The 72,089-nt window shown below is 35.8% G+C and overlaps 2 pseudogenes; one reads left to right on the top strand and one right to left on the bottom strand.

Moving 5' to 3' along the window:
* The first annotated feature begins 1,477 nt into the window (after positions 1-1,477).
* LOC129079995 (glyceraldehyde-3-phosphate dehydrogenase-like) lies at positions 1,478-2,453 on the top strand (annotated as a pseudogene).
* A 26,693-nt stretch (positions 2,454-29,146) lies between these two features.
* LOC129079803 (RNA-binding protein MEX3A-like) lies at positions 29,147-33,711 on the bottom strand (annotated as a pseudogene).
* Between the last annotated feature and the right edge of the window lie 38,378 nt (positions 33,712-72,089).

A 72,089-nucleotide genomic window follows, 5' to 3' on the forward strand; every position in this document is an offset into this window, starting at 1 on the left:
TTTACAAATTGAAATTTCCCTTGAAAAGGGAAATCTTGTGTCTTGCATTTAGAGTTTTTCCTGCATCTTCTGTTTCTCAGTGGCCTTTAGCTCAAAATGAGCCACATGTCAATGAGGCATATTATGGAGAGGCATATTCTGATATATATACTTGTCCCCATAATGACCAGTCATGAAATAATAACCAAGTGATGATATTATAATACCAATTAAAGATATTATAATTGATGCCTCTTAGAATAGGAATAGGATCTTGTAAACTTATGTTTAATTCTATAATTTTGCACTGTTAGAATTTTACTGTTGGCATGTATTATTCTATTTGTTTTCCAATAAAATGCCAGCTGAAAAATGAAGGCACTGTAATAGAACAATTGTTAATATTAAAAATAATAGTACTGCTTGACTTCAAATCCCTCATTATTTCCGTGACTTCACAGTGTGAACCAAAATCTGCAGACCTTAATCTTTCTCCCTGACCCAACAGACCCTCCACTCTTAGGCTACACAGCTACAGGAATTGGGGAAAACTACAGGCCTAGTGAATGGATCAAATCCAAGACTCCTCTTTGGTCCACCTCAGAATGTTTTGTATAAGAATAATTTGATAATGTAATAAAATAATAATAGTAAGTAAAATATATACCAGATTATAGATAGAAGGTTACCCTTTGTATTGTTGAAATATTTTTAAAGAAATTATTTTTTGCCTCTAAAACAAAGCTTTCTTGAAAATCAGTTGCTTTGATGATTGAAATAATGTATTTTTTTCTAATAGCAGCAGTTGCCTTAGTTTTTACAGTTTTTTACTAAATATAGCTCTTATTTTTTTTTGAGGGTTTTCTTTTCTTTTTCTTTTTTTTCTTTTTTTACATTTTATGGGCAAGCTAACCTCCCTGAAGGGACATTGTCTCTTTCCAGAGATTTATGTGGTCTGAATGGCAGGGACGATAAGCACTTGCTGATCAGTAGTGTAGCTAATGCTCAGCCCCAGGATAAGAGAGCAGTGAGGCATTCCCCACTCTGGGGCACAGTGGTTCTGCAGCAATCAGCAGCACTGTGTCTTTCCTGTGGAAATTTGTATCAAATGCTTAGTCCACAGGGAGCCCGACATTCAGTCACTGCTCACTGCCCATGGAAAACAGCTATTATGGTCATTCTCTAGTCTTTCAAAGCAGAACAAAAAGAAAACCAAAGGGGAAAAAAAAAAGAAAAACACTATTGAAACAAGAATGGTAAGAGAAACATAACTCTTTAAAAATATAATTCAGCCTTAAGGTATACACTATTTGGGACATAACACCAATTATTACAAATTATTATTCTCATACCACATTTATGATAATGGTAAATTGGGTGGGAGAAACAAACCTATAGTTTTCATTTCTATTTAACAAAGTTTCTTAGCTCTCTGCTCCTCCTGTTTGACAGACAGCCATGTCTTCCTGCTCAGAGCCAACATCAGCCCTGAGACATGATGGTGAAGGTTGGAGTGAATGGATTTGGTCATTTTGTGTGCCTGGTCAACAAGGCGCCTTTTTACTCTGGCAAAGTGGATATTGTCACCATCAACAGCCCCCTCCATTGACCTCAACTATGTGGTCTACATATTCCAGTGTGATTCTACTCGTGGCAAGTTCAAAGGCACAGTGAAGGCTGAGAACAGGAAGCTTGTCATCAATGGAAAGTCCAGCTCTATCTTTCAGGAGCAAAATCCCACCAACATCAAAAGGGGTGATGCTGGTGCTGAATATGGTGTGGAGTCATTGGTGTCTTCACCACAATGGAGAAAGCTAAGGCTTACCTGGAGGCTGGAGCCAAGGTCATCATCTCTGCACTTTCTGCAGATACCCCTATATTTGTGATTGGTATGAACCGTGACAAGTATGACAACTCACTGAAGATTGTCAACAATGCTTCCTGTACCACCAAATACTTGGCCTCCCTGGCCAAAGTTATCTATTATAACTTTGGCATCATGGAGGGACTCATTACCACTGTCAATGCCATCACCCAGAAGATCGTGGATGGCCCCCTTGGGAAGCTGTAGCATAATGGCCAAAGGGCTGCCTGGAACATCATCCCTGCTTTTTCTGGTGTTGCCAAGGCTCTGCACAAGGTCATCCCTGAGCTGAATGGGAAGCTTACTAACATGGCCTTCTGTGTCTCCAGCCCCAATGTGTCAATTGTGGATCTGACCTGCCGCCTAGAGAAAGCTGCCAAATACAATGACATCAATAAAGCAGTGAAGCGGGCATCCGAGGTTCCACTCAAGGTCACCCTGGACTATAATGAGGACCAGGTTGTCTCCTTTGACTTTAACAGTGACACCTACTCTTCCACCTTCAATGCTGGAGCTGGCATTGCCCTCAATGACCACTTTGTCAAGCTCATTTTCTGGTTACTGCAACAGGGTGGGGAATCTTATGGTCCACTTGGCCTCCAGGGAGTAAAAGCCTTCTGCACCACAAGCCCCAGTGGCAGAAAGAGAAGCTCTCAGCTACTGAGAAGCCCTTGCCCCCAAATAGATCCCCTAACACACTGAGAATCTCCTGACCTCCACAGATTCCATCCCAGGCCCCCTGAATAAGGGGAGGGGCATAGGGAACGCTACCTTGTCATGCACCATCAATCAAGTTCACTATACCCAACCCCCCCCCCAAAATTAAGTATCTTATTTTCTTTGTCATATTTGTTTTCATTTAATAATGGGAACTTAAGGAGTTTCAAGATTTGTTAGAAAAAATTAATGAATTAATTAATAAAGGGAAAAGAATGAGGGATTAGTTAATGATGATTTGGACTTTGCTTGCAAACAGATATAAGTTAATGCTGAAAATTGTATTGTTCTATTTATATTTAAAAATCAAAGAGGTAATATTTTCTTGGCTGCAATGCAATTTCTACTTTCAAACAAACACATCAACAAGAATAAAAAAAATAAGACAGAACAACATCTTTGATTGGACTAAAAACAGTTCGAATATAATGCCATAACCCATGTAAAAGACTTACTAATAACAGTGAATATAGGATTGGGTGAAATAAGTTTGTTGGAAGGCATTCTGCAGATGTTAAGTAGCAGCCTTGTTCCCAGGTTGGTTGGTGTCCAAAAGATCCAGAGAAGCATGGTGTTTTACATTGCTGAGTGTAAGTAGATGGAGGTGAACAAAGGAACTTTCCTTAAGTGGTAAAATAATACTTTCTTTCTGAAGGATAGAAGAGAAAATATGGGAAGAAAGGAATGCTATGACTGATTTAGGACAGCTGAAGAGTCTCATTGGTTTGTAAATATGGAACTTTCTTGTTAGCTGGGCATCATTTCATATCTATCTGAAGGGGAGACATGAAAAAGCAGGGGATAGGTAAAAATGGTTTTGCTGAGACACCAGAAACCAAATTCCCTGGAACCATCATAAAGAGAGCTCAGTGTACAAGAACTTCAAAGTCAGAGACCCCGGCCAACACTCCATATTTGAGCCCGGTACTGCAAAGAGCTTGAAAAGCTATATTCCTCATCCCTGATCCAGTAAAAGGGGCTTGGCTTTCAAATCCCATTGTTCTCTTGTTGTCCAACCGCCATGGACACACTGAACAGCGCATACATGTGAAGAGATAGCCAAGGCTCTATCCTTCATTGACATTATACAACATAAAACTTCAACTGTACCCAGAAACTTTTTGTGAGGAAAGAATTGAAAGGCAACCCTGAAAACCAAAATAAGAAGAGTTTAATTTAAAAACACAGGTCAGCTGAAACTGAGCTACCTTTAAATTTAAGGGTGTTAAACTCTGAAATTCAGCAGGTTTGAAGAGTAAGATTATGGATAATTACACACCAGGTCTGTCCAGAAAAAGTTCAGCCATTGTTAATATAAGGTGAATGGTTTGCATGATATCAATGTAACCTGGCAGCCAAGGAGAGTAGACTAGAATGAATAAGCATGAATAATGACAACTTCACTGTACTAGTCATTGGGGGTGGTAGACACTGTTGACTGAGCATGTGTACAGAGTGGCTGTCACATTCAGAATGACTGAGTGAGTAGAACAATGAATCTGCATCAAATTTTTCATTAAGCTTAAACATTCCTCCATGGAAGCTATTCAGATGATTCAGAAGGTCACACTGGTGTATGGACAACTGGTGACTGGCAGCTTCATCACAATGCACTCACTCATGCATCATGTCTCATGCAGAATTTTTTGGTGAAACATCAGATCTCCTAGGTGATTCAGCCCCCTCTACATGCCATATTTGCTGGCCCTGTGACTTCTGTCTTTTCCCAAAACTAAAATCACCTTTGAAATAGAAGAGATTTCAGACTGTCAGTGAGATTCAGGAAACTATGATGGAGCAGCTGATGGTGACTGGGAGAACTGTGGGATGTCCCAAGGTAACTACTTTGAAGGGGACTGAGGTGCCATTGTCCTAGTACAATGTTTCTTGTATCTTGTATCTTTACAAGTTAGCAGCCTCTTAGCATGTTCCCCAATGACCCCTACCCTGTGTAATCCCTTTTCCTTGGGTGTGTGTTGGATGCAAAGAGAATATAGCAAAAATGATGGTATGTCATTTTCTAGATTAAGTTACAAAAGACTGTGACTTTTTCCTTGCTGGATCTCTCCCACTGTCTCTCTTGCTCACTTTGGTAAAGCCAGCGTCCATGCTGCTAACTGCATTACAGAGAGGTCTACATGGCAAGGAACTGAGAGTGGACTCTGTCCAACAGCCAGTGACATACAGAAGTTCTCAGCTCAACAGACTATAAGGAACTGGATTCTGCCAACACTCACTGAATGAGCTTGGAAGCAAATCCTCTCACAAATCTTGAGTGGACTGCAGCTAGAGCTGACACCTTAATAAAAAAATTATCAGAGAGTGTGAGCTAAGCAAAAATCAGATTCGTGATCTGCAGAAACCCTAGGATGATAAATGTATATTGTTTTAGGCTGTTAAATTTTGTATCAATTTATTATTGAGCAGTAACCGTTAATGCACAAGCCATCTCACAGAGGCAGGCCTTTCTGTTATTTAAAGTACAGAAGCCAGGAACGATGAAAGTTGGCATCACACGTGGTCACTGACTTTTAAGATACAGTACTCCAATCTCTTATATTCATCCCTCCTATATATTCACCTACTGGATACTCAGCTATAGTAAGTAACTTCCACATTATCCAACATAATTCACATTACTTTTACAACAGTTGCATCAATAAAAAGACAAATGCCTCAAAATTAATTTGAAACCTTCTCTAATAATCAAGTTCCCAGAGGCACATTAAACCTCTCAAATTAATTCACATCTCTCTATTGAATTCAATGAAAAAATAAATTAATACACAAAAATTTTCTCCTTCAAAATTTCACATTTGGTTGAGTTAAGCCAAAATGAACAATATTCTGATGATTGGATAGAAGTTTGTTTTTGTTTTTTTTTGTTTTTTTTTTTTATTCAGCGGTGAAACCCAAAATACACTTTACTGAATTACATATAGAATACCTTTAGCATTTTCAAAGTTAAATATATCTTGATCTGTCTCTGTGTACCTGTGTTAGTTTTCTGGGACTGACATAAAATAACACAGACTGGGTATCCTAAATAAGGCAATATTGTTTTCTGACAGTTCAAAGTCTAAGATCAAGGTGTGTGGAAAGTTTGTTTTCTTCATGGTTTCTCCCCTTGGTTTGTAGATGCTCATCTGAACCCTGTGCTTCACCTGGTCTCTTCCCTTTATAGGTATACATGTCCTAGTCTTGTTTTCATATTTGGACATCAGTCATATTAGATTACTGTTCACTCACATGGCCTCATTTTGTCTTAATTACTTTTTTAAAGGCCTTACCCCAAATACAGTCATATTCTGAGGTACTGAAGATTGGATATAAAACATATGAATTGAAGGTGGAGGGACAATTAATCTATAACAATAATCAACCCTTTTCACATTTCCAGCTAGACAACAGTACATAAGAGCATACCACAGCCACAACTCTAATATCTATAATGTCTAAAACAAAGCAATGCAGCAATAACATTTTCCAAAAAAAAAAAAGGATCTTTGTTATTTCCTCTCATGAACCATAAAAGAGATCTGAGAATACGTAGACTAAAAAGGATCTAAACTAGACAGAGGAAATAAAAATAAGACTATTATTTTTGTGATTTATTCATTGTTTTCTCTTTAAAATTTAAATTACTGAGGGTTGGTTTAATTTCACTAATCCACTAAAAATCCACATATTTCTTCCCGTAACCTATGTTTTGGAAACAGCAAGGACTGACTTGTGCTGAAGAAGCACAAGGGACCTCAACATTAAGTATGAAAACAGAATCTGAAGAGATTATTATTTATTTTACTTCCGAGAAAGCTTCTGTTCAAGTGACCTTTCACTGAAAGGTCTCCCTCTCCACAATTAAATGTGAATTTCTACAATCAAAGTTTTCTGAGGAAGGTCTCCTTTTACTAGAAATAAATCTTTAGTTTCAACTAATATCAGATGCTCACCGAGTACACTGTCTTGAACACAAAATATGCTTCCTTGATTGCAATAGTTGATCCCAACCATACCTGTTCACACCAAGGGACCAACTCAAGTGATTTAACAAATTTCCATGTGGAATTTGGCCCCACAACATAAGTTCCTACTCCTGCCCCATGAAGGAATCATGTCTGCTTCTGTAGATTTGGCTCCGAACTGAATTACTTGTACCACTGCAGTAAGAAGGCAGAAGAGATCAGAAAGAGAGAAGACAGGTGAGTTGCTCAGGCCTTCTAGTGCAGCAGGTGTGATAGTCAGAGTATTTAAACTTTAAAGATTCCCAACTCAACACAAAAGGAAAGTAGAAGCCAATGATTATGCTGGCTATGTCTCGATTATTCCTTCCCTTGAATCTAAGTAATAAAGTTTGGAGCAAGAGATAGAAATGCCTCTTCTGCCCCCTACTTGTGCAGAGGTAAAAGCACAAGGAAAGAGTAGAGTTCCCAATAAACCAGTGGTGTTCAAAGTACGGTCCATAGCCAGGGCTGTTCCCTGCAATGTTGTCAGTCAAGGGGCTAAATTTAGAAAGTGCGAGTAAGCAAGTAACATTTATAAGAACCTGAAAGGGTAGTGTTTTATCTGTGGAATCTGTTTTAAAATATGACTTGCACTTTGTTCATTTTCAATCTATTTTTTAAAGTATTTTAATTTCATTGTAATTCATTAAAGTATCAGCTTATGATATATTGGAAATACAAAGAAATGATCTTGTCCCACAGACAGCACTGCTCTACATTCTAACGCAGCCATGCTTCCAAGCACTGTGCATGATGTCCCTTCAGCTTACAAGGTTACTCCAGGGAATGTATTATCTTTAGCAAACCTCCGAAAGTTAGAAAATATTTATTCCCTCTAGTGATTTGCTGTTCTCTGATCTGTGAATCTACTTCTGTGTTTTCTGAGGCAATTAACCAAATCACTGTCTTCTCTGTTTAATCTTTTTCAGGTATTTAGCTTTGGCTCCCTCAGTTCATTTGTGGACCATTATATTTATGGTCCTGTTTCTCGAATTTTTTTTTTTACCATTCCTGACATTTTACTTGAATTCTATACCATTCCTGACAACTGAAAATTCCATATTGCCCAAGATAGAGTCTCTAATTAGCCTTGATAAAGCTCATGTGTCTCTGTTGTGGAGATTTTGCCCTGGCCACCTTATAATGGAAGAATGACTGATATGCTAGCTATTTTTGAGGTTAAAATTAGTAGCTATGGTAGAGAGGGGGCTGTGTTGTCACAAAATATAGACCAAGCCCACCACCACTCAAGGGATAATCAGGATGGGACAATGGTGGTGTTTTGACTGAGTTACTCAATAATAGTAACTAAGAGAAAACTATTTTGGATACAAAAGATATTGATTGCACTCTTCTCCTTCTATGAATACACTACCAAATGAATTATTTCTGAATTAAAAAAGAAAGACATATAGAAGAACTCTTTATTTCTAGAAATGTAGACCTGCAATAATTTCCAGGTTGAAATACCATTAAAAATCCTGAGTATGATTTTTCTTTCTTTTTTTTTTTTTTATCATTTAAAGCCAAGGAGAAAGTGTGACTTTGAAGAGGTAAGTGGGAACTGAAGTTGGTATCTGCACTAATTCCCTGTGGCCAAGGCTGTGACTTTAATCCACCACAAAAAGGGCAGGCAGCTGGCAAGGCTTAGGACCCCATGCAATGTGAACATTGGTAAGTGATTGGCTTGTAAAGTATTGTACTTCCCAAGATGACAGTTGCATTTGGGTGAACTAAAAGGTGAAATGCCTCCAAAACATGTGCACAAGAGAGACAGACAAAACAGAGACACAGAAAAATAAAATTTAGTATAACATCTTCTTAAATGAGTGGCAAATTTGCAAATCATAAAGAAATTTTACTACATTAAGAACTTTTATTGAACAAAAGAATATTATATATAAGTTAAAAAATAAGCCATAAGATGAAAGTGTTCACAACACATGCAATAGACAAAGAATGAACATCTAAAAATTCTTTAAATTTCTGCATTCCATAACAATAATAATTATAACCCAATAGTAATTTTTTTGAGCTGAGATATTTCACAGCATTAATAAGGAGGGGAGAAATTAAAACCATGAGATAAAAATTCTGTGCTTATTAGATACCAGGAATTAAAATGTTATGGAAAAGTTCTTGCTGAGAATGTGGAACAATTGACACACAAATGAACAGTGGATGGTTTTATTTATATCGCCATCATGGAAATCAATTTTGCATTATTTAGGAAATCTAAAGCTATAAATACCACATGGACCAAGGGTGTTCACAGCATTAACATTAAGAAAGACTTGAAATAACCCAATAGGCCATTGACAGAGAAATGAATGAATAAAATGTGGTAGAGTTCAAGATGGAATACTGTATAGCAATGCAGCTGAGATTAGCACCTCATTCATTAATAACAATAAAAAAATATTGAGTAATAATAACAATAAAAAAATATTGAGTAAAAACATATAGAGAAATATTGAGCAAAAAATACAGTATTAGAAATAAAATGATACATAATAAAATTACTTTTTTAAAAATAAGAAAACAATAAACATAAATTTCAAGAACTGCAGTAGGTAAAAATGCAGACAGAATTGAGACGGGCAAAGAGAAGCTTCAGAGATACACTATGTTCTATTTTTTTTTAAGATGGGTGATAAATATAAAAATATTTTATTATTATTTTTAAATCTTAAGTATATACTACATATATTTTTTGTATCTTTCATATATTCTATAACAACTTAAAATTATAAAAGATGTTTATGCATAATTTTAAGCACTATATATGACAATTTTTGTGTAATATAAACATTAACTAAAACTGAAACAAAGTTCTTGAAGAACTTGAAAAGAAGTTCTTGCCTTATATTTGCAAAACAGCATCAAGAAAATAACTACATTGTATAATTAGACAAAATCTCTGCATTGAACTTTAGAGAAAATGTTTGAAAAGTTTTAGAAATTAACAAACTCAAACATTCACCTTTGCATACAAATCTACAAAGCTGTTTTTTAGAATTTACTAATTTTCCATTTTGATAATATCTAAGTTTGTAATAGCGCCATACTTTGCCAACTTTCAGACTACTTTTGCTTATCATCTTTCCATGTATTTGAATACACTATTAAATGAGAAAAGAAAAAAGTAATAAATCAAGAGAATGAAAAGTAGATAAATGAATACAAGTTTAGTTTAATAAGAAAAATAATTTAAAACATTCTCGAAGATAAAATGTCAAACAATAACAATGGATGGTGTTTAGAAATAACTATAAAATAATAACTTCCTTAAATGTTTTCTAATAGGAATTTTGCTTTTGTATTTTTTTAATATTTGCTTTAATTTATGACATTCTGGAAAGGGAGATAATTTATTTAAATAGTTTTGTTTTTTATTATTTCATGAATAGACATATCACTATGAGATCCTTAGAAAGAATAGAATATCCATATAAGGAGTATAGGTACAAACTATTTTTCTTAAATTGTACTATCATAAATTATGAAGGGAAAAATTAAAATGAGATTATGATATTAAAGAATTGTAGGAATAAAAATATTGGAAATGATGAACTATTTTGAGTTGATTCTTTTTAAGATACAAACCACACTGTAGATCACTAATGTTAATGCAAGATTAACAAATTTTAACTTTCAAGGTTTAAAAATAATGCTCAAAATAAATTTTCTTGATCTCATGAGGTAAACCATGAATATTAAAAAAAAAATGCTATACTATTTTGAAAGATGTCACTGAAGTTAAATATTTCAATCTTTCCATTCTTAATCACAAAGTATATTTACCCATATTGTAAAGCCAAATACAGAACAAAAACTCCTTATAATTTAAGATAAAATGTTATTTAAATTTAAGATACAATTTAATTAAACTGAAGATAAATACATTGAGTTAGATTTAGCAAATGAAAAAAAAAAAAAGTGATATAAGATCCAAAATAGCAGCTGATTAGGTGGAAACTAGACTAACCTCCTCCCAAGACCAAACTGGAAATCCAACTAAACTATAGAAAAATCATCCAGAATAAACACCTGAAGACTAGGCTGTAAAGAAACATTATAACCAAGGACTTATAGAACAAGCCATATCAAGACTGGTAGGAACGATGGAGGCATGAGAGGGTTGGCTGGGCTCTTATGGGTGGCCACTGAAGTTCCGAAGGGATATCTCATCTACAAAGGGCCCCTTGAAAAGTGTGAGGTAACCCATGATCCAGGATCCCCAGTCTAGAGCACCAGAACTGGGAAAGGAGTCCAAATAACATCCAGCTGTGAAAAGAAGCATAGTTCTTTTCTACCAGAAAGAGATGGCTAGAAATGAAGACACCCCCTTAAAAGAGCCACACACAAAATTTTGTTTCTGGATTTGGTGGCTCTGGGGAAAGAGTTCAGTCAGTGCCCAATACTGCAGAATCTATATTTCTCAGACAAAGCACTCCCCTCATTGCCACATCAGCCATGGGGAAGCAATAGCTCCATCCATAGCAATCCCTTTCAACCCACCCTATGGGGCTTAATCCCTGTGAAAGAGTACAGCCACAGGCTCTTTCAGTGATTAAGTCTAACTGAAAGGCTGCAGATGGAGGCGGATCTCTGGGTATTTTGAAATTTTAGCTGACCCTCAGCTGGGCCAGCTGCTGGTAAAAGTCAGCCTTGGTGCACATTTTGCCCCTTTCCACATACACTGAGGCTAAACAGAGGAAGCCACAAGCAGTGGATTGATGATTACTCCAAAAATGTTGCTTAGGGTTGATCACAGGCAGCATCTGACATAGAGCTGCACCAGAGTCTTTGCAGATCTACCTAAAAAATTTAAAAAATAAAAAAAATAAAAAACAAACAAACAAACAAAAAACACATGGAGGCAGCCAAAATGCAGAGACAGAAAAACAGGGCCCAAATGAACGAACAAAAGAATTTTCCAAAAGCAGAGTAAATGAAATGGAGACAATCAATTTATCAGGTATAGTGTTCAAAGTAATGATTATAAGCATGCTCAACAGCATTAAAAGGACATGTAAACCATAAATAAGACCAGTAAAAGATGAAGAATGCAATATCTGAAATATATAATACAATAGAAAGAATAAGCAGTGGGTAAGATGAAGCATAAGATTGAATCAGCGATTTGGAAGACAAGATAGAAAAAACATCCAATCATAGCAGCAAACAGGAAAAAGAATTTTTAAAAATTATGATACCTTAAGGGACCTTTAGAACAACATGAAGCATAGCAACATCGACATTATTGGGGAACCAGAAGGAGAGGAGAACAAACAAGAGATCGAGAACTTATTTGAAGAAATAATAACTGAAAACTTCCCAAACCTGGTGAATAAAAAGACACAAAAGTGCAGGAAGAGCAGTGAGTCCCAAACAAGATGAACTCAAAGAAGTCCACACCAAGATACATCATAATTAAAATGGCAAAGCTAAAGACAAGGATAAAACTTAAATGCCACGGGAGAAAGGGAGTTAGCAACAAAGGAATACCCAAAAACTGTCAGCTGATCTCTCAAAGGAAACATTTTAGGCCAGAAGGAACTGGAATGCGATATTCAAAATGGTGAAAGCAAGGGCCTACAATGAAGGCTAATTAACCCTGCAGGGATATCATTTAAAATTGAAAAAAAATAATGATATTCCTGGACGAGAAAATGCTAAAGAAGTTTGTAACCACAAAACCAGTGTTACAACAAATATTAAATGGCTTGTTTCAAGAAGAAGGAGGAAGAGGAGAAGGGGAAGGGTAATAGGAAGAGAGAGAGGGAGAGGGAGGGAAAAGAGAAAAGGAAAAGGAGAGGGAGAATGAGAAAGAAAAGAAGAAGAAAAAGAAAGAAAATCAGAGGAACATAGTTAAAAAATAAAATGGCAACAAATACATATCTATCAATAATCACTTTAAACATAAATTACCTAAATACTTTAATCAAAAGACATGTTAGTTGAATGAAAAAGAAAACAAGATACATACAAGATCTGTTCAAAAAAAATCCAGCTGTTATTAATATAACAAGAATAGTTTTCATTACATCCATGCAACCTGGCAGCCAAGGAGAGTAGACTTGAATGCACATACATGAACAATGACAACTTCACTGTACTAGTCAGTGGGGACAGTAATGTGATTGAGTTAACATGTGTACTGTGTGGTCATCACATTCAAAGTGATTGAGTAAGTAGAGCAACAAATCTGCATCAAATTTTGCGCTAAGTTTAAACATTCCTCTGCTGGACTTTTTCCAGGAAGATTTCGTATAGCATGTTCATGGATAGGAAGAATTAACATCATTAAAATATCTGTACTACCCAAAATCTACAGATTCAATGTAATTTCTATCAAGACACCAATGGCTTATTTCATAGAACTAGCAAAAGTATTACAAAAATTTGTATGGATGCACAAAAGAAATAGCAAGAACAATCTTGAGAAAGAAGAACAAAATTGAAGGAGTCCCACTATCTAATATCAAACTATACTACACTACAAGTCCATAGTAAATCAAAACAGCATGGTACTGGCATAAAAACAGACATATACATCATTGGAACAGAATAGAAAGCCCAGAAATAACCCCATGTCTTTATAGTCAATTAATATTTAACAAAGGAAGCAAAAGCATATAATGGGCTAAAGATAATCTATTCAATAAATGGCATTGGGAAAATTGGACAGGTGAGCAAAAAAAAAAAATGAAACTAGACCATCTTCTTATGCCACACACAAGGATAAATTCAAAATGGTAAAGACTTAAATGTTAGACTCAAAACCACAAAAATAGTAGAATGAAACATAAGCAGTAAAATCTTGGACATTTCTCATAGCAATATTTTTTCTGGTATATCTCCTTGGGAAGGGAAAACAATATAAAAATAAATAAATGAGACTATATCAAACTAAAAAGTTTTTGCATTGCAAAGGAAAGCATCAACAAAATGAAAGGACAACCCACTGGAAAACATATTTGCCAATATATCTGATAAGGGGTTAATATCTAAAATTTATAAAGAATTTATACAATTTAACACCACAAAACCCCAACAATCCAATTTAAAAAATGACAAAGGACCTGAATAGACATTTTTAGAAAAAGGACATAGAGATGAACAATAGACAAATGAAAAGGTGCTCAACATCGCTGATTATCAGAAAAATGCAAATTAAAACCCCAATGAGATATCATCTCACATCTGTGGGAAGTCTATTATCAATAAATCAACAAACAATCATTGGCAACAATGTGAAGAAAGGACAACTCTTGTGCACTGTTGGTGGGCATGCAGACTGGTGCAGCCATTGTGGAAAGCAGTATGGAGTTACCTCAAAAAATTAAGAATGGAACTGCCTTATAACCTACTGATTCTACTTCTGGGAATTTATCTAAAGAAACCTGAAACACTAATTTGAAAGAATATATGCACCCCCATATTCAATGCATTGTTATTTACAATAGCCAAGATTTGGAATCAGCCCAACTGCTTATCAGTAGATGAATGGATGAAACAACTATAGTATATTTACACAGTGAAATACCATTCAGCTATAAAAAAAGAAGACAATTTTACCCTTGTGACAGTATGTATGGACCTGGAGAATATTATTCTAAGTGAAATAAGCGAGTCAGAGAAAGAAAAGAACCATATAATTTTACTCATATATGAAATTTATGAGCAAACTGAACTAAAAAACAAAATGGAGACAGACTCATATATAGAGAGGAGCCTGACAGCTCTTGGGGTTAGGGAACTTGAGGAGTGAAGGGGTCTAGCAAAAAATAAAGAACTCATGGGTACAGACAACAGTGTGGTGATTGTAGGGGGTGGAGGCGGAAGGGGTTATAAGGGAATAAATAGTAATGGAAAAAATAAAAATAATAATGTGTGATAAAAATATAAATAAAAATATAGCAAATAAGTATCACCATATAATTCAATTTTTACAACACCCTATTAGACAAACATAGAATTATTTTTGTGAGATTATATTAAAAAAATCAATGCTTATGAACATGTTTCTGTAGTCATCCAGTTACTATAAATCAAGACAATATTTGTGGAAAATTAACTATATAGTATCATCTATACATAGTAAATTCATTTTTATTTATTTATTTTTATTTATTTGTTCTGATCTAATACAGATTCAGTTCATTTAGTTAAATTTAAATAGCAAAATAATACTATAATAAAACATGTAAATGTCTTGTTTTTTTAGTTATTGACCATGAACCTTACACAGTTGTTCAGTATGGACTAAATAACAGGTAAGTTGTCATAAGTCATTACATACTTAAATGAGAACTTCTATAGATTTTTTAAGGCTGGAAGAAACATTAACATAGTTAAGTAGATTTAGCAGCATAGTGAACATGTTTGCTAAAGAAAACAAAAATCTCCCCCTAGTGTCTAATAATCATACGTCCTATCACTAGAGGATGGAGTAAAATCTGTTAGATCTCAAACAGGACATCATATACTATCACAATCAAAGAAGAAATATATCATCAGAAGAACAGTTCAGAAACTAAGGATATGGAAGAACATTTTTAAAAATCATTAATGACTGGACTCATCCAATCACTATTTGGGGAAAAGAAACAGTGGTCCCTTTTGCAGGAGACTATAGTCATGTTTTTGAGGATTCTGGTCCCTTTGGAAAAGGCATTCTCAAGAACATAGGGATATTGTCATACTGCCAAGCCTTGAAACCTGACCATTACCTACTGTGTGACTATGGACAATTTATTTTACTTTTTATACCTTAGTTTCCTGATGCTGCTAGTATCTACCACATATGGTGGCTATGACAAGTAAATGAAATAATAGAAAAAAAGCCGTTATGAAAAAATGACTGCCCCCATAGAAATTCAATGTTTTACTGTATCAATCTAATTCATTATGTATTCTTCATGAGATGGATATGTCTGCTTCTCAGAGAGGCAGCATAATGTGGATTTTACTGTGAGTCCAGAATGCCTGATTTGAAGTTTTTGTTCTATCCCTTATTGTGTGACTTTGGGCAAGTAACTATCTATGTCTTCCTTTTTTTAATCTCTAAAACAGAGATGGTAATAGTATTATTACCTTATACAATTATTATGAGGAATAAGTAAACTAATTAGTTGAAAAGCTAATTTCAACTAATACAAACTCTTTTACAATACAAATACAAATCCTGAATACAAATTCTGTTCTCAGAAGTACTAAATTATTTTAAAGTGAGTTCATTATATATCTTATTTATTAAAGTCTTAATTTTAATCCCATGATTGCAAAATGGCCTTCTGGCATGGTTTCAATGTTCATTTTTGTTTGCCAATAAAGAAAAAATATACTCTTCAAATGACAGTATTCTGTCATTATGACTTATTTCTCTTTTAAATAAATAGATTACTATAATGAATGAAGAATTCTGTAGCTGAAAGCTATGGGATTGACATTTCTCAACAAAAACTATGCCATAATAACAATGGCTGTATTTTGGTCACAGGTCAATGCAGAAAATATGACAACAAGTACTTTAGCTCTTCAGCCAAGAAAAGAGATCCTAGTCACAGTCTGAACAGCATCTTTGAGAATAAAAAACAATAATATTATATTTACCTGAAGGTTACACATAAAATGGTTAATTGCGTGCTAATCTCTGAGGTAAGAGCAGTCCACATGTACACAAATAGCTCTTAACCTTGATCAGAATATACTCATATTTCAGTAATTTTTCTGTGCTTGCTGGGGCTGCTCTATATCATTTAATATTGATAATAAGATTTATCCTACATGTCTATGGTTTTTCAGTTGTATTACTTTTATGAAAAAAATCAAATGATGTTGATATAAATTACCTAAAAACAATAGTCTCAGACTTTTCTATATTTTTGTACTCACTAAAAGATTATACATTATTTGGTTGTTAAATTGTAAAAAAAAAAAATATCATTTACAATGGGTCAATAATAAAGCAATACTTTTTTGTGAATTGCTTTTATTAATTGTCTTATTTAAGCAAGTATCATTGAAAGCTATATTAAGGTTTCTGTTACACAGTAATTTTGCAACTTGGGTGTTATATTTATAGAAGAATGGGATAAAAACCCAGAACATATGGTGGGACCCATGTGACGTGTTCTATCCTTTTTTATGCAACAGATGTGATTTGGAGGAAAATAACTATATTAAATCTCAAAAATTTCTGTCAATACCAAAACATCTACACATTCACATGCATGCACAAAAGCTATGTGTAATCTTGAATGTGTGCATCTCTAGAATCCAAAAGAACAATTTGGTTAATGGTTAATAAGAATGTGCAAAAATCTAGAAAAATCTGAGCTATATGTTCAAAGGAACTTTAATACCTTTAATACTTTATGATTGTTAAAATAATTACTATAATTACAAAATGGTAAAATTAATTTTGATATAGACATTATTTTTAAAAATATTTCAGATGGTGAAAATAAAATATGAACAGACTCAAAAGGAAATATTAGGAAAAGAAGAGTAACTAAAAGTGGGCTCCTCTATGGTCTCCAACAGGGCTTGGTGCACATGTCCCACCACCCAGTATTGGCTCAGAGATAAGAATAATTCGAGGCCGCTTGTGAGCCATCCTCCTATAGATATTTATAGTAGTAGCAATGCCAGCATGAGAAAGAAATAGCAAGCTGATCTGGCTTTAGGTTCCAACGCTCCTTTTGTAGAAGCTTCACTGGAAATCTAGAAGTCTTATGAGGATCTGGGGGCCCAGAAATTACAGAAAGAGGGTGCAGCCTCTCATGCTGGAAGAAGCGGCCATGGTTCCCACCTGGCACATTGTCCAGTCAGCTTATAATTAGATCCCAAGGTCACTGCAAGACAATTCTGCGCATTGCTCCAGAGGAGGTCAGAAAAATAAGTAGGGACAAATTTTTAAAAAAGTGATTCCAATTGGATCTTGAAAAACTTGAAGAATCAATGAAGGATTTTAAGCAGATAAGTAATACAATTTGATTTCTATTTTGGAAAGTTAACCTAGCAGGAAGGTAGAAGATGGTTTGGATCTGGAAGAAACTAGAAAGTATGGTTAAGTAGAAGGCCAAGTTCACAGCAAAGGCAAGATGTGGAATGCATGAAATATGAGAGTGATTTATTCAATGGCAACCACAAAATTGCAGTACATCTTAAATATACTTTCTTCTAAAGATTTCCCTGCTTAGAAGCAGTTTCAATCTCCTCTTAGTTCTTGTAACGCTATCTGCAATGCAAATTTCACATGCACTGTCTTAAGTTCTTGATCTTTGTTGTCAATTTGCTATCAAGAGAAATCTTTCCTCCAGAGCATCTGACCTAGCTCCTTTCACTTAGAAGATATTTCTTTTATCTTTATTGAGTAAAGGAATATGAAAAGTAAAAGGAAGGATTGATTCTGGGATCCCATCAAAGCTGTATGAAATTAGTATGTTGTATACATTTGAAAGTTGGAGAGAGGGCGAGAATGCAAGGTCTGAAATCCAGCCTGAACATCACACCAAGCAAAAGAGAGAGAGAGAAGGGGAGAGGAGAAGAATGGGGGGGGGGGGGCGGGGAGAGAGAGGCACATTTTTGTAAGTGATGGATGACTGAGGTTCTGAATTCTGGGGGGAAAAAAATCTCAAGATAAAAATAGACCCAACATAATTAATTTTTCCCAAAATAAGAGAGTATTTTTGAGAGAATGGTGGTTAGAAGAGTGTAGAGAAGTGGGAAATTTTCAGGATTTTGACCCTACACAGAGTCAAATTCTTTATGTATTAATCTTGATTGTACTATTCTTTTTATAATAATATTAAATACATTGAGGACTAACATTTATTGAGATTTTACTATTCTCTGTTAAGCATGTTGCTTAACATGGATTAGCTCATTTAATTATTACTAGATCATTCTAATGTAGGTATTATTAATATCCTTATATTATAGATGGGAAATTTGAACTTGAGAGAAATTAAATGAATTTCCCAAGCTCACATAGGTAGTTAATGGAATATCCATTAATCAAACACAGGTCAGTTAGAGTTTCAAAAATTAGGTGTAATTATTACTCTGTAAGGCCAATGTTTTTAGAATGAGTGGGACAAATATTTAGTATTATTACCGACTCACAAAATAGAATATATTGATATAGTTGTAAGAGAATATGAATATTAATTTAGTGATACATGATGGATTGTTAATGTAACAATTATAAACATTGATTTTGTTTCACTTATTCTAATTTCAGAAAGAATAAATTCCAACTTTCAAAAATAACAAATTATAATAAAATATATCAATGCTCTAGGTATTGAATTTATTTCATAAAACATTTTATGGCAATTTTAAGCTATTAATAGGTTTAGGGTGATCTGAAAGGAACTTTCAAAAAACACTAAGAATGAATTTGTACCACCAAGTTTATCTCAGGTGCTTAGAGAGAAAGACGATGATAAATGAAAAGAAGATGTAGGGCGGCACTTACCTCAAATCATTTTATAAATCTATTTTTTAAATCCATTTCTAGTATAGTGTGGTATTTACTTGATGCTCAAATTAGTTTCAAACTTTTCCCCGAAAAACATTTCCAAAAGTTTTCGGGAAAGATGATGTGTCTTTAGATTCAATATGTTGAATCTTTGTGAAGTGTGTAAACCAATACTTCATAAATGTACTTATTCTTGCCACCTACTTTGTATATATTGCAAAAATATATTGGGGTGAAAAATTGTTTATATTAGCCAGCTGACTGGAAACTTTGTTTTTTGTGGATGGGAAGAATGTCACTGATAATATTACCTTCGTGGATACCCACACATTAATTCACAATTATCAGAAAAGAATTAGGCATTGTGAATTGATTGGCCTTCAAAAAATTTTCTAAAGACATTCTTCTCTTCATTTGATCAGGGGAAATTGTGAAAAATCATGTGAGTGTTGTAATCAGACAAACCAGACGTGTTTATAAATTCAATTTTTACTTTCTGTGGGGCATTTTGTCAAGTGATGCCTCAAATTTCTTAGCCATCTGAATTTTTCTCCTTTTATGGTAAATGAGCATAATATTTCCTTCACAGTAATTATGAAGATTAGAGTGAGGTATTTAAAACACATTTCCTGGTGTACGGTGGACTCTCCAAAATTTGTACCTATCCTACATGATACATTGGAGAATGACAGGTGTTATTCTTTCATTTCTGTCCCTTTCATTTTTTTAATGTTGTTTTACCACACACACACACATGCACACACACACAAATGTATGTGTAGAATAAAAGTGCTCATAACAAATATAACAATATTCACCCTTAATGGAGTACTCACTTTGTGTTAAGGCACTGTGATAAGAATCTACATACATTACATTCTTAAGCTCTGTTGTGTTTTTTATACAAATATTTATATTTGTGAAGTGAAATATCCTTTCAAATTCTGAAATAAAACTAAAAATGATTACCACTAGAGCTGCAAAATCATAAAAATGTCAGGTGAAATTTTTTTAAATTTGTTTTAATATTTCTGATTTATGAATTCTGATTAAACCAACTGTAAATAATTGAGGTGATACAATAATATCTACAAAGTACTTTAGGCAAAGTCTTTGGAGCAATGTTCTTAGTAAGAGCCTTTATTTTTGCTCTGTAGTAATTTATTAGATTTGTTTCATTTAACATGCAGTGATACATCAATGGGGTAAATTTTCCTTAGAGTATGTCACCCTCAGGTGATTTTTCCCACCTCTTGTCACAAACAAAATGGATAACTGAACATAGAGGTCACAGGCTCAGGGGCCTATAAAAGCCTGATTCTGAGAAATCCACATATGTGGGCAGCAGTTGCTGTTTTAAGGAAGAAGAAATGGGGATAATCAAATCTTCATCACATCGTTCTTGTATAATGGATTTTAATTTATACCGGTCAGTATTTAAAATGTTAATGGATGGAAGCAGATCCACAGGATCCCATTTGGTGTGGTCAATAGTGATGGTGAGTTTAATTGAATTTCAACCTGTCATTCATTGGGTCAGAGCAGGGTATTTTAAGGCAATGGCTGCTTTGACACTGAGGAATTTGGGCAAGGCAGCATTCCTGTGATTACAGTGAGGCAAACTTATTTATCTTCTATTTTATGTTCGGTAACACCTTTTGTACACTGAAAACTACAAACTGTTGTTGAAATAAATTAAACAAGACCTAAATTAGTAGAAAGATATATGGTATTCATGGAACATAAAGTCTCAAAATTTTAAAATGACAATAGTCCCCAAATTGATCAAGCGATTCGCCTAATCTCTCTTATTTTCCTGTTTACTTACTACATAGTCACAGTAGTCAAGTTCGTGTGACACTGGCATAAGGACAGATGTTTAGGTCAGTGGAATAAACTTGAGAGTATGAAAACAGATTCTCAAATTTACTCTTATTTTTTCTAACAGAGGTACATTGAAGATGATGTCTTTGTCTTTCAATATTTTGATTAAGATGTGGCTGAATGCCCACCTTCTTACATGTACCCCAGTTTGGGTTTATTGACCTTCTTGGATTTGTAAACTAATGTTTTTCATCATATTGGCAAATTTGAAGCCATTCTCTCTTTGAACTTTTTTTCTGCTTCTTTATTTCTGCTCTTCTTCTAGTACTCCCATTAGGTATATGTTGGTGCATTTAACACGCCCGGCATCTATGAGACCACATTTATTTTTCACTATTTTTTTCTTCTGTTCTTTAGATTGCACGTTCTCTAACAGTCTGTCTTCAAGTTAACTGACTATTTCTTCTTCCAGCTCAACTATACTGTGAACCCTTCAGTAATTTTTTTTTTTATTTCAATTGTTGCATCCTTCCACTCGAGAACTTCTATTTGGTTCTTTTATCATCTCTATTGATATCTTATGTTAATGAGCTATCGTCATAAAATCTTTCTTTAATTCCTTAACTGTGGTCTCTTTTAGATCTTTGAACATAATTTTAATAGCTACATTGAAGTCTTTTCCGCTAATACCAATACCTCTAATGGCAGTGACTTATTTTATGGGTTACTCTTTCTTGTGTCTTTTAATGTCTCACAATATTTTTGTGGAAAATAGATATTGTAATTAATATAAGAATTTGTGATAGTGATACCTCTAGACTTTAAGTTTTTGTCATTTTTGTTTGCTTATTTATTTGTTTAGTGACCTGGATGGCCTAGTCAGTGAATCTGTTTTTCCCACAGAGTGCAGCTCTAACATCACTCATCAAAGGACACAGCTTTGGGCATGCCTGTGTTCTCTCTGACCCTTAGGAATGATTGTGATTTTAGCTGGACACTCTTGAACATTTACCTGGTCTCCTCTTTAGACTGCTAACTGGTTTTCCACTGTTGGTATCACAGCTCTTAGCCTTTGTTGTTTTGACATATCCCTAGAACATAAGTTGCTTTATGATTTGAACCCACTGAAGTCAGCCCCTTGGCAGGGTGTTCTAGTCTTCAAGCCTTGCTCTCATCTTCCATTGGGCAGATCCTCTGCACTGCACAGCAGAACTAAAGGTCAGGAATGGAAAAATTGCTCTTCACTGACAGCCCACTTGCGTCCTCTCTAAGGAGCTGGAGCTGCTACTTCCTATGGAGTAGTAGCCTGGTTGCTCCTACCTAGTATAAATTTTCTATAACCCAGAACCAGGGAAGAAGATGGGATCTTCCAATATTTACAGGCTTCCAAATCCACCCAGAATAGGTCTACACTATAAAGCCGGGGGAGCTGGGAGATGCCACTTGGCTCAGCCCACTGGAACAACTTTCCTGCCACACATAATTATGCCAGAAAAGTGGGTTTTACTCTTACCAGCTACCCACCCATATCTTCCATATAGAGTAAGAGCTAGGGATGGGGAAATGGGCACCACTACATGGTTGCCACCATCCACTACTTTAGGCCACATGTGACACATAGGTTTTGGAAAATGGGACCTGTCAGGATGCTAAAACCAGCGTGAATACCTTTTCCACACCAGGAAGCTGCTGAAACAGCTGTTCCTCTAAGTACAGCTGTGGGTTCCAGGTGCAGTGCCTATCTCCAGTGGCATGGCCTCCCACTGGTTGGAGTTTCCACAGATTTTGTGGAACAATTGCTTCTCAATTTGTAATGAGCTTTTCTGTCAATCTCCAAAAAACTTTGAATAATTGTCTTAAATAATTTTAACCACCTTAATATATGTCTCTTTGGGAGGTAGATTTCCTGAGTTTCTCACATATTCTTTCCCAATGTCCTACCTTGTTATTTTCTTTCTAATCTTCTCTGATGCCTGAGAAATCTAGAATATTATTGCTATTGGTTAACCACCCCAAATCAGTTATGTTATTTGACAAAAGGTACCAGTTTTTATTGTTAGGTTTTTTTAAGTAATAATACATTTAATTAAATTAACTTCTTAATAGCACATTTAATATATTAACCTTTCCCCTTTTTGGTTTCGTTGCATTTTGTGCAACATCACTGTGACTCAATTAGTCACAGGTCCATTTTTTTCCTGCATTTTATTTTGTTTTTGAACAACTTTTCCTTGGTGGATTTGTATATGTCCTCACTAGATGCCTCAAATTAGTCTGACCACAGTCCTACTCTATTTTCTACTGTGGAGAGACCAATCCTACCTGCCCCAGGGTGGTCTCCACCTACCCATCCTAACCTACCCACACACTTGGGTGGGGAAGAGGAACCCCTCCACCATAGATTTTAACTTCCCAAATTGTGGGGATTTAGGGACAGGAAGGGCATGACAGAATCATTGGTATAATAAGGCCGGCTTTTTTTGCTAAAAGGAGAGCCAAGGGGCCCACACACCCCCCTGGATAGCCTGGAGGAAGGGGACTGATCCGATTACCATCTGGGGTTGGTAGAAGGCAAGTGCTTAAAAAATTGATTTCTCACATGCGAAAGCCAAGCTCCCCAATTTCTTGGTGGGGAAGGCAATACGCTCCCAGGCCAGAGCACAGTGAATGACCCTCACCTGCACACTTACAGATGGAGGCGGACTGGAGCAGAGGGTTAGAGATCAGGATCACCCAAAGTTTCGGCTGTCCTCCTCCTGCTTCCACACCCTTGGGAGTCCGTTATCCCAAGTCTTCAAGTATAGTGTCTCCATTCTATTCTAGTGGGTGGGGAGTCCCTCTTGGAATCTAAGTTCTGTAAGACAATAAAGCACTTTGCAAATCTGTAAAGCACAGTGCAGCTTAAAGGAGAACAAGCGAGGCTGTTACTCTCACTGCTGCTACGAGCTAAGTGGAAGACTGTGTGGGAACAGGGGTGGGGTACGGATCCCTCAGTCACCTGGAGCTGAACTGAGAAGACTGTGCATGCACATCCTTTTGTGGAACAATTTACCAGGCTTTTGAATCAATCTGTACCACTTGAGGTTACACTTCAAGAAAGACTTCCTCAGTTAGGCCTACGAGCCTAACCAAGAGCCCCCAGAGTGGACATAATCACTTTGGAATAAGGGCTGCCCAACAGAGATAAGAATGGCCAAGATGGCAGGCCCCCGCCCCCTACACCACTATGCAGAGCAGGGGTGCAGGTGAAGGTGCTCACCTTCCTCTGCTGCCCCCACCTGGTTTAAATGATCAGTGTTCATCCTTTCAAAGACACTGGGAAATGAGTTCCTCATCAATTTATCCTACAGGTTAAAAATTCAAGGATTCTCAGAATCAATCCCCGCAGAATAGAAGCTCCCTACCTTAACTAGCAATCTGTTTCCCCTGAGATCTGAGGGTGGGTGCCTCAGCCACTTCCCTCCTCTAGTTTCCTTTTGTTATGACTTCATACATTCTACTGGGTCCAGGGGCCTGCAGGGCTCCTAAACTTTAAGCCATCTGAATACCATCTACTAGTAATTCTCTTTTTCTCTAGGATTATATGAAATAACTTTGAATTATTATTAAAATTATTATGTTGTAGTATTTTCTTTTAAAATCTTGGTTTCTTTTTCTTCTTTCTGTTTTGGTTAAAAACAAAAACTACCATTCTTAAATCTCAGGGTCTATCTGAGGGTCCCATAAGCCTACTAGGTTTCAGTTCTGGATTTGCTCTCTTCACTTGCCCCTGGGACAAGGCAGGGGAAGATGGGGCACCCCAAGGTCCTCCAACCTCTAGCTTCTTTCTTTCTTCTTAATTCCTTTCTTTGTTTGGCTCTGCAAGCTCTCCCTCCACCAAGGGGAAAAGGGAGAGGAGAAGAGAGCCCAAGGAAAGAAATCCAATCCACTTGCAAGGCACCAGGGGGACCCAGGTCCCCTAGCCTGTCCATCCACCATCCCAGGATGATCCCCCTCTCCCAAAGGAAGTGACATTCCTCCCCCAAAAAAGTGGGGGGGAGAAGGACATAAAACTGAGCATACATCAAAAACACATTTTAAATACTTAACTCTGAGGACAAATGTATTTTTGCTTCTCTTCATACATATATTATGAACCTTCTAAAGTCCTTTTTAAATTTTTTTAAGGATCACTTTATCTTAAAATAAAATATCCTCCTCATATAATAAATTACCTAATAAAATATCTTTTAAAATATTAGCCTGGGTTCTTTGCTACATTTATTGGGGAATAAATGCCAGTATTAAAATAGAATATTAAATAATAAAGAGCTGCTTTTTTTTTTTTTTTTTTGCTTTTTTTGTTTTCTCTCTGTGTTGGTTATCTATCTCACTCTCTCTCATGTGGTCTTTCTCACCTCTGTTTTGTTCCTCACTGTTTGTTTTGCATTTGTTTCCAAGTTTGGCTTAATTAGTAAGGGTGAGATTGAACTTTCCGAGCTCCCTAGTGTAACAGTCTCCTGCTTTTGTGGGTAAGGAGTGGAGAGGGGGAGGGGAATCAACAGATAAACATCTCCTTTTCCCCAACCTACCTACTCTGGTCAACCAAGGGTGCCCATTTGGTTTGGTTTCTATTGTACAGACATCTCAGGATAGCTCTCATTGGCGGGAAGGAGGGACGTTGTCACAAGCCAGTATTTTGCCTCTGACCTCCTTCCTCTCTCCTCCCTGGCTGGTGGTCTGGAGGGGAAAGCTGAGGAGAGACAGGTTAATTCACAACAGGAGGGAGTGGAGGGGAAAATCTTCTTTGTATCCTGATCTCTTCACCCTCTCTCCATCCAGGAATGAGACTCCAGGGCTTAAGAGCTCAGAGATCACTTACAATAGTCCCTCCCCGCTATATATGGGGGTCTCCTGGGACTTCAGGGACTTCAATCTCCCATCCTGTCCTGGTTCAACCGGCAGATCCAGAAGGGTGGGAGACTGATGGCAGCCCCAAGTGAGCAGTAGGGAAACAGCAAAGGAGGTCTGAGGCCTGTAACATGATTCTCAGGGAACAGCTGCACCCCAATCCTGCTTAGCCCTGGAATGATCCCTCTCTGAAGACCTGGGCTCTCTCCTCAGCCACGATGGGTAAGACAGAGACTTCATGACTTGCTGGCTAGTAAGGGTTGGAGTCAGGTCCAGAGGGGGAGAACTGCAGGGGAGAAGGAGCAGCCTCTCCTGATCCTTGAAACAGCAGACTTACTACCTGACTCTGTTCCCCCGACTGTCATGAAATCCAGCCCAAGAACTTCTCCCTGAAAGTAATGTCCAAAGATGATAAAGGTGGAAGGTTGGCCCTTTATATACTGCAGTAGTGGTTTCCTTCTCAAGTTTCCATCAATAATTTGAGGTGTTTCTCTGGAGGAGTGGGGAAAAGGACCTCTAGATGCCAGGAGAGAAATTACAGGGGACCACCAAAATGTCCTTCCCCCTACCTTTCTGCACAGGGATGGTTTCCCCAAAGCAGAACTAGAAGGAGCAGGAGGGAGGGGGACAATAAAAAAAAATAGGAAGAGCAAGACAGGGTGGGAGTGACAGCCACCAAGAGGAAATAAAGAGAGGAACCGGGGAAAGAACAAAGGAGAACCCAAAGGGAGGAAATATGGGAGGTGAGGGAAGGGAAAAGCTGACAGGGCCAGAGGGAGCCCCACCCAGATTCCTCTAGCCCAGCCTTGTGGGGAGAGACAGGTCTGAGCCCTTAGTTGATTGGCATGCTTTTCCCTCCACCCACAATCTATGGTGGGCTTCTGAAAAGGCCCCACTCCCCCTCCCACTGTTGAAACCCAGGAACAGATTCCTAAACAAGATATGGCAGTAGAGGGTCCAAATGGTCATGTTAGGAGGTGGGAGGTCAAAACTAGAGGGACTTGGGGATTGGAGAGAGCACCTCTATAGACAGATGGTAATTCTCCCTCTTCCTCCCCGTCATTGCCTCCATAGAAGAAGGGATAGTGTGACACACATGATGAGGCGGATAAAGGGGGTCAGAATGCCTTAGCTGCCACCTCTGGCAAAACAAAAGTTTCTCTTAGCTGCTTCCAGGTTGAAGGATGTGTTGAGGTATCAGAGCTGTAACTCTAATGAGATTGCCCTTCTGGTCCCCTCCCAACCTTTCAAGGACAGGGTGACCAGAGCGTCTGAAAGTGGCCCACTCTCCAGCTACCATTGCCTCTCCTCCCTTGCCTTCCTTCTCCTCTCCCACGGGAGTAACTTTAAGTACCTTGCCCTTCAAATTACTGGTTTCCAAAAGGCTCTGGTAGAAAACAGCTCCAGGTCCCTGGGGAGTGGCTCCAGGAGGCGGGGCCAGGGCAGGGGAGTTGGGAGGGCAGAGGGCTTAGAAGAATATTCTTTTTTTAAAGAGTGGAACACTTTTTTTTCCCTGGAAATTTGAAAACAAAATAACCAGCGTACAAGAATAGTTCATATAAGATATTAAAACAAGACAAATGAAGAGGTTTTGGCAGGAGTGAAATTGTTGACATTTAAGAATAGATGGAGGGTTAATGTGCAGAGGAAAGCATCCAACTGAAAAAAATCAAAGCAAACCACATTCTTTTGTCTAAACCATAGAAAAGGTTCTTCTGGAAGGGATATGATGGGGTCAGGAGATGGATTTAGTAGAAAACACTGAGCAACCAGGAAAGCAGGTGAGGTTTCTGAGGCAGGTTGGAGTGAATCTGCAGATTAAAAAAAAAACAACAGCATGTGTACTACATTCTTAAGTCTAGTTTTTGACAATGTTCTCTGCCAAATTACTGAGTGCCGTAATTGGCACTGAGTGGCATAACTTGGGCTTCTTTCTCCTTTTACCTTCTCTGAATCACCTCTACCCTTGCTTACCTTGGCTTGTCGCACAGGCATCTAGGGACTGCTGCAGAGTTTGAAGGTCATTCTAACAGTAACAAAATTCAGGATGGTTATCTGGGTTGATAATAATATCAGGTAAAGAGAAGTTCCCTTTTGTTTCTTTACTGAGGCCCCTCCCAACCTCTGTTCTGGCCTGGACTTGATTGCTTTCTTGACCAGCTGTGTCACTACGGTACTGGAGCAACCCTCCATCTCACCAGGCCTTCCTTTCCAGCACCCTATGTGTTTCCTGGAGCCTTGGTGTTCATCTTTCTGTTGAGGAGGCTTTTTTTCAGACCTTGTACGTACAGAATGTCAGTTTTCCATTTTCACACGTGATGGGTAGATTAGATAGATTGGAAGTCATTTTCCTTCAGATTTTCTTCAAAGTCTTTATGTGTTATGACCTAAGTGACTGTCAATAGATGAATGGATTAAAAACTGTGATACACTTACACAATGGAATACAATACAGCAGAAAGAAAGAAGGAATTCCTACCTTTTATGAGAGCATGGATGGAACTGGAGAGTATTATACCAAGTAAAATAAGCCAGTTGTTGAAAGACAAATACCATGTGATCTCACTTATAAGATGAATCTAATTAACAAAATAAACTAACAAGCAAAACAGAACCAAAGACATGGAAACATGGAGCAGACTGAGAGCTGCCAGAGGGGCGGGGGAGGGGGTAATTGTGGAAAGAAAGGAAAGGGATTAGTCAAAGAACTGTATGAATGACCTATGGACCTGGAAAATATTATGGGAATTGACTGTGAGAGTGGGGAGTGAGCTGGGCAGAAGAGGGTAAGAGGGGGTGAAAATTGGGACAGCTATAATAAAATAAATAAAAGAAAAAAGAAAAGAAGCTTAAGAAAATGTTCCAGAAAATCAAACAAATAAATAGCAATGATAAAAGATGAAAAATATAAGAAAACTACAAGATTAATTCAGGAGCTCCAATATCTGACAAAAAGGAATTCCAGAAAGAGAAGAGAGGAGGACGTTATCTGTGAAATAGTGCAAACCTTTTTCTCAGAACTGAAGAACTTGATTTCTAGTTTGGGAGGACAGACTGACCGTCTAACACAGTGAGGGAAATAAGACCCATATTAAGTCACAAACCTGAAATTTCAGAACTTCTGGGATATAAAGAAGATCCTACAAACATTCAAGGTAGTAGGGGGAGGAGGAAAGGGAAAACAGGTCACAAACAGAAGGATGACTTGCAGTGGCTGTGAAGTGGCAGGCAGGACACTAAGGTCCTCCTCATGGATGCGTTCTGCATACTCCATGCAAAACAGGTTGTGCCGCAGGGCAGGAGGGCAACAGTCCCTGACTCTAGAAGCAGGGCAAGCAATCCCGCCAGAACACGGGCTCCACAGGTCCCCAGTCACCAGTGTGGAGAAGCCAGCTTTCTAGGCGGGTGTCTTGGGAGTTCTGCCAGCTCTGAGGAGGTGGAAAGAGAGCCGTGCACTCCTGGAGATGGTGTCTCCGTGGAAGAGAAGGAGGAGGAGGCAGAGAGGAGTACTGAGGTGGGCGAGGTATTCTCCTGACCCGCCCCTGGGGAAGAGCTGGTCTCTGCCACTCAGGATACACGTCTTGTCTGCCCACACCGTAGCCAGGAAACAGGTACCGACCTTAGCCAAAATCCCTGCCCTGCTCACCTAGGAATGAGGTCTCAAAGCCAAGTCCACTACAAACTCTCCAGTGCAGCCCAGGCTATGCTGTTGGAAGCTGGAGAAGGGCTTGCAGGCCGGAGGGTGCACCCGCTAAGCCTCTGAGTAGCGATTGTTCAGTGTGGCTTCGGAGCTCCCTGCCAAGAAGTCATTTTCATTGTTGTACTCGAGGGTCTTGCCAGGCGCACTCTGACGTGTGTCTCGATCTCCAAGCCTACACGCTGCGTGTTGCCTGGGTCACCCGTAATCTTGAGCACCGGATCGCTGTTGCGGCTCGGTGTAATGAACTTACTGGTCTGCTGCTGGTCGCACTTGACGGTTTTCCCCTTGAAGCCCACCGTCAGCCCCACCACAAGGAAGGGCGCCCACCCGGGAATGGTTAGCTGGCCAGGCAGGGCAGGCTACAAGCCAAAGATGGACTCACATCATGGAAAAGTGCTTGGCTGCTGAGATGGTTTCACTTTGTGCTGTGGCCACGTCCGCGGGCCGCCCAGTCACCAGGAACACTGGCTCGTCGTCCTCTACGAGAGTCTTGACGTAGGTGTTGGTCTTGGCCCTCAGAGCCTTACTCTTGAAGCCTCGCCTTGCCCAAGATCTCGGCCATGTGCTCGGAGGTGGGCATGGGTACACACTAGGGAGCGTTACTGGTGACCTCCAGGCGCAGCTCGACCTCTCTGTAGAGGGCACAGAGCTTGGTGCCTTTAGCCACTTTGGGGCCCCGCAGCCAGGGAGTCCCGGGGCGCCGAAGGAAGGCGGCAACGGCGAGGCAGCTTTCTGTGATCTACCGACTGCACAGGGATGGCGCTCCCCACCCACCCACATCCCAGGTCCCCAAACCCAGGAGGCAGAGTCGATCAAAAGCCAGCTGAAGGGCGCTCGTCTTCCAGCAGCCCTCGGTCCTCAGCTCTTCCCCCGAAACATCCTAGTTCTCCAAAACCCCCATTTCTTTCCATTATTCCAGACACCACTAGACTAGGTTTGGTGAAACAAAAGCTGAGGGAGAGAGGAAGAGAGACAGAGAGGGGGTGGAAGAGAAAAGAGCTATTGTCAGATTAGCAGAACCCAGTGTTCTTTTAAAAACTGTTGCTGAAAAATTTTTTTCTCCATTTGCCTCAAGAACTATTCAATTATGTCTCAATTATATTAAAATACCATATGTTCAATAGTCATAATGATGATTAAAATAATTGCTATGCGAATATTGTGTTGATGTTTGTATCCCTTGCCAGAACGTTTCCAATTAAACCAATGATATATAGTCAATTAAATAAGAATTGATAAGAGGATCGGTGGCAAAGTAGAAAAATGTGTTGGTTGCACTGTCTTTTGCTATTATTATTATTTTGCATTTTTAAGGCATGTTTTCACTAATAGCTTCAGTTTTCTAAATAGTAGAATTTAGGGAAGAAATAATATAGGAAGTTAAGTAGGTACTTCAGTTTTCAGAAATATTAAAGGTAAAATGATATTTAAATTTCAAGGAAAAATAAGAGCTAGAAATGCTAAATAAATATATATGCTGGATTTTTAATATTTACTTATTTATTTATATAAATTCATTACTGAGTTTTTGAAAATGAAAAGAAATTCCCTGGGTCAAAGATGAAGAAGGCACTGAAAACAGGAAAATGACAATATCCAATAATACGGTACTGCTTTTCTGGCAAATAGTTGTATTTTTAATATATCAATTTCTAAGGTAAGTTATGTGTATGCACACCCTGAGAAACTGATGTATAAGACATTCCATTGGAGAGCTGCAGAAAAAGTATAACAATATATTTACATTCACTTTAATATCATTTTTTTTTTAATTTTGGAACATTCAATACATTCATAGTGCATGATTCTGACTAGAAGTGAGTATTGCACAGGCTGGGAATGGATCTCAGGTGCCCTTTAACAGGGAAGAGTCCAGTTTGGAAATCACTGATGATTCGGTTGTAAGGAAAGGAGGAAACACCTTGACTTCCATATGGGACTGCTAAAGGGTTATACCTTTGAAAAAGGATAAATTTAAAATAAAATCTGTTTACTAGTACAAAGAAATAAATAACAAAGCTTATCTATATCAGATGAGAGAAGGAAATCCAGTAATTTTTAATTTAATTTAAATCCAGAAATAGCAGTAAAACAAAGAAAACAAATTGATATTAGATATGAATTTGAATATATTGGTGAAGAAACAAATGAAAACAGATCAGATCAATTTTTCCAATTAGACTAAAAAGTTGTCTATAAGGCAAAGTTGGGATATTTTCCCTTTACAACATGCTCATATAAAACATGAGGCAGGGAAATTTTTTAATTAAATGATAGAAATTGCATGCAAGCATTAACAATAATAACAATGATAAAAACCATATCTAAATAAGATCAAGCAGACATGTTGTCAAAAGATAATATTTAGGATTAAATATAATATAAAGATAAGATAAATTATCAAAAACTTAATTATATCTGTGAATGCATCTAATAATATCTCAATTTATAAAACAAAAACTAACAGAACTACAGGAAAAAGTTAAAAGCAGTAGTATCATTGTGTGAAAATTAAAACAAATTTCTCCATAACTGATGGATTGAGCAAATTAAAAAAAAATTGTAAGACTGAAGGAGATTGTAATGCACAATTAACAAGCTTGATCTAATAGGCATAGACAACCCTAACCCCACAAGTAGAAATTTACTTTTTGATCAAGCACCATGAAACTTTTTCAAAATGGCAGTGAGGGTGGGGACAGTCCTCTGTTAGCTCTGGTGTTTATCATCAGGTCAAGGGTTTCAAGTTTTTTCAGGTTTCCAGAAACAGCCATAGATTTTGGAGAAGAGCCTAGAAATATCTTTCTTATGGCCCTAGCTACCACAGGAATAGGAACTGGCAGAGTTTATAGGTAGTTTCCAAACTAGGTATAAGATTAAAGATTATTGATTGGAAAATTTTTGACCATTAATTTGAAGCTCAGGTGGTAGCCTGGAGCTCTCTAGGAAAGGAATTTCTGACTCTTTTTAAACTATACCTAATCTCTAAATGAAGGTCATAATTCTATCTAATATAATAGAACAATCTGTGTAAAACCAAAAAAGAAAAACAAAAAAAAAACTAAAACCCTTTCCCCAGAAGAAAAGGTAAAGTCCTTGAGTGGTGTTTAATCTTCTTCTAATATCTCATAATATAAATATTATGATGTAAAACTAACAGTACTTAAGTACCAATATATAGTTAATAAAGCTCAGATAATATTATAAGGAAGTAGAGAAGAAAAAAGAAAAGGATAATTTGCTTAATATGTGTATATATACATATATACACAGACACACAAACATAGTCATAAAGAAACAGGAGAAAATGCTCATAACAGTTACAGTTTTCATTTCTGTAATTGGTCACATGTTCAGAGCTAGATTTTATAACTATCTTCTTTTACTATCCATTGTGTATTCCCTTTGCCCTCATAAAGCACCTCACTGGTCATGGTTCTTTACTATCTTTCCTGAAGAGCCTGGGCCACTAGTTCTGCCTGGATTAGGTTGTTGTAGTTTTTCATTGCCCTTAATTGCAAAACATGGTAATACTAAGGGATATCTTAAGGGATCTCCTGTATTTCAGGCATACTCTTCCTTGCCTCTATTGTGCAATAGCAGTTCAATTTCTTTAGTAATCAGGATTTAATCACCCCAGACAACACCATAACTCCCTTCTCTGCCCATTGATTCAGAGGCTTGAGGGGCCCCAAGTGGCTGAGTGGTAGTCTTAAGCTCCACTTCAATAGAATCATTGCTGTGTCTCCTGGTGGACACACATTTCTTACTCTGGAATTAAGGCCTGTAGACCAGCAGAGCTTAAATGTATGCAAACAGAAAAGCAAATAATTTTGCTAGTGGGTCACTAGGAGTGATAGTGATTGAAAACCATTTCAAGTTTGACCCTTGTATCTTTGTTAACAGACAAATGACACTATGTATTGGACCTTGACCTGAGCTTATCCAGGAGCTTTCTGGAGAACCTTATGTCAGCATGAAAGGTATTGCCATTGAGTATCCAAAAGTACTCAAACTTAATTACTCTTTTCTATCAAAACAGCCACTTTGGGGTGGTGGGGAACATGGTAACACCAGAAGATTTTAAGAGCATGGGCCCAATATCACACTGCCTTTCTTACCAAGTGAGTTGTTTGGTCAGAAGCAATGCTGCTTGTAATGTCATGAGAGTGGACAAAGCATTCTGTAAGTCTGCAAATGGTAGATTTGGAAAAAGCATTTTATACAGGGAAGACATACCTGTATCCAGAGTGTTTATTCTAATAAGGGCAAAGTGCTACCCCTCCCAGAAAAGAAACTGTTCAATATAATAAGCTTACTACCAAGGAGCTGACTTATCGCCCCATGCATAGGGCCATATCAGGGCTCAGAGTTGGTCTCCTCTGTTGCTGGCAAGTTGGTCACTCAGTGGTGGGTGTAGCCAGGTTGGCCTTGGTGAGTACACGTCTAGTTGGGGAGCCCATGAGAACCTCTGTCCTTGCCACCATGTCACTTTGTTCAGGAGCCACTGCGTCATGACAGGGGTGGCTGCAGAAAGAGACTGACAGCGTTCTCATGACTGGTGCGAGCAAGCCCCCTATTTTATTTTACTGCCCCCACTTCATCCCTGAATCACATTCCTTTTCCCCTGTACTGTGCATTTCTTTTCATGTGTTTCACTCATCTCCCTAGAGATGCATTACCTTTGTGGTTACATAGCGCTGCTTTGTGTGTGTGATTTAAATTAGCATAACTGATATTGGACCATAGTTTGTATTCTGTTTCTTACTTTTGAAAAATAAGAGAGAAGGCTCAGAGAGACCAAGTAATGTTCCTGGGGTAACATAGCTTGCATACTCATACTTAAGGTTAAAATTATAATTTGTTTAACTCTGAAAGAACATGCTATTTCCAATATGACACACTATTGCCATTGATTCACAGTATAACCAAACTCGTGGCATATGGTAAAGTTATGTTATAGGAGTTTTACCGCATTTACCTCTTCGTGTATACTAAAGGAAAAATTCAACATTTTTAAAGATTGTAAAAAGATATACTATGCCATTTATTCACTTCCTATATGTACTTAATATCTACTCATATTGCAACTCATTATGACTTTAAAATAGTAGTAGTATTCACATGTTCCATAGTGTATTAGTGTCTATAAACCTAACTTTATACAACTTGGAAATATCCTGTGGAGGGTGAACTAGATGAAACACATGTCTGAATGATAAAGCATAATATAAAAACTGAGTCTGTTACCTTGCTTCTGGAAAACATCAAGATGGTCAATAGTTTATGGTTTGCAACAATAACTCCTTTCATGATGTTTTTGCCTTCCTTTTAGAAAAATAAAAATAACTGAAAAATATCTTTTTCATCTGATCATAATTTGTAACTAAAAATGGTAAGTTTCCCTGTCTGCGCCAGGAGCTGGGCCCAGGTTGAAGGAAACCTCAAGTGTGGAAGGAGCAGGCCCTTGCGTTGGGTCTGGGCACTTGTTCAGTCACCCTCCGTTTGTTCGTTCAGCTGGCTAAAGGTGGACGGTAGCAGCCTGTGTGCTCCTGTGTATGTAATATCATGTTCATCTTGGCTGCTGTCTCAGGACAGAGAAAAGGCTGCATCAGCCCCTGCCAGCCAGCCTTGGTGGGACCTTTGGGAGCTTTTGCTGGTTTTGTGTATCAATTATATTGCAGTAGAGCTGGGGGGAAAAATAGTTTATAAAGTTAAGCTTGAAACATTTCGTGTGCTCCTTGCCTTCTAAATCTTGGTGACTGAAGAAATTATTTCTGAAAGAATAAGAGAGAGAAAAAAGTTGCAGTGCAAACAAGAAAAACACAATCAGCAACTTCCGTAAGCATGTCCACAACGCACTCGCTCCCTGGGCTTTTACCCCAACTTCCTCCCCTCCTGCCTCCTCATCAGATGCAGCTATGTGGTTCCCTCACAGAAGGGCATCTTCCAAAGCACCAGGCTACCTGCTTGAATCTGAAGGCACAGGTGATGACTTGCTGTCGGCTATGAGGCTCCTTCCTGCTTGCTGAAAAGAAAGACCTTGGAGATAGGCTTCGTTACATTAGTGAGGTTAAGGTGCCTCTTGTATAAAATGAACAGCTGGCTCTAGATGATGAGGTGTAAGAGAGTGTAAGAAGATAGGACCATGTCAGTCACTGGGAAATTAGCATAAAATGGATAAAAAGATAATATGTATTCTTGGACTTAAGGTTTTCTGTTCTCTGACAAGATTCTGAGCATACTGGATGTTTATGTGTGAGTGGGCACTCACATATATTTAGTTATTTTGTTATATACTATAAAAAGGTGACTATAATGAGGATTTTTATAAGAAAAATTAATTGATTGTTTTAGCCATTTAAAAGCCAGCATGTATCCCATTCTCAAGCTATATATGAAATACAGGCACTCTTTTAATTATATTTAACTTTTTACTTACACCTTTTTTTTGCCTTTTTTGTTCACATACATTATTATCAATAGTCAACGATATATTGTAAGAGTTTTCCTAAGGAAAAAGAAAATCCCATCCTTAACATGTCTTCTAAGTATGGTTATGCAAGATTTTTGATGTAATAGTATAGCACTTTTCATGCAGATTTACTTTGCCCACTGGTTAAGAGAATTTATGAAAAGAGCATTCCTTTTAGTTTGACTAATCACGTCAACATGAAATAACCTTGAGCATTTATTAAATTTTCCATAGCAGGCAAATTCCATTAGCATCTGTCAGAGTTCACTGGTTACTACAGGTAGAAAGGGAAAGGAAGACTTGGTGCTATAATTCATTCCTGCTCTATCTGATATGCTTCAAACCACATAATCCCACTTGTGCAACACAGGGTCATAGACAGGCAGCAGTAGGCTGAAATGTATTGGGAAGCAACCAAGATGAAGAAAACTGCATGAATAAGTTAGAAAAGATATAAAAATTATTTAGTATCTTTTGTAAGCCAGATACTATGCTAGGTGAATCATATATGTTCTTCTTAAAAAGCTCATGGCATAGATATTATTATCTCCTTTTACTAATGTCAAATGTGGCTTAGGAAGCTGAAAAAATAAATATTAAAATCAGCCAAAGAAAGAGTTTGACCTGAAACCCAGTCCTTTCTGAAAAATATTTGGTACTAAAAGTAGTAAATGAGGCAAAAAAAGGGTCAGAAATCAGGTAAGCCAACAGGAATTAAGAAGTATATTAAAGATTAGCTGAAGTTGAAAATAATATAAGCAAACATATCTTTTCAGAAATCTTTGGAGAAGTTTTAAGGTTGATAGGCGGGAGTCATAAGGTTAAGCCAAGAGTTTCATAACCTGGAGACCCACCAGAACTAGGAAAGAATATGAGCTGAGCAGAAAACCTGCAAGGATACCTTTGCTTAATACCTGACGGGGAGACAGTGTGTAACTTTAACTTTATCTATTTTCAGATTTAATAAGAGTTAGTAAATAAAAGTCTGGTTACAGTTATTCGGGTTAATATTGCAAACAATCAATAGATCACGGGTGTTTCCAACATTTCCCTCTTAACATTCAGTAAACAAATATGAGCTATTGCAGACAGGGAGAAAGAGAAACAAAGTGGGGAGGAGTGATGGGGGAAGAGTGAGGAGACAGGAGAGAGAGAGAGAGAGAGAGAAAGAGAGAGAATGGGAGAAATGGGGTCTAAACCAGGGCAGCTTTGAGAATAAAAGGTGAAAAACAGACTGGAGAAATATTGCAGAGAACCTGGTGACCAATGGGTTAGGAATGTCAGAGACAAGGGTGTAAGATGATGAGAATTCAGTGAAGGAAATCCAATTACTGAGATCAAAAATGCAGAAAAATTTTAGAAGTGGTTGGGCCAAGGAAACATGCCATTGAATTTATCTGCATGTGTAATTCTTCTTTTCCCTCTTTTTCAAGATTCAAAAATCACTTATGTAATTGCTTTGCAATAATACATAAAAGTATAACAGTATCCACAAATTTTTTGAAAATTCATGTTTTAAAAACAACTTCTATATAACTTCCAAAGAAATAATTTACATTACCTATTTTAAAAAGTTCATTGAGGTTTCATTTTCTTTATATTGTGAACTGTGTGTTTAGAACTAGAAGAGTATAATGAGCATACATTGATCTGAAATATGTGTATACAATTTTAGAACAATTTTACAATGAGAAGTGTTTAAGAAAATAAATCAATATGTAGAATTTCAATAGGCTGCAAACATTCAATAGCAAAAACAATACAATTAAAGAGGTACTATGAAATCCAAAATCAAGCAGAGTACTTTTTTTTTTTTTAAATCAAGTTGAGGCATGATTGTTATGTTCTAGTTTCAGAGACTAAAAATGTAATTATCTTTGATCTTGAGTAAATAATAAAAACTCTAGGTTCATAAGATACTATTTCATAAAAAAGAAATGTAAGTTTATGTTTTCAAAATAGAATTTATTATTTTGTCTCAATTCTATGGAACAATGAAATATGTTCTGAAAATTATGAAGTATAATTCTTGACTTTATTGAGGAACATTTTATCAAACTAAGACTAAAATTTAACTGGCAATGTAAGTTTCAATTAAAAATGAAGTTCAAAGTGTTCTTATGTATGAAAAGAAATTCCTTCTTTTCCGTGAAAATCTATTACATTATCAGCTTTATACCGTCATTCTAAAAGATGTTTATTTGGCCCTGGCTGGTGTGGCTTAATGGACTGAGTGCCAGCCTGAAAACCAAAGGTTCTCAGATTCAATTCCCAGTCAGAGCACATCCCTGGGTTGCAGACAAGGTCCCCAGTAGGGGGCGCACAAGAGGCAACCACACCTTGATGTTTCTCCGCCTCTCTTCCTCCCTTCCCCTCTCTCTAAAATAAATAAATAAAATCTTTAAAATAAAAAAAATGTTTATTTGAATTACATAAATTTTCCATCTCTATTAAAAAAAACTCAGTCTTTAAATCTTTCATAATTTGTCATTTTGTTCCCTTCTTCCATTAAATAGTCATGATAGTAAATCTTCAATATTCTAAGATGCATTAAACAAATATTTAGGGCAATTTTAATCCCATGGCTATAAAACAATAAAATGGATCCCTCTAGAGGATATTTTTATAACCATTCTTGTTTGAAAACATTTCTTTTTTACATTAAGATACCTAATACAAGTAAAACCATATCTTTAAACAGAAAACATGTAGAGAGGCCTGTGTAACTGTATTATTTCTTTGTTGATTCCTAAGAGATAACTACTATTTAAAACTACTCAAGCAAGTTTCTCACAACCTTAAACAACAACAACAACAACAACAACAAAACCCAGAAAGTTATAGTAACAAAGCAAAAAATAAAATTACACTGGTTATTATAATTAATTCAATAATAATAATAACTGAAGTATAGTTTTAGTCTACCTACTTCATCATTTTACAGATGATGAAACTGATGCTCAAATATTTAAAGTTACAAAGTAATTGTTATTAAGCAGTGGTGTTGGCATTTAAAGGAGGGCCTTCCTCACACTGTAATATTTATACCAAACAGCCTGATGCCTTAACATAGAAGCAGTGAATGCATGCATGCATGTCACAGAAAATGCAAACTCCAAGAATAATTAAATGATCCTTAAATTTATACACAGAGATGTATTAACTGATTTAGCATCTAACAGATTTGTATATGCAAAACTAAAAAAAATAAATGATTTACAAAAATAAAAATTATATTGATTTTCAATGCCCATCCATCCTCTGCCCCTAAGCCAGATACCTTTAACTTTTAAGATATTCTAAGGACTTGAATTTTCCCCGTCCACAATACATTTTTGCGTATGTATGCATATTTTATTTTATTCCCTTGTAAATTCAAAGTCAAGGGATAACTATTCTATGAAAGTAAAAATTTATGTCAAAATCACTGAAGATTAAATATAATTAAAAGGGGTGTAAATTGAGTAAGGATGGGATTAGGCAGAAATTCCTGGAGCTATGAAGACCTCAGTAAAGTCAACTCTTTTAAATATAAAAAAATTAAATATCTTTTGTTCCTATTTCTTTAAATAGATTTAGGGATAACAGAACTCAAAAAGGGTCTCTATACATTATTTGGTCCAGATTCTTGCACCTGCCTCGTTGAAGGAAAAACAAAAACATGCTCATTTTCAAAGATTTCTATCAAGGTGTGTAATGCACCACACACCTATTTCACTAGTAGCTAGTAAAATGAATTTGCAGAACAAAGGTTTGGAAATAGAAAAATCAACTTTCTCAATGTAATAATCCAAACTATCCATAAGTACCTAATAAAACATCCATTTCTTCCTTACTTCAAACTAGTTAGTTTTGACCTTCCTAATTATAATTTTTATGACTTGAAGGATATCAAATCAGGATTTTGAGAATCAGAAAGGACCTCAAGATATCACTTCAGTTCAGGACAGTATAATCTTATGATATAAAAGTCCACAAAGAACCAAAGAAGCTAAATAATAAACAAGGTCACACAGATACCAAATGATTCAAGATGAGCTAAAGGGTTGGGGCTTACACCTCATCTACCTACATACATTTGCTACACAGTATTGCTTTGTTTATAAAATGCTAAAAATAGTTTGGTATCAAAACTCCCCAAACAATAAAATATTCCACAAGTACTCCATAATTTACACAAGTCACAGATTAATTTACTGATTTGTTTGATCTGCCCAAAAGCAAATAATGAAATTGTTCTCAAGCATTTAAGTATGATATTTAAGCATAAAATCCTACAACTAACATATGTAGATATTTTATTTACTTCATTAAATACAACCCTACCCATGAAGTGAAGATATGTATTTCTTTCAGTTTAAATAGAAGTATAAACAAAGAATTTATATTAGCTTCTATTGTGCTGGAAAAAGTAGAAACTGTACCAACAATAAGAAAGACTGATCTGACCCAGGAAGTGCTTCCAACTGTGTCTTACAGAATGTTTAGTCAACCAAAAGCTTTAAGAGGAAAACTACCCTCACTGGTTATTTTCAATCTCCTGGCAGACACAGCTTTGAGATAAATAGCCAATTAAAATGAAATGCTCATAAAGCAGAATGGAGAAAATATTAAGGGTAAGTTGAGACTTCAAGCATATGGGACATGATGGATTTAGGATGGAGAGGGTTGGAGGAATGGCAGAGCAGAGCCGAGGGAAGCCGGAGGGGCCATGTCCTGCTGTTGTGTGTTAACCAGACATCTCTCATCGTCTTCCCTGCAAACTGAGTCCAGTCTGTCACATTTTCTCCAGAGCTTTATGTACCTGGTGGCATGAAAAATTTGTCAGCCTTTCAAACCCTTCACGAATTCTGTAATATAATATTAAATTTACCGATAAAGTTATTATAATATTTTTCATAAAATAAAACACACTTGACCTTATACATTTTGTATCCCCCATATTCAGCACAATATCTAACTCATAATAGGTGCCCAATATACATTTGTGGAATTACTGAACTTGAGGATGATAATTCCACAGTACAGCAAGAAGAATTGAGTTTTGATATAACAGTAAGACCATAGCAGCAGCAGAGGATGGAGGATTTGGTGAAGAGATGAGAAATTGTAAGGTAAAGATGAGGCAAATGTAAAACCCAACTTGAAGAACAAGCAGGAGTGGTACTTAATAGTTATTTGACTGGCAATTGTTTTTGCTTCCTATGTAATAATTTATATTTATATGCTGTTATTGAACTACTGAATGATTCAATTTTAATTCTCAAACCTATGCATGTTAATTGGCAATTGGTACCACTTTAATAGTATTAAGAAAATGAAAATTACATTATCATAAGAATGCTATTTTTATCACATTTAAATAATCTTACCATGCCTTTTTCATCAACTATCCTCTTCAAAGAAGTCTCCCATATCTCTGTCAGTGGTCTGTGAAATCTTCCTGTTTGACCTCATTACCAGTATAATATACTACTATGTTTCATAAAGAGTGTCAACAGTCATTTATCCTGTTTGTTTTCTTTTATCCCAAACTTTCTGATTATGTAGTCAGCAGTCTATGAAATCTTTCTTCTTAATATCAGAGAGGGAAACTTCAAAAATAAGAGTTATGATATAGGCAAATACTTAATATAATCACACCAGGTTCACACATTTTTATAAACCATTGAATTTTATGGAAGCCTATGAAGTCTTTTGATGAACAAAAAAATTAAAGATTCTAAAAAAGTAAAGAAATTTTTTTATTGCAGCACAATGAACTTCTTAAAACATTTTAAAATGGGTTTGCTTCAATCCAAACTATGGTTATCTACTAGATTCCAGATATGTAAGCAATATGTGCTTACTTGTAGAATAGTACCAAAGAGCATCAGAATACATCACTTCAAAATGTGCCACTATAACATAAGGATTATTTTGAGCTGAAGGCAACTGAGAAAAAGCAGATACAAGGAAAGCTCTCTCTCTCCCCTTATATACCTAGAAGCAGGATGTAAACTTATAAAGGTATCTCTTTCTGCCCTGTCCACCAGGAAGGACAGAAGTGAACCACTAGGGAAAATACTAGATATCCACCAGGCCAGAGTCAGAGCTAGAGGATTCCATGCAACAAACCTGCAAAAACGGTGCCTCCTCTGCCACTGATTTCCCCATGTATTTGCCTTCCCACAGTTTGCTCATCTAAAAGCTCGAAGTCCTTTTCCTTTGTTATATTACATCCCTAAAAATATATTTTTTAGCTATATAAACCCTAGTTCTAATCACTCCTTTGAGTTAGTTAGCACTGCATGCTCCCATGTTATGCATGATGCATGTGTTAACACACCTTAGTTGTATTTCACTAGTTAATCTCTCTTTTGTCAATTTAATTTACAGGGCCCCAGCCAGGGAACCTAAGATACAGCAGATTCATCACAACACTACCCATGCAAGAGAGGAGCACTCAGTCTGTCCCACGCTATCTTCATGCTAATGTTCCTCCACCTGGGCTCTGTGCACTTAACAAAGATATTTTCTCCCAGGAATTTTTTTTTTTTTTTTTTTTTTTTTTTTGCATCCAGCTTAACCCTGGAGCCCATTTCTTCGCAGAACTCCTCTCTTCTGGTAGAAATCCGTCAGGCACTGAGGACACCTGATAGAAACACTCTGAAGTATATACAGAGCCATACTTTCACATGCACTCACAGAAGTACAAATTTCCATATCGCTTTCCCATTACTGAATATCTAACACTGAGTACTGACAATTTGGCAGGGAAAGAATCAAAATATTGCTTGGACATGTTAGTTATGAATGCCTCTGAAGATACATTTCTGAAGATGTTCAGTGGGAATTTGGATTAATCAGTTGTACCTTATGGTAGAGCTTGGTGCTGTTGACTTATATTTAGGGATTAGAGTATAGACATTATATTAGGCTAAAAGCCTGGAAAAGGTGAAATAGAAAACAGGATTTAGTCCTGAGCCCAAAACATTCCAAAATGTAGTTGTTGGGAGAAGGAGCACAATTTGTAAAACAGGTTTTAGAAAAAGTGACAAATAAGATTTACATGAGGAACTCTGCTGTGTCTAAAGGCACTTGAAGTATCTATTATATTAAAGAGGCAATGATTCTGGTTAAATATGCAGGTTAATCTTTCACATGTATTCACATTCTTTTTCCAATATTCCATAAAGTAATAACAGATGAATAAAAAAGAAATAAATTTTAAAAATTAAGGCAACAGGAGGGAGTGATAAAAAATAAAGGCCTTAAGATTTCAGGCAATAAAAAACACAATGACAATGAGACAAGTTAGTTCAGCAACTAACATGCGAGTGCCGACAAGAAGCAAGCAGGTTGGCACCACACACCCTCTGAAATGAAGCACAGGAAACGGAGGCCGCAGCCTTTTGGGAGCCTATGTTACAGGTGGGCTGCGGCCTGGCAGTCTCGGGGAGAACGTCCAGGTTGGGGGACATCCAGCACGGGTTACTTTATGAAAACAGAGAGACTAAATGAGACGACTCAAGAGTTAAACTCAACTAAATAATTAAATGAGGAAATGCTTATATTTCCCACTCAATTATCAGAAAGCAAACAAAAATTTTCTATTTCCCAAGGTAAGAGATTAGAGGATTGTTTTCTAGAATAACTGATCAGTCCAAGAGAGAAAAACATGACCATTTGCAAACACCCCTTGGAAGAACTGGCTCCTTTGTAATCCTGTCAGCAAGTTCTGTCCAGACTAACAGAACTGTAACTGACCTCTTAAATGAGACATTTTTAAAATCTATAATTAGCATGATACTTCATATAATGATATTGTAATCTTGAGGCAATAACAGGATTTTAAAGCAACTTTCTGAATACAAAAAAAAAGAGCTACTGTAAGTTTAAAATATAATAGTTTTTTATAAACTTAGCAGAATTTTGAGAGGATAACAGTTAATAAAACTTCCAGAAAGGAGACCCAAAGATCTAGAAATATAAAATACAATAAAAAAATGTTTTAGAATAAATCCCAAAAGTCCAGTCTTTCATTACTAAATATTAGGGGAAAAAAGAGAATAGAGATATTAAGAAAAATTAAATATGGAAACAATAAAAATGTGGAAATTGATATCATGATTATCTGCACTGACAGGATTATCCAAATGCCACTACAATGAATGACGAAGGACTGACCTATGAAGATAAAGTTTCAGGACAAAGACAATAGCATAAAAATCTTCCTGAGATAAAGAGAAAGACAATGTGTCACATCCAAAGATCCAAAACCTGGATATCATTGAACTTACTTAGAGCTACGCTGGAAATTTGACAATGGCACAATATTCAGAATTACAAGGAACACTATTCCCAACGCAGACTTTTATACCTGCCAAATTTTTAGGCAAGTCTGAATTTGAAATATAGACATGTTTTCCTTCTACACACAGTTTCCCAGAGAGTCACTTTGCTTTATGCATTATTAAACAAGAAAATAAAATGAGAAAGAGAGAAATGAGCCAAGAACTAGGGGATCCCACACAAGTACTTTACCAGAAGATCACAAAATAATAGTGAAGGGAGTCCCAGGTGCAGAGCTCTGCAGTTAGCGTAGAAAACAACCAGTAGAGGTTATGAGATAACAGAAGGTTTCTGATAGATTTCTTCAAATTAAAAGGAAATTGATCAATAATCCAATGGGTTTGGAATTACTCAGAAGGATGGCTATCATTCTTGTATATATTTTTAGGTACATTAGTGACAAAGAAAACTAAGCATATAAATCAAATGAGGTAGTTATTAAACTCTAAAATGTCATAAAAATGAAAGAAATGTAGTCATTAAGACTGATATATTTACATAATAATTATAATGTAAATAGTAAATGTTGATTTAATTAAAAGTTTGAGGTTAACTATATTTAAGGATGGAATGTGTTGTGTTTGTAGATGGAATATATCATGGGGTAAGAACACTTTTATCTTTTTTTTCTTATTTCCCAGTCTATTGGGTTATAATTGGCAGATATCATTATAAATTTAAGGCATACAGCATCATGGTTTGAATTACATATATTGTGAAATGATTATCATAAGCTTAGTTAACATTCATCATCTCATATACATATAATAAAAAAGAAAATGTTTTTTGTGATGAGAATGCTTAGTATTTACTGCCTTAAGAACTTTTCTATATAATATACAGCAGTGTTAACTATAGTCCTCATGTTGTACGTTATTACCTTAGTACTTATTGATCTTCTAACTGTAAGTTTATACCTTTGAACACCTTCTTTTAATTCCCCCTCTCTCTATCCCCCATCTCTGGTAATGATAAATCTGATCTCTTTTTGTATGACTTTGGTTTTTGTTTTTTAGATTCCGCAAATAAATAATATCATACAATATTTACCTTTCTTTGACTTATTTCTTTTAGCATAATGCCTTCAAGGTCTATGCTGTCATAAAGAGTGGGATTTTCTCATTTTTGTAGGTAAATTATATATATTATACATTATAAATATATATTAAAATTATATATTATACATTACAAATATATATTAAAGTTATATATATAATTTTAGCTATTATATATACATACATATTTAATGTTAGCCATAATATATATAAATACTTCTGTATTCACTTATCTTTTGATGGACATTTAGGTTGGTTTTTTTTTTTTCATGACTTGGCTATTGTCAATGATGTTGCTATGAAGATAAAGATGCAGATATCTTTTTAAGTTAGTATTTTTATTTTGATATATTCTCAGAAGTAGAATTGCTGAATCATATGGTAACTTTATTTGTAATTTTTTGAGGAGCCTCTATACTATTTTCCATAGTAGTTGTACCAGTTTACAGTCCCACCAATAGTGGAAAAAATATCCTTTTTCTATCCACCCTCATCTGGATTTATCTTTTGTCATTTTGGTGATGGCCATTCTAACAGACGAGAGGTGATATCTCATGGTGTTTTGATTTGCATTTTCTAATGACTAGTGATATTGAACATCTTTTCATGTACCCGTTGGCCAACTGTATATCTTCCTTAGAAAAAATGTCTATTCAGGTTGTTTGCCTACTGACAATATAAAATCAGTAAATAATGTATAAAATTGAAAAACTCAAAATAATAGTTTTTGAAGATAAATATTAGAAGAAACAATAAAAATTGAAAACACATTTTTTCTGAAAATGAGGAGTGAGGAGGATAGATAAGGGATGATGATGTTTTCTGTATTTATTGTATATATAGTTACATATACTATTTCATATTGCATTATATATTTTATTTATATAGTATCACACATTACATTATATATATAAGTTTAATTGAGGAAACTTTTGATGAGAAATCTGACAATTTACCCTTGAACTTGCTGAGATGAAAGGTGTTTTGTCATTTACAAAGTGGTTTCACTGAATGTAAATGAAAGCCCTACTGGAATGGACTATAGAGAGGACAAGAGATAAAATAAAGAGAGAAAAGCAAAATATTATTTGAGAAGTTCTACTATAATTGGATTGCAAAAAATGCAATGACACCAGAGGGGCATATATGTTCAAATAATTTGTTCATACAAATATGAATGATAGAAAATAATATGAATATTTCTTCTATTACCTTACTTAAAAATAGACAAAAAGTCTATATTGGTTGCTTACTTATTTTCTCCAGGAAGTTGAACACACCTAAATTCCATGGTTAAAATTTCATTACATTCATAACTTTTATTTTCTTCTTCAACATAGAAACAATGCCAGGAAATTTTTGTTGGATAGGAAGTATATTTTCTAAGTAACGTTATATGTGTAGCTGCCTTCGGTAGCAATGGCCTACCTTGCTGCCTCGATATAAGCGGTACTTCTTCAGTGTTAATGCCAGCACACCTTTTGAAGCTTCATTATGGTTCACAAAGCAATTATTACCGAAATTAAAACACTTCTTTTATAGCATAGGATTTTCATAATAAAGAAAGTACAATCTCATAGAATAGTTACCTCTCACATGTTTCTCACATATGTGTTAGGAACTCATTTATTCTCTCCTTTTCAAAGATCTTGTTTCACCATAAGGTTACCTAAGAGAGTAATTACTATTGACAATATCTGCATTAATATAACTTGATACCTATCTGTAATCTTTAATACAATAAATTTGACAATTGCTTTTGTTTCTTTCTGAAGCTAATGTTTATCTATAACTTTGTATTTGTTTTAAAAATTTTTGGCAGTAGTATGAATCTTGTCAAAACACTCAAACTGGGGATCTGTCTCTATGTTTAGTAACTAAATCAATCAATTTCATACAGAAAAATCCACAATATTTTTAATAATTCATGAAAAAAACAACTGATTTGGTTAACTAACGAAATCACTTTGTTTGAAAATTATGCTAGAGCTTTAATGGTTTCATGCTATTTGACAAACTTCTAATACAAACTATATTCCAAGGAACAGAGTGGATGGATCATTGGTCCATTGAAATCCAATTTTCATATATACTGTTCTTCTTGTCAGCACTTGATTTTTAACTGCTTATGTAAAAACATCATGCCAGATTCACTTGCTATAACCATCCAATTAATTCTGTACTTAAAATGTAATAGATTTATATTTATGAGGTTGAGTTGCAGCATTTATGTTGATGTATCACTTTATATTAATGATTTAGCAGACCACCTTTGAATGAATAACATTTCAGTTATTTGGGGTTATAATAGACCCCATTATAACAAAAACAAAAAATTAAAATGTGTAGAAATTAACACATAATTGATTAAAAATGCATCAGTGAAATGAATCATTCCTTTTTAGATAAAATTAAATGCCACAATCTTGAAGCTGGTACATATTCTAAGGTCATAATGATGTTTGACTTATACATATATATAGCAAGATGTCTTTGGAGAGAAAAATGATTTGTCTCTTTCAAATTTGTGAACTGCCTAGGGACTACTGTTACGAGAAGTACATTGTTAGAGGCTGATTCCCTCAGAAGTAGCCACAGATAGGGATGAGCATGTAGGGCATTCATTAGAAATCTTAGGGTCAACGCCCGTGGAAGAGAGGCGAGTGGGTAGAGGCAAGATCACATGGAGAGAGGTCCAGCTCCATCGCAGTCTGAATGGATGCCCAAGAAGCCCTATGAGGAGTTCTGAATATGGAAAACCTTGGGAACCCAGAGCTCCCACACAACACAAAGGATTTCCCTGAACACGATGCTAAGGGATTAGCCAACTACCTGCACCAGACCTCGTCCCAAAAGGTGTCCCCAGCCCCTGTGCTGAATCTTTGCTCAAAAAAAAAAAAAAATGCCATGCTGACAAACCACAATGTATACATTGTTCCTACCCATACCCACATTACCAAACCATTTTGAGTCATTTTGCATTTACTTCCCTTCTGTAATTTTCATTTCCCAGTAGTCCCTTAGTTTTTTGTGGGGGTTTTTTTTTGTTATCCCTTTTTCAATATCTCCTACTCCCTTTTCTCTTTAAAAAACTCAGTTACCTTTGTCTTAATTAGAATCGAGTTTAGTTTTTACTGGAGTCTGTTGCCCTAATTCAGTAGTCTGAATAAAATATCTTGCCACCTTTAAGAAGTGTCTGGTCTTATTTTTCCCTGACACCCTTTGGACCCATTCAAATTGCAGCAAGGAGGCCAGGCCTTCATACAATCCCACCTATTGCCCACTGGAAGGGGCATCCCCAGAAGCAGGCCTGATCTTAAATGGGGCACTTTTTTTCAGCCAGGGCAATCCCAACACACCCAGCAGCTACATGATCAATACGTCAGTCCTGAGAACTCCTGCAGGAATTTACTTTCTGTGTTTCTGTTTATGCCAGCACTGTCTCAAGTATTTCCAATTCTTTATTTGCCAGCTTTATTTTTATTTTAATAGTTCAAAAATAGTGTTTCTTCCCCAAATAGAATAAAGAAACAATTTCCATAGAGTGATCTCATACTGATGTAAGTTGTTTACATAATCTGTCAAGTATCCTGAAATTCAGGTGACCTAAATATAGTCTTGCAAACTGAACTAACTTCTCAAAACTGCTCCTAAACCTTGAGCTTATAAAAAAATTCACTGAAGAAAAATCACACATATTTCCTTTCCTTGGATTATTTACACTTGCCAATGCAAATGGATATTAAACCATATGTTATATAGTCTTTGCCATGAGTGTTCACAGTTTTGATCTCAAAACATTTTGTAAAATCTATTGTAGTTTCCTCAGCCTCACACAGCCATAGTCTTTGCTTCAGGTAATGCAATGAATGTCTATGTTTTTCTTGAGAACACATAGCAACTAGAGTATAGACGTCGAGAAGGCAGAAGCCTTGATTGATTCAGCGTTGGGGTTTGACCATGGAAGTGGCAGGAATGGGGAGAAGAGACAGAGGAATGAAAGGCCATCAATGTCCAGGCTGTTTGCCATCTTCCTGTTTGTGATGGATTACCCTTTTTAACCCATATTTTTCTATTAACATATGCTATTTAATAGATTCAACTATATATTTTTTTTCTTTCCTGGTTTGACATGACTGAAAACAGAATCATCCATCCCTTTGCTTTGAGATGTGACTCACATGAGCCCCAGACAAGTGTTCTCTGTGCTTTGACCAGCAAAGATGGTTAGAGTGAGGCCATAGCTACCTGGATGGTCCCAGAACAAGGGCTGGAAAGAGTGATGAAACCGAAGGCCCTCCCTCACCATTGTGCAGACAGGCCCATGTTAAGAATGGGATTGTAATAACATGCTTTCCGGATTACAAAATGTCATGTGTAAACAGCTATGACTCTGTATCACTCTTACAGTGTTCTGTGTCAGATTTTTTTAAAAAAATAAAACGATCTTGTTCTCAAATACTGTAGTTCTGATGCTAGGCAAAGATTGATACATTTATTCTGAATATAAAATTGCACCCAGAAATGTGGCCTGCACCTGCCCATGAAGATGCGCCTCCCATTTCCTCGAATCCCAGCACTGCCTCCTCTTGTGCTCTGACCTCTGTTAAGGACTTACCTTTACTCTACCTATTGTGGAGGAACTTCAGCGTTTTTATGACAGAGGTAAAGTCCTGGAGATGGAGTTAGTGCATTTTCTCAAGAGTAGTTGTGTTATGAAACATATTCCCTCACCTTTTGCTTGTGCTTAGTGCATTCTCTGAAAGAGTGGCAAGAAAATAACACAAAATACAGATCACCTGTAAAAAAAATAGAATCTCCAACCCTCACATTTGATTTTTTTCCTATTAACTTGCTTCTCTTTTATTCCCATAATGCTATCACCACGTAACATACTATACATTTAACTTTCCCTTCTATTTTTATTTGTATCCATCCCACCACCCCAATGTGTAGCCCCATGAGGAAGGAGCTTTGTTTTGTTCATACCTGTATCAGACAACTAGAATACCTCCAGTCAGAGGGAGAACTTAATTATTTGTTAAATGAATGAATGAAAAAAATTCTAATAATAAAAATTAACAATAACCTAACGAAAGTTGAGTATTTAGAGTTTCAAAGAAAGCCTAACAATGGTTTAAAGATTAGATAAGACCAGTTGAGGTCACATTATTTTTCTTTCTCCCCAGTGGAGTGAAATGGTTTGAGGAATTCTGGATTCTGAGGTCAGTGTGGCAGGAACATTAATTACAGACATCATCAGCAGGGGGCGCTACAGCCATACGTCCATAAATGTAACTTGGAGCTTTTTCAGGACTTTCCCAGAAACTGAAACTCCTTTCCTACTCCCAACACAGGGAGGGAAAAAATCTTGTGGGCCAGAAAGAGAAAATTGTAACTCCCATCTGCAGTTGTTATCAGTGTCTCTCTTGGGGGAAGTAGTTCATGTAAGGTTCAAGGCAGCTGATCCATTATTTTCTTAAAGAAACAGATTGAGAATAAAAGCTTCCAAGTTGCTGGCTTCTATATTAAGCCATTACTGCTAATATTTAGCTTCATGTTATGCTTTTAATACAGTAGTGCAAATTATTTGAAATGTCCAGTGAGTATGGGCAGGACATTATTCAAATTTCATTTTATTGTATTATAGTATGCTGGGGAAATGCTGTGTATAGTCTCACAAACCTATAGACCTGACAGCTTGCAGGCACCTCCGAATTCAATTTTAACCACACTTCAAATACAGGAACAGTTTCTGCAATACCTCTATCTTGTTTCTGCTAGAAATTTTGCAGTGACAATTCACCACAATATAAGATATATGTGTTTTATTTGTATCTAACGTCAATAGCACACTTCTTAGTAACAGAGGTAATTAAAAACCTATATACTATGAAAGACCATAAGTTACTTTTGCTCAGAAGAGTGAGCCAGTTAGATATTTGTTATCTTAGAAACTATATGGACATCCTAGTAATTTGAAAGAATAAATACATTTGAATACAGTATAGCTTGTTGGTTAGAAGCGTAAATTATTGGCATCTCATCAATTAGTGGATAAATATCAGCTCTGCCATTTATTTTAATCAAGGTACTTGAACCAGTGGTTCTACAAATTTGATGACATTCAGAAGGACCATGGGGTGTTGGGTAAAAATACAAAGGTCCAGACCTTTTTTTTTTACTTCAAGAAGCCTAGGCCTTATATTTTTTAATGGTCTGTAGGTAATTCAAATACATCCCCAAGTCTGAGAACCATTGACTAAATCAATAACTAGATTTCCTCATTCATAATGTAAGATGTTAATAGCACTGCTGTTGTCATAACAGTTAAACGACTTAATCTGTCTGAAGACAGTGCCAAAGGTTCTAAATGTTTACTCAATAAATATTTGCTATAATTATTTCACAAAGGTGTTGTTTTATAAAGTCTATCTATGCTGGTAGGAAAGAAATTTACCCTACTGAATTGAGGTAAGGTTGAGATAATATTCTCTTCTACTTACTACCCAAGTAACAGAAAAAATATTGTTAAATCCAGCCATCTAAAAATTAAATTGAGAAAAATAGAAAGTAGTAAGATTTAGTAATGTAAGTTTTAGAAAAGATTGGGTTATCTATTAAGAAATGTGTTGGTTAACAGATTTTTTTATCCTGCTTTTTGAGGCTGGCATAACAAAGTCTTTTTGATTACATGTGTTTTAGGAGACTACTGTAAAGCAACTTAACTATAAACACATATTATAGCTCATAATGCAAAAAAAATCTAAGGTTATACTCATTAAAAAAATGTTTACTTGCAGATTAAATACTATATTGAAATGTTCTTTCTTGGATCTATCTTGCTTTGTGAAAATAAAGCAAGAGATGGATGATCTGATGAGAAATATTTCAAATCACAAGAGATGCAAAGTTTCGTTCAGTCTTTTCCCTTTCTTGCTAATTTTAGAACTTGACTCATTTAAAATCTATCATTTTAGTAAAACAGAAATTATAAGTTTCAAAAAGAAAAATGTCAGAAAGCCACCACACTAAAATAGAAAGAAAACACAGTTACTGTAAAGGAATAAGTGGAAGCCATTGCTGGCTGAGTCCTCTAAGTTTCTTTGTGATTTTCCTGAAAAACGCTGAAGAATTATATGCATCATTCTCAGAGCTTGGATCTGGTGGCTTAGTATTTGAGAAAAATCTCATATGTCTCACAAATATATCTCACCTTATTAACATCAATGAGATTTAAGTTAAATTTCAAATTTTAAACCCAGGCATTTTGAGCTTTTTAGCTTTACTCACCCCATCTGACTGAACTCAAATTTTCTTTGCTTAAGTGATTAAGAAACAAAAAACATATATATTTTTGTCATATTCACCAGAAATGCCCCAAAAGTCTGTTTTCTGTTGCCAAACAGGTGTCATTATAGTCAGGAGATATTCATTCACTTTTAGGTGTCTTCATTCAGCCTCATAGCTTTAACTATTCCTAAAGTATCTCCACTTAGTGGATATTATGTACACATGCACATGCATATACACACAGATCACTTCAAACAAAAGTAATATATTTTCCTCTGCAGTACAATTTATCTATCCTTTGCCATGATAGTAGAATAGATTCAAAAATCTCAAGGATACTTGCTTCTGTCCACTCTTCCACATAAATATGACTACCAAATCTGATACCCCATTTTTGTGAAAACATTTTTTCCCTTTTTATTGAATTTACTGGGGTAACACTGGGTAAAAAATTAATACATGTTTCAGGTGAACAAATCTACAACACATCATCTGTACACTGTATCTTGTGTGTTCACCACCCTAAGTCAACTCTCCGTCCATCACCATTTATCCCCCATATACCCTCCTCCATGCCCTTCCTCCAGGCAATCACCACACTGTTGGTATGTTCATGAGTTTTCTTCCATTTCTTTTTCTTTTTTGCTCAATACCTCCCCCTCCCTCAGAGCCTCCCCAACCTGACAGTGTAATTTACACAATTTAACATCAAAACTCAAACAATTCAATTAAAAATGGGAAAAAGACCTGAATAAACACTTCTCCAAAAAAGACATAGAGATGGCAAACAGACATATAAAAGTATTCTCAACATCATTAATCATTAGAAATAAACAAATTTGAAGCACCATGAGATACCATTTCACACTTATCAGAATGGCTATCACCAATAAATCAACAAACAAGTATTGGTGAGGATGTGGAGAAAAGGGAATCCAAGTGTATTGTTGATGGAAATGCAAATTGGTGCAGCCACTGTGAAAAAACTATATGGAATTTTCTCAAAAAATTAAAAATTAATCTGCCTTATAACCACTTCTGGTTACCTATCCAAAACACTAATTCAAAAGGATATATGTACCCCTACGTTCACTGGAGCATTATTTACAAACTTTATGTTATTGGAAAACTTATGAGCTCCAGTAACTAACAGCATAAAACTACTTTAAGATTTAAATTCTGAAGTATTTCACATTTATATTTATACTTATATCTATGTTTACTTTTGCTTTTCAAAATGAATGTACATGAACTAATCCAGTTCAAGATCATTCTGCTGATTAATTTGACTTGGGCTTTGTGTCCTGTGGGAGTAGAACACACGACTAACTATATGATGTCATTTCAAAGAGGCTGATGTCTCTGCCTGCTTCTCGTACTTCACAACCCTCTAAACTGAGACTAATTTTTTTCTTCATTCTACACTAAACAATAAAACAGCAAATGTAATTATTTTCTAAATGGCCTGAGGAAAAATTACGTTTAATTTGTTGAAGTCAAAGGAGAATTCACTGATGTAAGAAATCCTTTGTGATATATTTGATAAGATCTTATTACCAAGATGGTGGAGTGGTTAGAGAAGAGATACATGGATTTTTTATCTTTTATATAGTACCTGCAGTACTAAAAAAAATTCCTTAAAAACATGACCATGGAGATGTGAAGAAAGTAGAGAAAAGTATGAATGTGTAGTAATGGTGGAAATAGAATGTCTCAAGTATATACTACAAGAATAGAGTGCTATAACTTTTTACCCAAGTCAAAACTAGGTATTAATATTTTATGTTTGCAATTAATTTTAGACTAATGTTTAAAATTTCCCTTGTGTGATGTAGTTTTCTAAATAAGCTGCAAATTGTGTTTCAAATACATTTTTACTTAATAAAATATCAATAGTTTTTTATTGGTTATAATAGTTGTTTCTTCATAGTTTTATTTATGTAATTCTTTGCAATAGAATTGTTATTGGAGCTATTAGTTTTTGTTTTCTGTTTTCCCATAGAGCTTAATTCTAATGAACCAAATTGTTTCTGTACTGTACGTAATTCAAAGTAATTGTCATAATATTTTCAAATTTGAAATACTGTGACTTAGTTTCAAACTGCTGAATTTACTGAGTCAGTACTAAATTTATACAAAATTATTTCAAATGAAACCATCAATTATCTTTTTTCAAATACATTCTGAAAAATATTTTTGTCTTTAACAAATCCTCCTGTATAGCTTTGCAGCTTTCTTCTCAGGATACATCACCATCAGTCCAGTAAAATCGACAACTTTGAAACAGATGTGAAGGGCATTTGCTCTCTCTGTCAAAACTGATCAACACTCCTGATTAATGGTTGGATTTCCATGAAATCTGTGTAACTGGGACAGCTGGTCTTTGGACAAAATCTTTCCTTCTATCAGTTTCAGGTATAGGTGATACAAAGGCTTTCCAGTGTGAAGGGTTTTTAAGATGAAAATAGATAAAAATCTCAATACTTTGTGCTGTATCTCCTTTTACCAATAAGATAATTTTCTGATTGCATGGAGCAGAAGACAGCACAAATAACTGTTTTCTTTTGCTATAGACATTGTTTTATTGAGACATGTGGGGAAAAAGTTTTGTTAAGACACAATGTATAAAACCTCATTATATTGAGCTGTTATGTATTGTGAGAAGTTCAGCCTTTCAATCAGATTTCAAAAAACGAAAGATAAATTATCCTCTACTAATAGTAAAACATCCATATAAGCCTATAACTACACTGAATTTTGATATTGAAAAGGAAAAAGCTATTGTGACACAAATAGCCCACTAGAATGAGGGTCTCCAGAAGCACTTCCCAAAGAACATTACTTTAAAGAAGAAATTAGTCTCAAAGGCTAATAATCTTGTGTGGAGTTATGGGCAAAATTACGACTATCAGGTTTACCTAACAAGAAAGAAAATTAAAAACCTTTTGGTTAGCATTCATAGGAGAAACATTTTTTAATTTTATTGGGGAATAATTGACAAATACAATGGTATATATTTGAAGTTTATAACATATTTATTTGTTATACATATACATTGTGGAATAACACTTAGTCAAGATAATTAACACATTGACCATTTCACATCCTTACCTTGTATGTGTGTATGTGTGTGTGTGTGTGTGTGTGTGTGTGTTGAGAGTACGTAAGATCTACTCCCAAAAACTTTCAAATAAGCAAGAGAACATTTTTTTAAATTGAATTTAATTGTTTAAGTTGGAACACTCATTTTCCTACCAGTATGTGCCATGGCCTCAAAAAACGGCTTCTGCTTCTGGTGTAATATCTGCTGTTACTGAAAATCCCCACATTAACTGAAATAAAAACCATGTTACCATAAAATAATATAGCCACACATTTTTAATTATCTGAACTATAGAACAGACTAATTTAGCTCAGTACCTGCATTAGATTCATAATATTCATGTAATTATAGTCATAAAAATCCTTGCACACATCTCATCAGTTTGTGAAATGTATTCAGGAAAAGGAATTTGTTGATATGCCATGTGTTCTTTTGTCTATATCTTTACCGGAATATTTTCTGTCTTAATAAAGTGAATTTACAGTGTGTGTGTGTACATATATGTACAGCCAACAGTGACCAATAAAAAGTTGAAAAATATGTTGACATTCCTGAAGTCGTACTATGATTATGTGAGTGTGCAGTGCTTCTCTGGAATAACATTCATGGTTCTCATTTAACTTTGAGAAAAATAAAATGGAGTTTTATATCCCATCCAGCAAATCGATGTTTAAGGCCACACAGACTGACAATAAAATAGTAAGATGGAAACTTTAAAAAAGAGAAAGGTTATGGCTTTTTTGTTGTTCTTTCTAAATAGGTAAGTTGCTTTACTGAATTTAAGTTCTTAAGGAAAAAAAAAAACAACAACACAAAACCTAGGGAGTAGAACTATTTTCAAGGCCAGCCTACAGTTTTTACACCAAAAGATAATTAATATTTGCAGCTTTCGGTAAGCACTAGCATTTCTCTTATCACTCTTAATCATTAACATTACCTTAAAGAAATAGTATATAAATATTATGTTGAATGGCTGGTAATTTACAATAATTATTATAGTAGATTATTGTTTAGTGACTTGCTACAAATATATATTATATATATAATATATATATTTATATATATTTAATATATATAAATATATATATATTTAATATATATTTAATATAATCTAATTTAGGAAACAAAATTCAAAATGGTTTATTTTTTCCTGTATCTTTGTTTGTCCAATAAATAAAATAATACTTGTAAACTGATGTATCCTGAAGGGAACGCATATGGGCCTCAGCCACGAGAGCTAGGACAGGGCAAAGCCAGGCTGCTTCAGAGACCCTTGACTTGCGCGGAGACGGAGCACAATAAAGTCAGCCAAGCAATGCAAGCTGGGAATAAAGTGGTTTGATTTAAAAAGCAGCATCTGAGTACATGATAAAAATTCTGTAACAAGTGTTCAAATGCAGGTAAAAAAAATCCCCCTTATGGAAGGTTCCAAAATTTGTAGTCCAAAGAAGGCCTGAGAACTATGAGCGCGTGAGGTATCCGGGTAATAGAGCACGTGTGTAGTCACTGGACAGGCTGACTGATTCTGTACAAATTTCTGGTGGCCCCAAGGTTTTTTAAAGTCATCTCCATATGGAACAATTCAGAGTTCAACACATAGCATGCCAAATATTTAGTTGAGACTCAATGTAGCTGAGCCTGCTTGAATTCAGGAGCGGGTAGAAAGTGAGGTAGTGAGGGCAGGTTCACACTTTAGTTTGAAAAATAGCATTGATGGCTTCCTCAAATATTGACAAAACACATATACTAGGAAACGAGACGCTGGCCTAGGTGACAGAAATACTTTCTTCCTTCAGGGATTACAACCCACTGAAAGTGGCCGACAATGTACAGACTCTTTGAAGGAAATCAATAACAGCCTGAGATAAATCATTGTGAGAGACCTCCTTTAGATTGGCTGGTCCCAAAATGTGTTTCTAACATAGTTTAAAACAGGACGAAGGTAGTCAGACAAAGGTTACAGGGATGAACGTTTCAGACAGAAGCTGCAGCATAGAGAGTACTTAGCAGAGTATCAGTCAAAGGAAAACTGTGACAGGCAGATGGCAAACCATGCAAAGCATAATCGGCCCTGATGAAGGACCCCACCGTTGGTGTTGTAGGTGAGAAGAAGGGGAAGATACATTGAAATGACTGTAGTTTTGTGGATTTGAACTTGGACAATGAGAGAGGACTCTTTTTTCCCACTGAAGGGTGAATCAAAATCAGCTGACAGTGAGGGTGGAAGAGTAGGAGCAGGAGAAGCTTGAAGGGAGAGAAGGTATGAGGTAATTATTTTTAATGTGACTAAACTTATCTAAAAAAGTTAGTATTGCAAGACAGAATTGTGTGCCAAATTGAGGTGTGAGATCAAGCACCTTTGAAGAAGAATAGTCCAGAACGAATGGCACTAACAAGAATGAAGTGAATGGCAGGTCTTGATAGGAGTACCAGACTCAGGGCAGTCCTCATACTTCAGGGAAGAAGGAGACACGACCTGGGCAAACTAGTAGGTGTGAAGGCTCCCATGGTACCAGTGTTCAAGATGGCATGTGAATTATGGGGTCTAATTATAGCAAGACAAACCTTGTAATTTTTCTCACCTAGGGAGGCTCAGTTTTCTGACAGACCACCTGCATGACTCCAGAACACTGAAGGACTGAATTTGCACAGAGTTTATTAAGAGTTTCTGCTGGGAAGCACTAAAAAAGACAAGAGAAAACGAAGTTATGAGATGAAACTTACACTTTAGAGCAGATAACGCAATTCAACATAAAAAATGAGCAGGATTTGGGGACATTTCAAGAAATTCAAGAAAGAACCAAATTAGTCCAGCCTGCTGTTAACTTGGGACAGGAGGAAATTACCCACTTAAAGACTTCACAGATTGCTCTTTTTTGTATCTTCTTGAACCATTTTTCATCACCTAATCACCAAATTTTAGGCACTATGTATAGATTACCAAATTTTTTTTAACAGAACACAAAGTATTGCAGAGACATTCCTGTGCTTTAACAAATACGGTTTGATAGACATAAGTCAGAGATTGAACAAAGTGAATATAATTGGTGTTAAGTTTAAAAGCAAGAAGTACAACACTTCTGAAGAAGAAGTAAGAATCCTGGGCATGCTTTTTAATAGAAAGTGAGATGTAAGATTAAAGATTGAGAAGCATTGTAATGGGTGAGGTTAGTGGTAGATGTCAGAGAAAAAGCATAATATCATTTTAAAGCCTAAGCAGGTGAAATAAAAGTAAACACAAATGAACACAGACCACATATTAACACACACACACACACACACTCTACAACTATGAAACATTAAAACACATTATTGCTTTGTCTTGATTCACATTTATTTAAAGTATATTACTTGACTTCTATTCAACTAACCATGATAGAGTTTAGATTGATTTGAGTCCTGTCACCCCTGGTTTCACATCTTGCTCGCCATTGATGTAAAACCTGAGGTCCAAGTCGGTTCTTAACCAAGACTTTGCTACAACTCTGCTGTAGGAGATAACCTTGAAGAGGCATTTCCCAGATCTGAGAGCGGGCACTGTTTCCATTCTGAAGAGCAGAACCATCATAACTTTGGGGATTCATCACAGACAGCTTCAAAAAAATACTTGTGGTCTAATAAACTCTCTTATTTTGTCTCCTTACATCCACACAGCCTATACTGCAAGATAAGAACATGGTCTCCATGAGATGAGAACGTTTAGATTAAAACAGTTGAAAAACTTGTTTAAGATCACAGTGGACCAAGGGTTACCACAACCCTTTTCTCTGCTGCCATTTCACTTTTGATTTAACCCTATAGACATGTTAAATTCAACATTTCTACTGTGTAATATACTAGTAATCTTTGCTTATTACAAAATGACCTCTGTTTAGTAAATTGCATTGGATCAGAAGAAAATATAAATAAATTATAAGTTCCTGATGGAGATACAATAGTTTTAGCCTCTCTGGGTGCAGTGACACTTATAAGAGTCCATTTTGGTGCTTCTGGGTGCTATGCCTACATAGCTGTTATAAGAGATATGCTCCCCTGTAAGGCATGAAGCTTCTAAGCAGAAGCTTTAAATAATTAATCTCCCATATATGACCAATAGCGGTCCCATCTCCTTGAACATAAGTAATCTTGGGGAAGGAAACTTCCTGATACCTGTGTGAACTGCTGCAAATTCAGGGACTGCTGCGGAGAGGAGCAAGGAATGCCTTGCACTGCCCTATACTGGGAAACTGGTTGCAGCCCTGAGAGTCTGATTGTTTTACGTGGAGCTTAAGGACCTCTGAGGTGAAGTGCAGGCACTTATTTGGTAAATATCAAATCTAGGAAAGCCCTACCGTATGTACCTTGCAGTGGAGATTATTCTATTCATTTCTTCTTGGTTCAGACTCAGTGCTCAAACTCTTCAGCGATTGTAATAAAGACCTTGTCCCTCAGTCTTGTTAATAGATAAACTTAGCTGTTAAAGTCTCTTTGCAACATACCCACATTTCTTTCATTACCTTCTCCAAATTCCTCACGTGTCCCCCTAGGTGGCACACAGACTATTTGAATTACCTGTTTCCAGGAATGAACCTCCCGAGTTCATAGTATTTCATGATAATTATACAATCCAAAAATCAAATAACAAGCATGGATTACAGGGTGTAAAGACAAATAAAAATTAAAAATGAGATAATTCTATCTGTTGAAAATAAGGAAATGTCTTCCCTCTCCCATTTCTTAGAGAATTTAGAAAATTTGTATTTGTATGTTCTTTTTCTGCCTATTAGAAGTGTATGTGAATCTTTTAGAAGCTAAATAAACCTTTTGCCAGCTTTATAACATAAAAATGCCCTTTACAAAGACATGGGAGACATTGCTTGGAACTGTAAACCTCAAGGGAGATAGCACATCTGTCTCCCGGCTTCTGGAGGAGGGTAGGAGCCTTGCTCCCAGTTGAAAAACTACCTCCTGCCATAAAGATATTATTTTTCCTTTGTACAATGCCAATTAACCAACAAGGATAGTCACTCCAATTAAGAGGTAAGTTTAGAATAAACTATGTCTAATAAATGGTGATATTAAATTGTCTTACTTGAAATCTAATCATGGTTTATCCTGCAAAGATGTATTATAAATGGGTAAGACATTTTTCTGTTTACAATCTCTTAGCAAATTGCCACAATTCATGCAACATTCTGATTTAATGTTCTTCCAATAATAAAAATGTGCTTTCTCTACTACTTTTGTAGAGTTTTCAGGGTTAGGAGATTTTGTTTTCAGTTAGATTTCTCCAAGTAGTGTATCATTTTTTAACTTGCACAAACTGCATATTATTTGGCTAACTTTTATGGTTCATGAGATTTATTTCATTATCCACAAATCTAGATATTATGTAATTCAGAAGAAAAAATTACTTCAGATAAAAAAAGGAGGTAATCATTTTTAAATGCATTTTTATATTGAATTTTGCTTTCAGTAATGAGTATTTACTGAGAGATAAGAATTTTACACTATAATCCACATACATAATAAAGATTATTCTTACCCCAAGGAAATGGTATGGGGCAATATTTTAAATATTTTGTTATTTCAAGGATTTCCATATAGAAGATAGAAAAGGCTTTTTTCACTATAGTCCCAGAAGCAGAATAGATAGTAGTATGTGGGACTTTCAGCGGGGGAACTGATTTAGTAAAAACAGTGTTTTAATAGATGAATATCTATTTTGTTAACCTTAGCAGCCTTCTAAAGTCACGTGCATGCTAACAATGAAATCATTCCAGGGTGGTTTGGCAAACATCATCTAGAACTCTAAAGACACATGCCCACTTCTGGTGGGGTATTAAAGTCCATGCTACTCAGATCTTTCTGACTCTACCTTCTTTTATTTTTTGTAAAGAAAGACATATTTTTTATCCTCACCAAATAACATGCTTAGAGAGGGGAAGGGAGGGAAGGAGAAAAGGAGAGAAACATTGATGTGAGAAACATGGATCTGTTGCCACTTGCACACACCCCAACCAGAGACCAAACCTGCAACCCAGCCATGTGCCCTGAGCAGGAATTGAAACTGTCATCTTTTGGTTTATGGGACAACACTCCAACAAACTGAGCCACACCAGCCAAGGCAGAAAAGTATTTTTATCAAAAGAGAATAGGCGCTATAAAGACCAAGATCTCTTCTAACAAAAATAGTATCTACAAAAGTCTTTCATGTGCCAAGCACTTTGCTGAGGATTTTACCTACATCATTCGTAGTCTTCACAACATGATGTGAACCTACATAAAACCTAAGATGTATGTATCCTGAGCACCATTCTATACCTGGGAAATTGATGGGTGCAAATCCAGTAAGTGTATCTGGCTACCATGTGTTTGTGTTGCATATCTGACCATGCTGCCTCTCATCCAGGAAAACTGCTTAGGCTCTAGAGTCAAAGTGGATGAAGTCAGAAGGATTCATTGTGTTACTTTTTATGAGTAAAATAACATGAACTTGATAGAAAATCATAGAAGCATGTGGAGTGTATTAATTTCTTTCAACATCAACATACTCCCAAAAGGCTTTTAACATTTTCAGAGTTAATAACATGAATAAACAACTTGTAAATTTCTCAGATGACATTCTAAGGAAAATGACTTTTTTTGCTCAGAAAGTTTTGCTTCTTAAAAAATTTTTAAAGTACATTACAGTATTTAAAGGTATATTACAGAGTTATAATATTTCTGTTCAGACAGTTTTATTATAACTGTAAGGCAGTAGTGCCCCAGGGTTTTCTGTTTAGTTGTCCTTATTACACTTTTGTTACCAAACCCCCAACCATCTCCCCATCATTTCTCCTACTCTATCCTGCTTCTGGCAACTAAAGAGAAATTTTCATATCAGAGCCTATTTGGCTCACACCAGGTTTACAATTCTAAATTCATTTTGGCCCTGTGAGCCTACTAGTCATGCCTCATTGATTTCTTTTTTTGATTTCAGCAGCTCATATTCCCAAATTCTACTTAAGGGTCATTCACATCCTCACTGTACTCCAACTTATTGTAGATGTGCCTCCTTTCCTGACACTTTTCATCCAAGACTTGCAGAAAATCTTTGAAAATAGTCTCTCTCTTCTATGACTTCCCTTTCTGCCCATGTCCTAGGTCTATGGGCTTTCTACGATAGTCCTCCCCCAGTCAAAGAAGTCTTAATGTAGTCAGAAAATAGCAAAAACATCCATTTTGCTCAAATAGATCCAACTCTTTCTATCTTATATCTCAGGTTTCAAGTAGAATTTATAAACTTATTTAATGTGGCTGCTATCATCTCTCTGATTTGATTACCCATCTCCAAATCAATGGGCAACATGGCTTTACTTGAACTGTCAGGGAGGACCTGCTAGTAAAAAAAACAAACGTGACAGGGGAGGAAGCAGGAATAACAGCAATACCATTTAATAGTTCAAAGTTCTCTGTTACAAAGATAATCTAAGCCTCTCTTTGTAAAAAAGAATTGACCATCTACCCTTTCCTGCTACTGTCCTATTCCTTTTGCTGATAAACTCCTTAACAGTCATAGTGAACCGCTTTTCTTTCCTCAGCACCCTCAATTCAATTAAAATACAGAGCATATAGATGTAGAAGAGATGTACAAGAGGTACAAGCTTAGTAGTTCTGATCATTCTCAAGTCACAAGGGACACTTGATTCTAAAAGACGACACTTAGCAGTTCCCAACATACCTGGTTCTTCTTTAGGTCCAAGTACAAGGAAGATACACTTGTTTGTGCCTAGAGAAATAGACATATCCAAGTGGCTTGTTTGGCCAGCAAAACGTGAGCTGAACAGGTGTGTGTCGTCTTGAGCCTAAGTCTTTAATATCCAGTTCCCATCCCCTACCCTGGGCTCCAGTCTTGGAGGCCTCTGAGCCTTAAACGGAGACGATGGAGTCATACATTGCTGATGTTTCCCTCAGCCTGGATCTCCTAGAGATTAGAACCCCGACTTACTTATTTAAATCAGGCTAATTTTTATGTTTCAATTCTTTTTTCTCTATGGGTAGATTTAGAAATTACTCTCTTTACGGCCTACTTACACTGCATGTCAGGCAAGATTGTGCAATATAATTTTAATTTTAAGACTCTGGAATTTTTTTGGTAGCCATGGTATTATTGTATTTTGAATGTACAAAAGGAAGACGATTTTATATAAAGTACTTTACTAGAATGTGAAACTTAACTTTTAATAAATAAGCCAATTTCACAAATGTGGAGTACAAAATGGATTTTAGCAACAAATTAATATAACTCCTCGCCCCCAGCCTTCAACTCTGAACGTGTTCTTCTCTTGTCCCCCTGAATTTCTCCTAACCTAGTAAGGCAACTTCCCAACTGCTGTTTAATAAGCTCGGATACCCCCACCTGAAATTGGTCATTATAAACACCATAACTTGAGGCCAGACGGATGTTCCAATAAAATCTAATGTGTGGGTAGTTTAAAGTGGAACAACAAAAGAAATTTTCAGCTCACAGTTGTCCTAGCAATTGTAGCTGCTAATATTGCCAAAGCTATATCCAAGGACCAGTTCTGAATGATACTTTCTCTTCACAGGACCTGTCGTTCTCTTCATTTGTGACTACATTAACAGCTACTTTTCTCAGTCTCCTCTGCTAATTTCTCCTCTTCTCTAATACCTCAGAGTGTTGTAAAATCTCTTCTCCACCTGTGTTTACTCCCTTCATAATTTTATCCAGTGTCATGTCTGGAAGTGCCAGCTCCTGTGTACTTGCATTTTATAGTTCATGCCTCCGGCCTAAAGCGCTTCCCTGAATTCCACATTCACCTACGCAAGTGCCAATTCAGCGTGTCTACTTGGCTATCTAATAGATATCTCAAACCAAAACGTCAAATCAGATTCTTGATGTCCCATGATTACATACCAAAACCTGCTCTTCCTGCAGTCTCCCCATCTTGATAGGAGCAACTCAAAACTCTTATCCCTTGCGTTGTTGATCCCTTTTCTTCACTTTTCTTTTTTTCTTTTCCCAATGTTCTTGTTATTTTTAACATACTATGTGATTCAAATATTTATTATATTTGTTTTTTTATATTCTACATCTACTCCTGGAAAGTAAGCTTCATGAGGATTTTTGTTTAATGTTTCTGCTTTGATGCATAAAAGTTAAAGCATCCCCTAGGCTTACATGAATAACCTTTATAGTCACAGTTCATGAATCAGGAGACTTTTAATTTATTAAAAATATCAACATATAAATTACCCTTCTGAAAGAAAAAAATCAGAAGTAATCATTTTTCATAGTAGATATTAGTATTATTTCAATGTTTCTTTCTTCTTTTAAATCCTCACATGAGGATATGTTTCTATCTATTTTAGAGATGGAAGAAGTAGGAAGGAGAGAGAGAGAAACACCAAAGTGAAAGAGAAACATAGATCAGTTGCCTCATGTACCTGCCCTGACCAGAGATCAAACCTGCAACCTAGATATGTGCCTGGACTGGGAATCAAACCTGCAACCCTTTGGTGTACACAACAATGTTCCAACCAGCTGAGCCACCCAGCCACGTCAATGGTTCTTACCTTTTCATCAAAAACTAAAGTAAGCATAAGTTAACAGCAAAAAAATGCACTTCTGAAGAATGTCTAACCTCTTCATACTAAAGTGCTTGAAAAATAATCAGAAAAACACTGTATCAACAAATGATACAACTGATATATTTTTACATAAATATACAATGTCAACTTTAATTACTTATCCCTGATATTAATATTATTTCTTATCTTTCAGTGTATCAAAGTTACCATTTTATAAGATCTAAAATAAGCAAAGATCAGTTATGGTTTCACATACCCAATTAGTCTTAAAATATTTATTTTGCCTAACTTCATGAAAAGAATATTTTAAAAGCTTTATTAAATTCACATTCTATGAAATTCATACATTTAAAATATACAATTCCGTGTTTTTATTATATTCACAGAGCTGTACAATCATTATTATAATTTAATTTTAGAACATTTTCACCACCTCCTAATATAAATTCCATTCTATTTACAGGTACTCCTTATACTTCCACCCCAGTCCCAGGTACAACCCAGTCCCAGTTCTGCCTCTATGGATTTGTCTATTCTGGAATTTCAAATAAATGGAATTACATGACATATTTTGTGTGTACATGTGTGCGTGTGAGAGAGAGACTGGCTTGTAACACTTAGCACTGTATTTTCAAGGTTAAGTAATAGTGTAGCATGTATCTCGATATCATTTCTTTTTACTGCTGAGTTCATTGTATGCCACACATTTTTATACAATCATCAGCTGATTAACATTTGGAGTGTTTTCACATTTTGGATAATAGGAATAGTTCTGCTATGAACATCCATGAGCAAGTTTTTTTTCATGTAAATGTATGTTTTTATTCTTATTGGGTACATACCTATGAATTGATGGGTCATATGGTAACTAACTACATGCTTAACATTTCAAGATATGATCAAACATTTTTTTTCCAAAGTAGATGTATCACTTTGCATTGAAAAGAGATATTTTTTACTTTGTTAAGATTAGAGTTTTCTGAAAAGTTATTGTTTGCTGAAGAGGGAAGTTAAAATTTAAATGATCATAGATACAGTTCAATAATGAAATAAAGCAACATAAATTGAACAAGATTAAAGATGCCCTGTTACATTAAATTTAGTATTTGATACATTTTACCTTGAAAATATCAGTTTTAGTATTTATCAAAGAGCATTAACACTTGTATACCTGCTCTTCCTCCTGATCTTGATAGTAGCAAAGAAGGTTCTCCTCTTTTTAAAAGATCATCCTCTTGGACTGAGAGCATAGAATCAGGAGGAGCTTCCAGACAGAGCAGGAAAGGAGAGGGCCATCAATGGAGCTGCAAATCAACTAAATAAACTCCAGAAATACATAGAATGGAGGTCCAGAACTCACCATCCAGTCACTTCTTGTTTCTGCACGGTGTGCATTCCCTGTCTTGGATATGACCCCAAAGGGCCTGGATCACGTGACATTAAGGGCGGCCTCCAACCTAAGCCGCTCCCAAGTCAGCATCTCTCACCAACATGGAACAAGGTGTACTGTTCTGAGTTGTCTCCAAAACAAACCTAAAGATACATACATTACCTTACATGGACCAGTTCTCCAGATATTGTTGCCCTGGGCTTGGGAACGAAATCCAAGCCGTACGCTCAATATGCTGGTTTTATGCATTTGTTATAGCTGGTTTCCATGGAGCTTGTTACAAGTTTCCATGGAGTTATGTTCCAAGGATGCCTACTGTAACATTCAAATAGAAAAACAACCTAAATAACCTTTAAGAGGGAAAAGGTTAGTATTCAATAGCATTATATATGTGAGTTAAAATAAATATGTGAGTTATTCATTAAAACATGTAAGGTGATACTAGTTACATGGTGCTTTAAAATCCTCAAACTTTTATATTTCAAATATATAGAAAAAAGTTAAAAGAATAGTAAGATGAACATCCATAAACTCTCTACCTAAAATAACCAACTGTTAACATTTTCTCACATTTGCTGTTTCTCTACACATATCTTCATGAAACATTTGAAAGTAATTTGTAAACCTCATGGCATTTCATATCTAAATACAATGCATATCCAAATAACAAGGACATTTTTCTGAATAACAACAATACTGTTATCACACCCAAGAATGTAAGAATTATAAAGACATATAAAATAATACTACATCTTGTTTACAAAAAGATGATAAAAAGGAAAAAAAAATACTGTGTATCTCAGAAATTCCCTAGAGTTTGTCTCTCGAGGTAAGTAATGAGAGAAGAGAAGAAATGGAGTCAAGGAAGGACATGAAGTGGTCTCCTGTAGTATTTCTTCTCAAAGAAAATAAAAATATATATAGCATAATGCTAATGTGTGTTATATCTGAATTGTGCATACATATATTTCTCAGACTTTTGGTATCTTGAAATGTTTCTTTAAAAAAAAGAGAGGTTGTGATTAATTGAACTTTACATTATTCTGGATGAAGAATAGCTACTGATGGTAACATGAAATAAGTGTAATTTGTAAATAAAAAATGGCTTAATATATGAATTTGGTATAGTTCAATATACTATATATTTGACTAATTTAATATATTGATAAAACTCTCACAAGGAATGCATACTGAGATATATAGCAATATCTGTTGGCTTCATTTTCAAGACTCACACACATAGATAAAACTCTTGAAAACCAGACATATTACAAAGGCAATGCAAAATGGCCCCCCCGCCAGGCCTGCTATATGGTCCACTGGAGCAAAGCCCACGGAGAAAGGACTAGAGGTAGGTATGTGAGTCCCCACTGCCTTGCACCACTGGGGTCACGGACAGTAATCTGGCAGCACCTGAACGCAGACTCTGGAAGAAGGACTCGAATCCTGGACTATGGGGTTTTTCAACTGTAAGATTATAAAGTTTAGCTCCCCCCCACCATGGGACCATAGGCTGTAACACAACAGGGCTATGACTTGGCAGGACCTTGGCTCCAGGCCTACCGGCCAGCTCAGCACACCTGACCAGGTGAGTACCAGCGTGCTTAGGAACAGAATCCAGGCCTTATACTCAATATGCTGGTTCTAGGTATTTGTTGTAGTTGGTTTCCATAGAGCTTTGTAGGAGGACAATTTTTTTTCTGAGGCACCAGCCCATAGGGGAATTGTCTTCAGTAAATTAAACCTTTCCTCACAGATGTCAAAGAAATACTTTTATTTTTCTCTAAAGAACATTAATCTAGAAAAAGAGCACATTCAGTAAATGATAAAAAGTAAAATATAGAAAGCTGGCAGGGTAGAGTCTAATATATTAAAATGTGAAAGAATGACTATAAAAGGGGCTATAAAATATAATGGGAAAACATTGGAGGATAATTTAGGAGAGGTGAAGTACAGTTTTTATATTTTCACTGTTCATTTGAGTGATGTTGGGCATTTCATTAACATTTTTGAATATCCTAAATTTTATTTAAAAATTGATCTAAAAATAAATAAATTTAATCTGAAAAGAAAATGATTGTTCATAAATTCTTTGGACTGATGTCTGTCTCTTAGGATTCTGAACTATAAATGACCAGTTAATTAATTTTGATTATGGTAAGAAAAATAGTATCTTTCTGACTGAGTCATTCTGATCTGGAGTGAAGAGTCCTACTATTTAAAATTGTTTATTGTTATTTTTATTGTTATAAAGGAATGAAAATGATTTTGATTAAACAGGACAGAACATTAATAATTTTGTCAACCACTCCAGGAGCAGAAGCATTACTAAGTATAAATTACCCACATGGATCCATATAAATGATAGATTAAAATCTGTATAAATTGTGAAATTTTACATTCTAAAAATGAGATTATTTTTTCCAACTCATGTGTATAAACCATCACACATATTTTACTTTAACATAAAACATTTAAAGAGTTTCAAACGTCCATTTAGTTCTGTTAAATCACTAACCCAGTCACTCATAATCTTTTAACATATACCTGGTATTGTATAACCCTAGAGATTATAGGTTTTTTATGGCCAAGAGGGAAAAAGGTGTCCTTTAAACTTTTTTACTCCTGATTTGTTCTGACATCTATTTTTATTATTCTTTGTATTCTAATCTATAACAGCCCTTATTGAAAAATTGTAGAGCAAGAGCAATATACAGGGTTTCGCAAAAGTAGGTTTACTTTTAACACAATAACACAATAATTAATAAATAATAATACAAGAATAAATTGTGTTTCGTATACTCACAACTGTAAACTTGCTTTTACTCCACAATGTATTTATAATATGCCATTGGTACAGTAATCTCATATTATGTTTTCTGTTTTTGTTTACTAACAAATACTTCTTAACTAGATGTTTAATTGTTAATCCAAGTTTCATCTACTCTTTTAAAATTATAACTTTGTAATATTAAAAACTGAAAAAAATATGGTCATGAATAATCAACATAAGACTTGTATTTTGAAGGAAAAAACTAAGGTATGTGACTTAGTAAGGTTTTCTAAACATCATGCCCCAGTGCTTGAAGAATTGAGGGCAACCTTTAGAATATTATAGATAAGGACTTCTGTTAATCTAGCATTTTTACTAATTTCATCTCTTGTTCATCCCATTCCCTGAATTTATCATTCCACTATCTTTAATGGTATAACTAGAAAAGAAGATAAAAATAAAAAAAATGAAAATGGCCAACATTGTAGAGGGTTTTGCCCTTCACACCAGTACATATAATATTATTTCATCTTCTTAGCAAACCTGTTACAAGATACGAAAAATCACACTCAAGCAAGTCATGAGGTTTGCCCCAGAATTCATAGCTCACATATTGTAAAGCTGGGACTGGAACTCTGATCTTTAGATTCTGGATATTGTGATAGGACAGCTTTAGCTTTAACAACAGGTAATAAGATTATCTTTCTTGTCATTGACGATTTCCCTACTTCCTGAAGTCCTATTCTGGAATCCAGTAGAAAAGACTGTGTACATGAGTGCTTTCCTTTGAAGTAAATGGATTAGAGCCATCCTAAGATTCCATGGGGTCTCCAAGCTTTTGCCTCACATTCCTTTTAATTTATCACTAGTAAATCTCCAAGACATATACTGTGTTTCTACATGAAGCCTAGGCACCTCCCAAATATTGCTGATAAGGCACAAAGGGTCCCGGCAGGACCTAGCCCAAAGTCTGGCACATACCAAATGCTTGAGAAATGCTAAGTATCAATATTATTATCCCTTTCACTCCACCCTTCTTTGCTATCATCTTTGCCCCTCACAAACCACTTCACATGCTTCCCTTCTCCCAGATTCGTCTTGACCTGGAATGCTAAATGACATCCTTCCTTTCTTTCCTCAGCACATACCTAGAAAAAGGATTAAAGTGTTTAACAGATGGTATTGAGAAATTCATATGGCATAATAAGATTATGACGCAGGAAATGAAACTGACACCTAAACACTTTTCAAGTTACTACCCCAATTAGAATTTCTTTCTTTGCTACATTACCTACCTGGCCTTGTGCCAGGTTGTTGATATTTTCCCATCTCTCCCAGTAGCATCCTCTGCTTCATCCTGTCTCTCAAATTCCAAGCTTCAGATTGCAGACACTGGTCCAATTAGAAGAAGGCAGAAATAATTTCACATTATAATCACCTCTTCATTCAAAAAATACAGTCCTTTCGCATTTTTGTGCGAGGCAATTAACTTGTCTATTACAAACTGATTTTTTTGAGTACTGTTTTATTTTGTATAACCAATTAAACTTGGTGTTTTTCAAAGAAATCCAAGAACCTCAAAAGTGGATTTAATATGATAATTTAAGCTGCAGAAACATTAATAAGCATTTTTCACTTTTTCTTATTTTTTAAGCCATCAAAATAATCAGAGATTAATTTCCCAGACAGGATTTACACTTCAGTCTTCACCCCACCCTGCAGACAGAATGCTTTTCCCAAGATAATTGGTATCTTAGTTTAGACACAGAAACATAGAGGCAACAGATAATATTGGTAACTTTTCCAGGTCCAAAGCCAATGTTCCAGCTTCTCCAATTACAATCACTCTTTAAAAAGATTTATAAGAAGAAAGCAAGGATTACAATTTGTGAGTGATTTTTCCTTCATAATTTGAATTAACATAATTTATAAATAAGATTTCTGTACTAGTATGATTATTTACATGAGAAAAGGGTATAATCATAGTATCTTTCTGTTTTATTTGCATGCTTGTTTTGCTCATATAGTCTCTGAAGTAAAATTACTTTGCTTATTCTTATAAATAATTTACTCAATATGATCTTTTTCCCACATACATTTTTTAAAAGCTTTGATTAGCATCAGAGGGTACTAGGATGTTTAGAAAAAAATGAAAAATAAAACTAAAAATAATCTTTATCAGAAGTGGTGAAAATGGTTAAGCAAAATAACATAAACACTGAAGATGGAAGAATTTGTGGGGTTATCATTGGGCTCAAAGTTTTATTCTAAATAATAAAGTTAAAGACATTGAGGTGACCTTTGAGACAATCTCAAACTGTCCTATGTTGTGCAAATAAGAAAACTAAGTCCTCCTGTACGGAAAATGGCAGAGTCTAGTTGGGAACTGAGGTCTCCATTCTGGGTCACCACAGAGACTGGCATTCCATACCCTCCACCTACCTCACAAGGCAGCGAAGGTGCTCCATATATTATATATGCATTTATAAGATGACATTTTATGAAGTCTGCTTTTCCAGTGGTTTTCTCCATGAAAGACAAGCAGTTCTTTTAAAATGCACCCTCTTTTCATAGTATAGTATTATTGTATGACATCGTGAAGCTCATTTGTCTCTTCCT

Source organism: Pteronotus mesoamericanus, unplaced genomic scaffold (assembly GCF_021234165.1).
Source record: "Pteronotus mesoamericanus isolate MK-2021 breed Mesoamerican mustached bat unplaced genomic scaffold, CSHL_Meso_final contig_82, whole genome shotgun sequence".
Classification (NCBI taxonomy): Eukaryota; Metazoa; Chordata; class Mammalia; order Chiroptera; family Mormoopidae; genus Pteronotus; species Pteronotus mesoamericanus.